Source organism: Vicugna pacos, chromosome 19 (assembly GCF_048564905.1).
Source record: "Vicugna pacos chromosome 19, VicPac4, whole genome shotgun sequence".
Classification (NCBI taxonomy): Eukaryota; Metazoa; Chordata; class Mammalia; order Artiodactyla; family Camelidae; genus Vicugna; species Vicugna pacos.
In genome coordinates, this window is record NC_133005.1 from 46,582,926 (window position 1) to 46,637,327 (window position 54,402).

At 53.9% G+C, this 54,402-nt stretch overlaps 3 protein-coding genes across 8 annotated transcripts; all 3 read left to right on the forward strand.

Annotated features, from left to right (window-relative positions):
- The first annotated feature begins 441 nt into the window (after positions 1–441).
- On the forward strand, positions 442–2,514 carry ABHD16B (abhydrolase domain containing 16B). Its single transcript, XM_031687603.2, has one exon. It carries the CDS (start codon positions 918–920, stop codon positions 2,328–2,330), a length of 1,413 nt encoding a protein of 470 aa, XP_031543463.2. The 5' UTR covers positions 442–917; the 3' UTR covers positions 2,331–2,514.
- A 1,522-nt stretch (positions 2,515–4,036) lies between these two features.
- TPD52L2 (TPD52 like 2) lies at positions 4,037–20,879 on the forward strand. 5 transcript variants are annotated; one of them, XM_015243919.3, is made up of 9 exons: positions 4,037–4,193; positions 6,627–6,772; positions 8,612–8,760; positions 9,502–9,561; positions 13,784–13,885; positions 16,811–16,837; positions 17,689–17,730; positions 18,774–18,822; positions 19,346–19,586. In XM_015243919.3, exons 1-9 carry the CDS (start codon positions 4,175–4,177, stop codon positions 19,439–19,441), a joined length of 690 nt encoding a protein of 229 aa, XP_015099405.1. In that variant the 5' UTR covers positions 4,037–4,174; the 3' UTR covers positions 19,442–19,586. The 5 variants fall into 5 exon arrangements, with proteins under 5 accessions (XP_015099405.1, XP_072800701.1, XP_031543468.1 ...); XM_072944600.1 differs by lacking the exons at positions 18,774–18,822; positions 19,346–19,586 and adding an exon at positions 18,653–18,704; XM_031687605.2 differs by lacking the exon at positions 17,689–17,730 and having other exon boundaries at positions 4,038–4,193.
- A 3,016-nt stretch (positions 20,880–23,895) lies between these two features.
- DNAJC5 (DnaJ heat shock protein family (Hsp40) member C5) lies at positions 23,896–53,916 on the forward strand. 2 transcript variants are annotated; one of them, XR_012061900.1, is made up of 6 exons: positions 23,896–24,186; positions 47,914–48,031; positions 48,645–48,858; positions 49,278–49,449; positions 49,533–49,606; positions 49,866–53,916. XR_012061900.1 is itself a non-coding variant. In XM_072944601.1 (5 exons), the coding sequence occupies exons 2-5, from the start codon at positions 47,925–47,927 to the stop codon at positions 49,967–49,969; spliced, it is 597 nt and encodes a 198-aa protein (XP_072800702.1). In that variant the 5' UTR covers positions 23,901–24,186; positions 47,914–47,924; the 3' UTR covers positions 49,970–53,916. The 2 variants fall into 2 exon arrangements, 1 of the variants encoding a protein (XP_072800702.1); XM_072944601.1 differs by lacking the exon at positions 49,533–49,606 and having other exon boundaries at positions 23,901–24,186.
- Positions 53,917–54,402: the final 486 nt, after the last annotated feature.

Genomic DNA, 54,402 nt, shown 5'->3' on the forward strand with positions numbered 1-54,402 from the left:
TGGCTAGGCAGGACCCACCTGGGGAAGGCACCCATGGAAAGAGGATCTGGGACAGGCGGGGGTTTCCAGGCTGCACTCACCCCCTTCCTGGGAAGGATGGGGTGCAGGGGCAGGGGCCTAGGCAGTGGGCAAACACTGCCTTCCTGCTCCAGCAGCCCCACCAGCTAGCCTTGGCTGCTCCCCTGCACTGGGAAGGCTGGACAGGAAACTGCTACTCATAGTGGGTGCCATTCTCCCGGACCCCACCTGGTCTTTGCAGATGCTCACACAGCCTGATCCCCGGGGTGCTTCTTCCTGCCTCTGCTCCCTCTCCCGCAAGTGCAGGCACCTCAGGAGGTGGGACAGGGTCTCACAGCAAGCTGGTTCAGTGTGTGGGAAGCCATGCATTTTTCCAGCAAGATCCCAGCCACTGCCCCAGAAGAGGTTAGGGCTGTTCGACTTCTGGCCTGTCTGTCCACCTTCAGAGTGGGATGCTGCTCAGGTGTGGGTGGAGGTGGGCTTGGGTATGGGTGGGAGGCTGGTGTGGCAGGGCCCCCAAGAGGAGGCAGGCAGAAGGGTCTGGGGATGGTGTGGCGGCAGCGGAGTCCTAACGCTGTGTCCTGGGGGGCGGGGCATAACTTGAGGCCCACCACCCCCCGGGACCTTTTGTGCGCCCATCATGGGGTGTCGGCCTCTCTCCCAGCAACAGTGACTCACAAAGCTGGCCAGCGCTAGGCAGATGCCGCCTCCCCTGGGTCCTGGAAGGCCCAGGTCACAAAGGCCATTAGGGCCAAGCCCCCAGAAGGCACGTCCCAAGGCAGCCCTGTCCGCGCTCCCCTCTGCAGCTACCCGCAGGGCCGGGCCTAGGCCTCCCGCCGCGACCCTGGCCTGGCAACTGGGCGTTAGGGCTCGGTCCGTGCCTGGTGACCTCGAGGCCCATGTGCGTGGTCTGCTTCGTGAAGGCGCTGGTGCACGTGTTCAAAATTTACCTGACCGCCAACTACACCTACAATTTCCGCAGCTGGCCGGTGGACTTCCGCTGGGATGACGTGCGCGCCGCCTCCAGGGGTAGCAGCGGGCACCGCGCGCTAACGTGCGCAGCGGCTGCGGCGGGTGTGTGGCTGCTGCGGGGCGCGGCGCTGGGCGGGGACGCGCCGGGGCGGCCACTGCGCGGAGCGCGCGGCCAGGCGCAGTGCCTCCTGCAGCAGATCCGCGAGCTGCCCGGCCAGCTCGCCAGCTATGCGCTGGCCCACTCGCTGGGTCGCTGGCTCGTGTACCCCGGCTCCATGTTTTTGATGACGCGCGCGCTGCTGCCGCTGCTGCAGCAGGGCCAAGAGCGCCTCGTGGAGCGCTACCGCGGTCGGCGCGCCAAGCTGGTGGCCTGTGACGGCAACGAGATCGACACCATGTTCATGGACCGCCGCCAGCACCCGGGCAGCCACGGCCGTGGCCTACGCCTCGTCATCTGCTGCGAAGGCAACGCCGGCTTCTACGAGATGGGCTGCCTGTCGGCGCCGCTGGAGGCCGGTTACTCTGTGCTGGGCTGGAACCACCCCGGCTTCGGGGGCAGCACCGGCGCGCCGTTCCCTCAGCACGACGCCAACGCCATGGACGTGGTGGTCAAGTATGCGCTGCACCGCCTGCACTTCCCGCCTGCGCACGTGGTGGTCTACGGCTGGTCCATCGGCGGCTTCACGGCCACCTGGGCTACTATGACGTACCCAGAGCTGGGTGCGCTGGTGCTAGACGCCACCTTCGACGACCTCGTGCCGCTGGCGCTGAAGGTAATGCCCCAGAGCTGGAAGGGGCTGGTAGTGCGCACCGTGCGCGAGCACTTCAACCTCAACGTGGCCCAGCAGCTGTGCCGCTACCCTGGGCCTGTGCTGCTGCTCCGGCGCACACAGGACGACGTGGTCAGCACCTCGGGCCACCTGCGCCCCCTGCCGTCCGGCGACGTGGAGGGCAACCGCGGCAACGAGCTGCTCCTGCGCCTGCTGCAGCACCGCTACCCCGCCGTGATGACGCGCGAGGGCCTCGCCGTGGTGACCCGCTGGCTGCGCACCGGCAGTCTGGCGCAGGAGGCCGCCTTCTACGCGCGCTACCGCGTGGACGACGAGTGGTGCCTGGAACTGCTGCGCTCCTACCGCGCGCGCTGCGAGGACTTGCGGGAGGACAAGGAGGCCTGGGGGCCGCACGGGCTTGTCTTCCCTTGGCTGGTGGGCCAGGGCCTTAGCCCGCGGCGGCGCAGGCAGCTCGCGCTGTTCCTGGCGCGCAAACACCTCAAGAACGTGGAGGCAACTCACTGCAGTCCGCTGGAACCAGAGGACTTTCAGTTCCCCTGGAGACTGTAGATCGCGCCTTTGCGGGTCCGTTCCCCACACCCCCAAATTAGTAAATCTGGCCCTGCCTGGGGGAGGTTGGGGCAGCAGAGAGGGACCTGGTGCTCTCCCTTACTGGGGCATCCCTTTCTCGTCTTTCTCTTCCTCCCTCCCAGTCCATTCCCAGCTCCTAAAGGGTATGTAGAGATTAACCTGACCTAGTGTATGATGGTGGTTTGATCACCTCAAAAGGATGGCGGGAAGAGGGACGGTGGAACACCAGGAGGGGTCCTTCACCTGGCCTGGGTCGTGGCATGCTCTGGGAAAGATGAAGTGTTGAAGGGTCTGTGCAAGTCGCCCCTAGCTGTGAAGGGACATTAGCTTTGGAAGGCTATACAGGTCTTAGCAGCTGGACCTTCCCAGGAGTGTGATACTGCTGCTTCATAGGTTCTCCCCACCTCCCTTCCGCCAATCCCAGCTTCTACAGGACTCAGAGTAAGTGGCACATCAATGTGGGACTACAGTCACACCCGCACTGACCACTCATTGCTTAGTTCCTGACTCAGGGATGCAATTCAGAATGAGAGACAAGCCCTTTTTATTACCCATGTACATGAACTGCAAGAAACAGGGACTGCTTGCTGGCTGTCCCCAACCCTGGGGAACAGGGGCTGGTCAGGGTGGGTTGAGCTGGAAACTCTGGAAAAACTGAAAGGCAAGTGGGGCAGACATAACTGACAGGCCCAGAGCAAGACCTGGCCTTGATGCACCTGGGCTACTGCGAGCATAGGTAGGTACCTAAGGTAATGTAAAGTACCAGGAAGACCTATGGGGAGAAGGTGAGCTTTGAGCTGAGACAAGAAGAGGAGCTAGTCAGCTGACGAAGGGCTTTCAAACCTAGGGATAGGCACAAGCAGAGGGCTCGGCCGGAAGGAGGAGTGCTGTTCGGAATGGTCAGATCCTCAACGCTTTGAATACCATTAAAGAATGTGCTTGCAGAGACAATTAGTCAAAGGGGGGGAAGTCCTCGGACTTGTTATAGCGGGACCGGCATGTCTAATGGTTGCACACCTCTCCTTTGAGAAGTCTGGCAAACTTTCCTCCAGAGTCTGCCGCAGCTCGACTAGCTGTGTGGTGGGCAAGTTACTCTGGCCTCAGCTTCCTCATCTGTAAAGTGGGAGGGTCCCGCTTGGCTCACCGAGTTGCTGTGAAAAGGAAGTGAGAGAACGCGGGGGTGCGCGCGGCGCAGCGGCGCCTGCGGGGCAAGAGGAGAGCTCATGCTCGCTTTTTCCGCGCAACCGTCGTACAATCAACAACCCCCACAAAAAAGACGAACTCAAAAAAAAAAAAAGAAAAAGAAAAAGAAACTCCAAAGTCAGGGGGTCAGGCCTCGAAGGGATCTCAAACGTCCTGAGTCTGACCCGCCAAAATACCCTCGCAGGCAGCGGCAAAACCCCTCGAGACCTCCAAGAGGCTCAGCTCTGGCCTTCCATAGCGCCAAGGTGGACGGTCCTCCTACTTCCCACCTTTCCCGTGGTCCGTAGGACCGTTCTACCTGTGAGTCTCGCTGGTGGAGCTGGCCTTCCTTTCCGGCTTCGTCCGCAGCCTCGGCCAATCAAGTTGAAGCGGATGAACCCGGACTGCGCCAGGCAACGCCCTCATTGGACACCGCTCGTTGGGGGGTGGGGCGAAGGCAGAGAGCGCCTCAAAGCGGAAGTGGGTCGTCGCGCCGCTGATTACGTAATGCCGCGGCGGCTGGAGGCGGTTCCGCTGGCTGGTGTGTACGCGGCGAGCGATACCTGGTGCGGCCCGCTCGGCTCCCACAGCGCCCGCGACCCCGGCCTCGACGCCAGCTACGGCCTGGCCGCCGCCTGAACATGGACTCCGCCGGCCAAGGTACCCGCGGGCCCGGCGCCTCTGCCGCGGATTGGCCGGGCGTCGCGCGGCGGGCGCCGGACCGTCCAACTGCGCCTACCCACCCCGCGGCCTCTCTCCAGCTCCCAGGCTCCCGGCGTCGAAGCTACAGGCGGGTTTTCCGCCCCCGGCTGGGACCGCTGCGAGCTCTCGCTCCCCGGCGCCCTTCCCTCGCCTAGAATTCAGGTTTTCCTCACTCCGGGCAGTTCTTACTATGCCCCCGCCCGGCGCTTGCGTGGCCGGCCGCCCCTGCGCAAGGCCCCCGGGGATACTCCTTCTGGCCCTGGACCCGGGCTGAGGTGCTGTGCGCGGCTCCCAGGAGGGGAGGGGAAGTGCAGCCGTCCTTGCGTACGGCGCAGCGCCCCTTGGGTGGCAGCGCTGCTCTGAGCCCAGCCTACTTTGGGGTTGTCTCAAGGGGGAAAGGGTACAGTGAGTCAGGGGCACACCCAGCATACCAGGCCTATTTCTGGAACAGACACCCCAGACCAGTTTGGATGGCCGCTGAGGTGTGGAGCGGGCCCAGGAGATTAAAATCTCGAGTCTGTCTTTTGTTCTGGGTCTCTGGAGAGGACATGCTGAATTCCTACGTTGACATAGGTACACTGAGTAATTTCAGGATGCTCTTCTACTGTTGGACCTGTATCAGCATATTAATTTAAACGAACGAATTTTTTGAGTTCTGGTAGATTCTGTAAGTTTTTCAACTTTTGACTTACTTACAGAGTAGTTCAGCGTCAAAAGCCCCGGCTCTGATAAGTTCAGGAGGCTTTCCACTATTTGACTTGCATCTCTAATTTAGTTGAACATGGTCGCAAGCGCTGGGTTCTTGTCGCGAGAAAGGCAGAGAACATTTACTGAGCACTACTATGTGCCACACACCATGCTAAGCCTGTTTCCCAAGTCTTTTTCTGTGTTTAGGCTGGGATTGGTCCTTGTATTGCCCCCATTTTGCAGATGATGGTACGGTACAGGCTTAGCTGAGACTCACCAGGTGAAGGACTCTAGCCCCTGGTGTTGCCTGCTGCACCAGCCCATGCTTATTTTCTGTAGGCCCTTTGGTAAGACACTCTCCTGCCTGTCTCTCCTAAGTCAGGGTGTAGTGAGGCTGGTATCACACAGAGTGATTGTGCAGTGCCTAGCATGTTAGATAAGTGCCCATTTTCTATCTGGAGGTGATTTCCGTGGGATCCATTTTTAGCTTTACAGGCAGAAACTGTCTGAGGACCTTCATTTGTTCTTTAAAAACAGAAGAATTGTAGAGATTTTAAGGCATTTACTGAATTTGAGTAGGTTCAATATAACAGATACAGATATTAAAGTAAAAGCACATAGGCCGATCTCAGTTAAAAATCAGAGTCAGTTGATTAAAAAAAAAAGTGGCATGCTTCATTCAGTGAATATCTCTAGAGCACTAAGGAAGTGCACAGCTCCAGCCACGGGGGGACCTGGGAAGGGAGTGACACGGCCAACTAAATGCAGCATCTCTGATTTTTCGTGCATTCTACCTATTTTTAGCAGACTATGGCTTCTAGACTAGACAAACATCTGCAACGAAAGACACTTTTACCTCCTTCCAACCTTTATGCCTTTTATTTTAACTTATTTTTAAATGTGCCAGACACCATACAGAGCCCCTTCATGGAATGTGCTGTCCGTAAGGGAGCATATTTTCAATGCTGGTTGTATAAAAATACTAAACAGCCGTGCTCTAGAAATCGAAAAGAATTGAAGTACACCCATTTTTCCCTGCGTGGCATCTTAAACTTTTAGCATAGACAGGAAGATGCATTTAATGGGAAGAAAAGGTGTGTATGCAGGAATAAGAACCCGCCCTGGGTGTAGCAGAAGTGTGTGGAGGCAGTGTTCCTTCCGCACCTCCCTACCTGCTGTGGCCCCTTTGCTGTGGGTGCAGGTTGAAGACTTTGTTTTGCTGATTCCCTGTGGGGCTGCATGGCTGGCATGTGTTCTGTGTGTGTAACCTTAGCTTATGCTCTGGCAGAGCAGTGGATTGGTAAGTGCTGCTTGTTGTGTGTACAGCTGTATTAAGGTGCTTCACTCTAAAAAGTGGAAGATCTATTAGATCGGACTGCTTTGTTTGCAGCAGAGGTTTCCTGTCTCTGAAGATAGTATTCTTGAGGGAGACACCGGAGTTAGGGAATGGCTGCCTTGTGCCAGCACTTCTAGTGCCTGAAGAAGCATCTCAGGTAGCCTGAGAGGTGGCTGCCCTCAGTCTGGTGGCTCAAACCATCTTTACTGAACCTGTTAGAGAAGACATGTTGTCTCCACGGATCCCCCTGCCCCTTTCCCATAAACCTGCCCTTTCACCCTTGCTTCCTCCCTCAGTGGAGACCTCTGCCCTGTTTTCTCCCCTCCCACCTCTTACTTGACACTCTGACCACCTTTTGTCTCTGGCAGATATCAACCTGAACTCTCCCAACAAAGGTCTGCTCTCCGACTCCATGACGGATGTCCCTGTTGACACAGCAGTGGCTGCCCAGGCTCCTGCTGTTCAGGGTCTGACGGAGGCTGAGGAGGAGGAGCTCAGGGCCGAGCTTGCAAAGGTGCTGTGTCTTGGCCATCCATTGTGGGTGACTGTGAGGCTCTCTCAGGCTAACGAGGGGCCAGAGTGCTGGCTGTGCCCTGGAGAAGGTGCCCCGGAAGGTTGTCCTGGGGGCCCCACAGAAACTGCTCTCTGCACCCTTTGTCTGTATGTGTCTGGCACCTTGTAGGTGCCCCCAGAGGAGCCGGTCCACATGGGGACAATGGCTCAGAGCATACTATCTACTGGGAGTTCCTCTTGGAATTAACATGACATTTTCAAGACCCCACAGATGTAGCTGCCCCTGGATTTTCATTTTCCTTTTAAAAATGCTTGTCTTGTTAAAAAAAAAAAAAAAGCTTTAAGTGACCGTTTTAAAGCGAGAGTGTCTTGAGAGGAAATAGAGATTAAGAATTAAAGCCTCTAAGTATAATTTTTATTCAGACCAACTGCCAAGAGTGTTTCTTTTTGCAGCATGATATGGAGTCTGATAGTGACTCACTTGAGATTCCAGAATCTGGGGAAATGAAGTCGTCAGCACCTGACCGTAGCGTCCAGTCAGGCAGAGGCTGGAACACGCTGAGCACAGTTCTCTCCTCTGCCTTCAGAGACGAGCACATCTGCGTACATTCTGGGTCCAACCCTAGGTCTGAGCAGGGCTGGTCGTTTTCACCTCAACCTCAGTCCCGGGACAAGGTTTCAGATCATAGAGAAAGAGTGCAGCTATTTCTGAACTGAACAAAAGTTAAGGGGGGAGCAGCAAGAAGTCCCAGGAGACTTACACTTTGCCCTTTATCTCAGAACTTGTTGGTTTGGAGAATAAAACCACAGAGTCTTTTCAGAGTTGGGCTGCAAAGCAAAGAGCTCTTGTGTCACTTCACATTTAGGCTTGCATGTGCACATGCTGTTAAGCCCCCGTTAGTCAAGGCACTGTAAATGGAACACTGTAGTCTTGGTTGTCCTTGCTGGCGTGACTGATAATAGTTTGGCTTTAGATGACCCTGTATTTTGGGGGTTTTGTTTTAATATTTTCTAAAGGAAAATCTGGTGATATGCAGGGTTCTAGGCTGTTGCTAGTGCCTTCATCCAAACAGTCACTGTTTAAAGAAAGGGACTTTTTTTAGTAATGGCTGTCCATGTAGATGCTGAAAATATGGAGAACTCTAAGATAGGAAGGTTTCAAAGGATGCTCCCTTCTATGGTCACATTCTTTTATTCTGAAATATAAGGTTCCAGTCTTTATCGTCAAGATTGTTTCTGACTTCAGTGAAACAAACAAAGATTGTTTCTGTTGCCCAACTCAGACTGCACGAAAGGGAATTTGCCTTTTTCAAGGCCTGGGGCTGCCCTCAGGAACACAGATGTCATAAAAGGTTGTTTCTCTGTCACGTGGGTCTCTGGGCGTCTGTCCATCTGTCAGCTCTGCTTCCTTCCCACTGCCTATGAAATTACCCCGTGGTGCAGATGGGACCTGGCTGCCAGCAGTTCCACCCTCTGAGATCCAGGCCCAGACCCAGAGCCTGGACAGAAAGGGCTTCTCTATTCTAAGACCTATGACCAGTCCCAGGGAAGAGCTCTGACAGGCCTTGCTTCATCCCCACGGGTCGGTTGGCACTGCTATCCATAGCGCCACCGAAACACTTGGCTTGGGAGGATGGGGCAGTTCTCCGGAAGTTGAGGTGCTGGTACCGAATAAAAGCAGGACAGATGTCTGCTGTAGCCGACTCCTAAGATGAGTTACATTTCTGTAAATGGAAATTTTTCACATAATTCTGAGAAACCTCTCGTGCTGTGTGCATAAGGATGCTAGTCACTTTGTGTGGTAGTGATGTTAAATCATGTCGACTGTGTGCTTCTGCAGGTGGAGGAGGAAATCGTCACCCTGCGCCAGGTTCTGGCAGCCAAGGAGAGACACTGCGGGGAGCTGAGACGGAAGCTGGGCCTCTCCGCCCTGGAGGGCCTGAAGCAGAACCTGTCCAGGGGCTGGCACGACGTGCAGGTCTCCAGCGCGTGAGTACCTGCTCAGCTGTGTCCAGGGCGTCGAGCTCTTAGAAGGTGGCCATACTAGGTAGTCGTCCAAGCAGAAATTGACAGGAAGAATATGTTTTGGGTCTAAATTTGAGAAAACGCTAATTAGGCACTCAGTGAGACTGACTTGCCTGTGGTCCCTGTAGCCCAGTGTCCGCTGAAGTGGACATGAGTCCTTCCCATGAGCGTGATGTCACAGCCCCAGGACCTCTGACCCAGATGTGACTCAGCTCTCTGAATTTGGGGATTGCGGCTCTGTGGCTCCTCTGACACATATCCTCTGAGGTGGTGGGTGGGAAGTATTCCCCCGTCCAAGAAACCATGTCCCCACAGAAATATCAAATTAAATTTCATTAATTTCCCTGTGAAAAGCCCATTTCCTGCCTAGGAAGTTGTAGGTTTTGAATCCCAGAAGGTGACTGTCAGAGTAGTGTTTTGGGGCTACGGGCTGTGCCCCCTTACTCCCCAGGAGCCAGCTTAACATCAGATGGCTAGGTGCTCCCTTGGCCTGATGGGAAGAGGGCTGGTCAGCTCTACCCAGGCCTCACCTGGGCCTGCAGAGCAGGTGCTGGGCGGCGGCGGCGGCCCTTGTCTCAGCAGGCTGCAGGTGCGGTGTTCTTGCTGGCTGGTCCTTCTCTGTTTTCCCTTGGAATTTCACTGCAGGTCGAGACCTGAGTTGAAACAGGTTTTCTAAATAATTTACCACAGACTTTCTGTTTTTAGCTATGTGAAAACTTCTGAGAAACTTGGAGAGTGGAACGAGAAAGTGACGCAGTCGGACCTGTGAGTGCCTTTGCCACCAGCAGGCCCCTCCCCCTCCCCCCAACGCTCCTCTTAGGGACAAGGAGTTGTGCACACTCGGCACAAACCTTGTTTTGGTGTTTTCCTGGCTGTTTTATTTGTAATATAAAATTTCTCCTCTGAAACACAAATGAAACTATTCTTTCAGCTTTTCTGGAGTAGGGTGCAGACGCTAAGGGAAGTTCTTTCAGCCACCAGACCACACTGATAAGTCCCCTCTGCCTGACACGTGTCCCTCAGATAAGAGGCCTGGGGCGGACTTCGGTGGCATCTCTGGCTGGTGGCTACACCTTGGGCGCCACCTGGACTCCCCGCCCCCCCAAGACTGGCCCCAGCCATGTGTTCTCAAAGCTTCATCTGCGCTTCAGGGTGGGTCATGCTGGGGTGGGTGGGGTGCGGTGCAGGCCGTGCTAGTGAGATCTTGAAATAGGTCCTTTGGTCTGAGAGGCATGGAGCGATGGGCCACGCAGATGAGCTGAGTGCGAAATTCTCATGGGAAGTGTCTGTCAGAGCTTGGGTCCCACGTGCCTCCTGATGTTCTGTTGAGATCCTTGAGTGAGTTAATCGCACTTCCTTTACCTTTGCTCCAACCTGACCAGTGTTTTAAAGTAGTCGATTACCGGGATTTTTCCATCTTGTTTATAAGGAAGTGCTGTCGTGGTTGCTGGAGAACATGGGCCAAAAGGAAATGGTTGCTACCAGCCTGTCTTAGAGGTGCTGGAAGCTGGGTTGGCTGGCTGTGCAAGTGGAGCCTTTGCAGCCTGGGGTCACCAGGGGAGCTGGGCGCTGGGTGGGTCGGCGGTTGGAGTTTTATGCTGTTTGCTTGGCCTGGTGGGACAGCCGTTCCTTGCAGGCAGGCTCACAGTGCAGTCGAGCTGAAAATAATTTCAGGAGACCGTAGTGCTGTTCTGTAAAACGAGCTTATGTGAAGCTGCTGGATGCTGTTTCGCGTCATCAGGGTTGTGACTCCTCCAGAAGAAACGTGTGGCTCGGGTGTGTGCGTGTTTTGGCCCTTTCTGAGCACTTCGCCAGGCAGTGGCCATTCCCATGAGGTCTCAGCCCCGATTCTATTGGAGTTGTCAGAGCTGGAGGCCTTTCTGCAGCAACAGCCCACACGAGAACAACACAGCTCGGGATAGGGTTGCTGAAAACAGCTGCTCTGCAGCCCTGAGGGTGGCTGGTTGGTGCCTCCGCAGTGGTGGCCGCAGGAGCCTGCCCACACGATTACTGCCCAGGGCCTCTGCCAGGGAAGGTGCAACTGGAAGGAAGGGCCCTGGCTTTCTGGTGGAGGTTGTAGACTCCTTTAGCCCAGCTCGGCCCGAAGGGGAGGAAGTCAGGCTGTGTGCAGCCCTGGTGCTTCACTCCAGTGACGCAGTTAATGCTCACGAAACTTCTTCCCTCCACCAACTACTTTTAATTCAGTAGCCGTGCTCTGTTGTGGGGTGGTCACCAAATGGGATCCTTTTTATAGGTAGATCATAGCTGAAAGCATGCCTGGAGTGGATACCGATAATTCCACAGTCACTTGTTGGCACATTCTTTGGTCTCAGGTGACAGGAAGCTCAGCTCCAGATGATAGTATTGGCTGGCGGGGAGTGGTGCCTGGCCTGGCGAGAAGCCCCTGCTCCAGGCCTGCCTGAACAGGGCTCCGACCAGTGCTCCATCGCCCGTCCTTCCGCTTGCCCCTCTGTGTGTGGGGGTGCCTAGTGGGACGGGACTGTATCTTCCCAGCCTGCAGCCCCACCGCAAAATGGCCCGGTGTGGGCCTCACTGGATGTTCACTGTGGTCTGGGAGTTGTAACCTCTGACCAGTCAGATTGGGATCACATGCCCACCCAAGTGGGAGGTGGGGACAGCCCCCCAAAGGAAGATCCATTAGGTGCAGCTAGCAGATGCTTCACACTGACTGTCATGCCCACCGATAGTTGGGGGGGTCTGTTACCCTAAAAGGTAGAAGTAATTCCCAGAGGAGCTCTGGCCAGGGGAGCACGGCCTGGTGCCCTCAGCACGAATGGGGCTGAGTTACCTGGACACAGACTCTGTTTCTGCCCTAGTTTGGAGGTTCGTGTTTCTGAAGGAGTCGCTTGTGACACTTTGTTTCCATATCCCAGAAATGCTGAGGGCTGTGCCATGTGGGAAAGTGGCCCCCAGCGAGTACCTCTCCTGTTGGGGATTGGGTGCCCAGGCCCTTTTGGGTCACCTTCTGGATGCTCCTCGTCACCAAGGACTTTTCTCTGTGACGTGTTTCCCAAGCTTGGCCATGTGGGCCCAGATAGAGATTCTCTAAGGATTTTTCTTTAAATCTTTTGCTTCAGACTGTTCTACTTCAACAAACCACAGAGTGTTCACAAGATCTTATGTGTTTATTGTTTTGGGGAAAACTGGGCTTGGAGACGTGTTTGGAGTTTCTGTTTCTGAATCTCAATATCACGTATCATTAGTTACCTTGCACTTGGTGTTGTGGAAACCATGACGTGGCTCCAGGTACGCTGAAGGCTGTTTCTTGCAGGTGACCTTGACTCACTTTGACATGAAAGCAGTTCATCAGCCCAGCCCCCAGGGTTGGGATTGGGAGGCTCAAGCAGGCACTGCAGGTTTGGGGCCCCGCAGAAGGTTCTAGAGCCTTTCCTTGGCAGGCTGTGTTGTGGGGAATGTGCTGGTGCACCTGCCCAAGGTGCTCCTCCACCTCTGTTGCCACAGTCTTACTAGGCCCTGAGACAGGCCGCGGTGGAGGTGGCAGTTCTGGGTGAAGGTGCCTTCCGGGCACAGTCTGGGTGGAAGCCCTCTGAAAGCAGGCGTGGACTTCGGGTTTCAGTGAGAGTCAGCCGTGGCCTAGAATGGACCCTGCAGCTCTGCCCAGGTGGTCCCGTCTGGGCCCCGGCTGTGCAGACATCTGGGTTGCTGTGCAGGTGGTTGGAGTTCGAGTTCCGTGATAGTATCAGACTATCCCAGGGGAAGGAATTTCTGGAAGTCAGGTTTTTCTAAAGCCTGGGTTCAGAATTAGACGTCCTGATGGCTGTTGGATTTAGGAAGTCCCAAAGCAAGTTTTTCACTAAGGATTTTAGAAGTTATTTTCTCCCCATTATTCCAAAATTACTGGCTTTCCTGGAAACTAAGATAAACTCAGCAACTTAGTGACTTCAGGACATTCCACACTCTTGCTGGGAAGCAGCACAGGTTTTGAGTCCTGGGCCCTGCTGAGCAGCAGACAGTCCGAGGCCCCGCTGTGCTACGAGCCCACTGCTGACAGGAGGGAGGCCCTTGGGGGTACTTGGGCTGGGTCATCCCCACAGGAGGGGGCCCGCAGGGCGCAAGGTGGGAGGAGGGCCCCCAGCAGGTGTCAGTGGGTGGTGGGTGGGAAGGAGGGGCTGAGAAGCCCTGCTGCTGCTGCGCTGCTGCTTGGCCCAGTCCCCCGGGACCGGGACGGGTGGCCCCTGCATGGCCAGAGTAGGCTGGCATCTCAGGAGCCCTGCCGTCTCGAGCCGTTGTTGCTTCAGGGTTGCCAGGTTGGCCAGAAAGGAGCTCTGGGGTTCCGCTGCTGTGTCTTTCGCTTATGGTGGTAGCTGGTCGAGGGCTGCTGGCTCTGGATGTCAGCGCTCAAGGTTTCCTTGCTGTCCCTGTGGCTGAGGCACACTGCCTGTGCCGGTCCCTCCGCCGTTGAGGTCACAAGCCATCTTGTGTGGATGGTTGGGGCAGGATGGCATGGAACAGGCGGTCTCTGCTGTGAGCCCAGACCACCCCCTTGCACCGAGAACAGTGGTGTGAGGTGGAGGTAGGTTTCCCCAGATCTCCGAGGACGTTGTGTGGACAGTGCTGGAGGCTGGAGGGGCTCTTGGGGTCTGAGAGGGCCAGCACACCACAGACCACACACAGCGCGCCCCCATGGGTGTGGCTGAGCTCTTCTCCCCTCAGGGGACTTGTCTGCTCTGCTGCCCAGGGCCTCGGGCTCTGTGGGAGGACCGGAGAGCTGGGAGAAGTGAGTTTCCGAAGAGGTGGAGGAGAGCCTGGGCTACAGGGTTGTCGTGACCTGACAGTGTCACTTCTGTCCTTGACGCATGTCCCCCGGGTCCCTGAGACTGGATGCGTGCCCGTCCCCAGTGTCCAAGCTGACTCACTACCCCTCCTCTCTGGGTGCCTTGTCCTTAGTGTTCGGGCTGTGGCTGTGCCTTGTGTCTGGTTGGCTTAATCGGTGTTTCTCTTCCAGCTACAAGAAGACTCAGGAAACTCTCTCTCAGGCGGGACAGAAGACGTCAGCTGCCCTGTCCACCATGAGCTCTGCCATCAGCAGGAAGCTCGGAGACATGAGGTGAGACTCCTGGCCTGGCAGCTCTGCCCTGGCACCTGTGCTGGTTGGGTGAGGTGTTTGAGGTCTTATCCACTGGAGCATCTGCAGGAAGCCTGCCGGGGCCCCGGGGCTCAGATGCGCATGCCCCGGGCCTCTTAGCACCCGCAGATGTGGCCACACCGGCTTCAAACCAGTGGTTCGCAGACCCTTGTTTTCTATCTACTTTGCCATTTCTGTTTCTCAAGGTGGGGGGGGGCGGTCCCTGGTGTCTTTGGGTAACTTCGGTGTTGCGATTGGTGAAGGCGATGCGTCTGATTGAAGTTTCACAGAGAGAAGATGACTGGAGGCCGGGGGTGGGTGGTCGGCGTTGGCCATCGGAGCAGCAGTGAGGACACTCCAGGCCAAGTCGGTGTTTGTCAAGGTGTTTGCCTGACCTGCCCTCAGAGAGTGTGCAGACTAGGGCCTCAGACTGAGCGTCCTTTCCTGGAAGCTGGCGAGACCTTCTTGGCTGCCTGAGCACCTCCTGAGCAGGGCCTGGGGGTCAGGGAGTGCCCACCCCCAGCCTGATGGACACGCCTGCTCCAAGGCAGGGTTCACCCTGCTTTTCCTGCTCTGGGCTCCATGGCTGCATCTGCAGGGCCTCCCGAAGCCAGAAGCCAGGGCGTGAGTCCTGGCTCAGCTTCCTCCTCGCTGTGCCCTCAGGAGGGCCTCCCTCAGGGTTGCTAGGATGAACTGGTGAGTGACAGCGCATGGTGCAGGTCGTCACCAGCACCTGGGACTTGGCCCCTAGGTACCACTGCCCCGCCTACCCTGGCCCTTGACCCACGCTCGGGACCAGTCCCCTCACTTCTGAGTTTGAAGGAATGCCTCCCTGCAGCCCCCACCCCATCCTGGGGCTCCTGTCTCCTCAAAGCTGAGAACCCCGTGGTGTTGCCTGCGGGCTTGGCCTTGGGGGTCTACCCAGCCTTGACCTCTCGCCTCTTACCATTAGGTGGGCCCCCTTCCTGCCTGCTTGCTTAGGCATGTCCCTGCCTCACAGGCCTACAGTTGCCTTGGCCTCAGGGTGGGAGCTCTGCCCTGGCCCTCCGAGCCCTGGGCCCCTAGCCAAGCAGAGGACAGCCTGGGCCCAGAGCCGCACTCACCTTTTATCTTTGTTTGTGTCGTTACCCATCTCCTCTCTCACACCCCCAGCTTTTTATTTTGAACAATTTCAGACCTTTGGAGAAGCTGAACACCCAGTAGGCAGTCTGTGTCTAAGGAGCGCACCCCCCTCTGGGGGGCCCTGTGGGTCATTCTGCAGATGCAGGCCTTGCCCACCGTGGCTGTGATTTGGGCACAAGAGGCCCCCAAGCTGTGGCTCTGTGCCGACAGCAAGGAGGGTCTGTGGGACTGCTCCCGCAGGTGTCACCCTGGTCTGCTCGCACGTGACTGTGGGTGTGACCCTGTAACGAGTCACTGGACGTTAGCCTCCTGAGTCGGGCTGCAGAAGAGCTGGTGATAGGCTGATCACACGCCGCTGGTAGCCTGGCCAAGCTCCCAGGGGCTGCCGCAGAGGGAGCGGGCACTCCTGGCTATGCCTGCTCTCTCCCCAGAGCGTGGGCTGGTGCCAGGGAGTTTGAAGGAGGCAACACATCTGCTGTGCTTAAGTCACATCCTCTCCTAGGAACGTCCTCACACAGTTTTGAGTGTGTTCAGAGTGCTCTGGGTGGAAATCAGGCAAGAGGGCAGAGCCCTTGCTGCGCGTCGTGGTGGCCATCTCGATGGGGCGTTGTTCACACAGACTGCTTTTCCCTGGGAGGACAGTGACGTGACCCTGTTCTGTCTGCTCCTCTGCCCCCGAGCTCCCCTCAGAACCGGCTTGGCTGCTGACCCAGGACACTGAGCCGCAGGTCCCGTGCCCACCAGCCGAGGCGAGGGACCTGGTCGAGTTCACAGTGCCTGGAGCAGTCATCCTCTTTGCCGGGGTCTCACCCCAGGGACTCTCATCTGCCATTGGTTTTGTTCTCTTGTGTCTTCAGGGGAGCCCTGAACACAGGTGTCTCACGGTTCTTGATGTATCCTCTCACGTGTTCCTGTGGTCTTGCCATGCAGTCTCATGTGGTTTCTCAGGTCTCGTGAGATCCATTGGCCCCCATGGTTTAGAGCTCATGGCCGACAGAGTTCACCACTCCTTGAGAAGGCAAATCAGTCTCAGGGAGATTTCTGTCATGAGTTCAGGATTGGGTGATACCCCGTGGCCCACTGCATCGAGATGTTTGGGGCCAGGTCCTGCTAGACGCCCCACACCAGCTGGAGCGGCCCTGGTCTGAGGCTTTTTACATCCCCTGGGGCGTGAGGTGGTGGGAGTGGGGCAGGGACCTGGATTTGGATCAAAGGCTGGGTTAATGCAGGGTCGGGCCTCTGTCCTGCCGGGTGACTTTTGACAGGGCGCATGCTTCCTTCTCCCACTGAGAGGAGCAGGACCTGCAGCCCACCTGAGTGGTGCAAGCACAGCAGGCCATGTAACTGTCACTCCTGAAGTGACTGCTGTGTTGTGCCCCTGATCCCGTGCCAGCAGCAGCCCTTGGACACACTTGGGTTTCTAGGGTGGCTTCTGTCATCCCAGGTGATGGTGCAAGAAGTGCTGGGCCCAGGGGCGTCCCAGGCCCCTCTGCAGGGTGGTCTGCTCTGGCCTGTCTCCCGTCCCCGCTCTGCTCGCCTCTCTGGGCTTCTCTCCTCCAGCCTGTGCCCGGGCTCGGGTCCCTCATGTGGGACTGCATCCCAGAGGGCAGGGCGCCTGCTAGTCATGCCCACGAGGGAGCATCGGCCTCTCGGGGGTGGGACTTGGGGAGATGTCCTGTCCCTAGTGGTGTGAGGTCCCCGGGGTCCCTAGCAGAGGGGCCGGGGCAGGATGGGGCTCCCTTCCTAACGCTGCATTTCTTCTTTCCTGCTGCTGCCGCCTTTCAGGGCTCGGCCGTTCTCACACTCCTTTAGGTAAGACTGATGCTGGACACATCTGGGGAAGGCTTTTCTCTGACTCCGGGCAGGGTTGGTCCTGGCTGGCCTGTGGGAGGCTGTGCTGGGGGAGGGGTGAGGGGCCCAGCACAGAGAGGCGCCCAGGAGTCATCAGCAGTGAGGTGGAAGCGGGGCTCCTCCCCAGGCTCATGGATGGCGCTGTCTCCCACCCGCTCACCCAGCCTCACAGAGGGTGTGCATCAGCCTGCAGCTGAGTGTATTCCTGAAAGGGGGCGTGTTTGCACGGGAGGGGTCCTGCTGGCCCTCTCGCTGCTGTGCTCTCCCCTACCCCTCCTCCCCTGGAAGCAGTCCTGCCCCCTAGGATTGAGTTGGTCTCACTTCCTGCTGAGGCCCCTTTCTGCCCCGGGTGTGTGGGACCCAGTCTGACCGCCTCCCAAGCAGCCCTCGGGCGGCCTGGACTGCTCTTGCAGGCAGCACCAGCGCTCTTCCAGCTTGGAGGTCTGGAACACAGGCCAGAACAGCCATGGCTTTCCTGTTCTCCCTTGACCTGGCGGTTTCTCTTTAGCTTGCTGGAAGGCATGTGAGGACACCTGACAGCTCGCAGCACCAAAGTGTTGGTTGCGCCTGGGTTTAGGTCCTCTCCGTTCCACTGTTTCAGCGCCCCTCAGCGGTGTCACACTTCTGGGGCCACGAGGGGGCCACCTTGGGTCCAGTTTTCCTTGGGTGACGGCAGCCTCGCAAGGCTTCTTTGTAGTGGCCGGGGCTTTTTTCAGCCGCGCGGGCAGTTGGGGCAGCTCTCTGCCAGAGCAGGGCCGGTGGGCCGCCTCGAGATAACTCTCCTTCTCTGCTCCCGCCATGCTTCCGAGCAGCAGCGCCTCCATCCGCCACTCCATAAGCATGCCGGCCATGAGGTAATGTGTGCCCAACTCCTGAGCCCAGGCAGCCAGTGGAAGTCAGGGGAGCCAGGGGGCGGGGGTCTCCTGCTGGTCCACTTCCCACTCTCTGAACCCCTGCCGGCCTCCTCTCGGCTGAGGCCTGGGGACGACCCCTTCCAGGCTGCAGAGCTTGTGGAGATGAGGCTGAGAGGAACCATTGTGCCAGACTGGACTCCACCTGGAACTTTCTAGGGCCAGCCTTGGGGTTGGGCCAGGGAGGGGCAGAGAGGCTTGCACACAGGCTCCTCCCAGGAGCCTTAAGGTGTCTCCACGCCTTTTGTGAAAACTGGTCTGTATGTGGAGAACACCCAGAGCTGTGGCTGGTTTCTCCTTGAAGTCCCCACCCATGTTCTCCCCTGCTCCAGTGAAGCCTGGATCTTTACAGAGTTCCCGTCCCTGTTACAGGGGAACCTGCTGCGACGCTGTGCCCCAGAGCCAGCTGGGGGTCCTTGTCAGGCTGCCCCTAGAGGTCTGGAGGGCAGGGAGGCTCTGAGCCATTGAGGGAAGCTGGTTATATCAGAGGTTGCTGGGAGTGACTGGGGCTGGCCTGCTTTTTCCTCTGTCTCCTTCTCACTCTGCTCCCAGCATTGTCCTTGGTTTCCCCTTCGCTTGACTTCCGTGAGAGGAACACGTGGGACTTTTCATTACCCCAGTATGTGTGCATCTAGGGCACAGCATAAACGAGCCTGGCAGCCCACCTGCTGCCCAGTCGGGTCTGCTGTTCGCCCACGAGAAATCTGGGTTTCACTGGCTGGTGGCCTGCAGATCTTCTGTCCTGCAGTTGGTGGGTGTGGTTGACCTCGGGTCTGACCTGGGAAAGCCTCGGGGGCGACCTTGGCTGGGCTCTGCAGAGGGTGTGCCCTCTTCCCCCTTTTTTTGGCTTGTCCCAACGTTGCAGTGAGCTCTCTGGATCTGGCGGGATCTCCAGAGGATGACCCTGACCCTGAGGCCCTTCAGACTTAGGAGGGCAGCACAGCCATCTGCTCCTGTACCGACATGTCCTTCTTCTCTTTTTAAAGGAATTCTGCAACCTTCAAGTCATTTGAAGACCGAGTTGGGACCATAAAGGTAACAGTGCCTGGGCCACCTGGCCGGCCCTCCTGGTGGGGGTGACCTGTCACTTAGGTAAACTCGTTTAGTCAGTGTAGGTGCACGTGCTGTTATGGGAATTGACGCCGAGAGGCCTTGTTCCTTGTGCACAGATGAAATCCTGCAGTACCACAATCGGGGGTGGCACCGTCACAGTCAGGATAGAGTGCAGTCGTCCCCCCGGCACCCTGTCCCTGCCCTGCCTCTGGTAACCACTGACCTCTTTCCATTTCTGTAGTTTTTACCTTTTCGAGAACGTTGTGTAAGTGGAACATACAGTGTAGCCTTTTGGGGTTGGCTCTCTTCACGCTGCTTAATTCCCCAGAGAGACATCCAACCTGTTGCCTGTGTTGGTGACATGCCTTTTATATTGCTAAGCAGTGTCCATGTTACAGAAACTCAAGTGGAGATTGGAGTTTGAATTCCCAGCACAGGCCTAGGGTTTGCCAGGGCTGCGTGCTCTGTCTCATGTTTTTCTTTCTTGGTCTTTTCCCGTCTGTAGTCCAAGGTTGTCGGTGGCAGAGAGAATGGCAGTGACAGCCTTCCCTCCCCGTCTGGGAGTGGTGAAAAACCCCTGCCCGATCACACGCCTTTCTAAGCCCATAGAGGCTTTGCCCGGCCCCAGAACGAGCACACCCTCCTTGCCACAACTGCAGCTTCGCTCAGCGGGGCAGCCAGCCAGGCCGTGGCGAATGCACAGAACCGGTTTTGAGGACAATCTCGCATCCACATGGGGACGTGGCCGCTGCGCTCACATGGGTTAGAGAACACATCTTGTGTACAGATGCTTTCCACTGGGTCGGCAGGTGCAGCAGATCACTGTGCCATCCTGCCTTGGGGGCAGGAAGCAGGCAGGGTGGTGGGTCCCAAGGGGTCTAGAGCCAAAGCCCAGCCCTCTTTGGGAATCTTGTTCGTTGACCAGCCTGCTGAAAGGGTGGTACAGTGATGAGTGTAAAACACGTGGTGTTTGCTAACCCCTCCCTGAGTCTCAGGAGGAAGGGTCATCCAGGAAGCCCTGCCTGCTCTGCAGTTTTATTCAGAACGCTCAACAAGAAAACTGTCCGTTTTCTGAGACCTTCCAGAAGAGAAACTGAGCATCAGCAGCTGCCTGATTGTTACACTAACGATCTAGCTTTAACAAGAGCAAATTCTTCTATTTTTTAAATGCAGTGGGTTTTTTCAAAAATTAAACCTAAGCAAAGCAGCTTTAGCCTCATAGTTAGAAAATACTATTTCTCTGAACTCAATCTGAAATACACGCCTTACATCGCCTTATGCTTTATCTGTTTATGATGTTTTATACAAATGAGGGTTCCATTGTGGGTTTTGAGCACTCTAGAATTCTGCACCCAGCCAAGTGGCAGCATGCCTGTGCCAGTGGTGTGTTTGATTTCACAAATGCGCTCTGTCCCTCTATGAAACTCGCTTCTCTCTCCTTTCAGTGACCATGGCACTTCCCGCTGGCCAAAGAGCTCGTGGGCTGGTGGGGCGGGGGCCGTGCTGCCCCTGTGTGGGCCAGGCCTGGCTGGTGCATCACTGGTCAGCAGCCCCAGTCGGCCTGTGGGCTGCACGCCGGGGCATTGGGGTCAGCTGGGACTCTGCTGTCACCTTTTCTCAGGAGCTACAAAGATCTCTTTCCCGTTTGATGCTGCCATGTTCCGGCAGCTTTTCCCCAGGCCCCCTGTCTGGTGTGTCCAGAGGGGCAGCTCCGTGCCTTACTGGCTCTCGGCAGGCAGAGACTTCGCCTGCGTCTGTGCACTCCAGGGGAGGAGCCGTCAGCTTAGTGTCCGCCTTGGTTGGCGGTGATGTGCTCTCCGGTACCTGACTGCCTGCTAGTCACTTCAGACACCCTAGGTAGGGGGTGCAGTCCACGCTCGTGCCTTGGGAGGAACACCCATGTGTTCTTTCTCCAGGGTTAGAATCTCTCAGATGTGGTGTGGTGAGGAGGCAGGGTGTGGGGTGATAACTGATTTATCTTTTCCTTAAGTAAATAATGGGTGATTTGTCAATAAAGCATTCCTTTGGGGGAAAATCCACTTCAGCTTGCGTGGTGTGTCTTACTTCATTCAGGAAGGTGGCGAAAGGGGCAGGCAGACTGACACAGGCCTCCTTGGGAGAGGCACCAGGAAATAGATGGCCTCAGATGCAGACCCCAGGTCTTCAGTGCCTGGAGAGGATGTGTTGGTGACAAAGCTGTGGGGTCTCTGGAGAAGGGGTGCAGAGGTTGGGAAGGAGCTGGCCAGGAAACAGTTGAATCAGAGCTGGGCTGCCAGAGCTACGCAGGCTGGACACTCTGGCAGGAGGGTGGCCTCCCGGCCAGGACTCGCTCCACTGAAGGGCTTGGGCCTGCCGTGAGCACCCTTGCTCAGGGGGACAGGAGGAGGGGCTCACAGAGCGGGATGTGGGCGTCAGGAAGGAGAGGGTAATGCTGCTCGGGCCGGCCATCCCATCCTCACCTCCCCGCTCTGCTGGTGGGACTGCGAGGGCAACAGTGACGGGCAGATGACAGTCCTGAAGCAGCAGGCAGGTGCAGAGGGGAGATGAGCTGAGGGGAACAGAGAAGACATGGCAGGGCCCTCTGAGGGAGCAGCAGGCACACTGGTGGGGCCCCGGGGCGATTCGAGGACTTCTCTGTTAAGTGTTTTAAGGGAACCTGTCTACAGGATTCAGAGTTGAAACTAGACAAGAGGTGCCCATTCCCTCCCTGCCCCTGCCCACCTCCTGATGACTTCATCCTCCCCGTGTTATCCTCATGCAGAAACAGGCAAATGTGAGTGTGTATTCTCACTTCCTTCCCATTCTTACTCAAAAGATGGCTTACAACTTTCTGTGCTCTGCCTGGAGTGCTAGCTGCATCCATCCCCAGAACTTGGAGGGAGAGCCTCCCTTCTGCACTGCCCTAATGCTGGCCTGTGTCCGTTCACGTATCTGTTCCTGCTGTCCTGGGTGTGCCCGGGGATAAGGCCCTCTCCTGGGAGTATGAGACCTCCTTTGGGGTCAGAGAGCATGGCTTGCCCCAGATGCAACAGCAGGGAGTTACTGACTTGACCTGGTAGGAGATATGCGCTCCAGCACCACAGTCCAGCACAACAGTGAACTGGTACCAAGCTGGAAAAGCACCACTGCCTGCAGTCAACATTTAATGTTGTTTACGTTGGAAATGGGTTCTGCGTGGTTTTCATGTATTAAACATTTTGATGTCTTGTGGGTGAGAGTTTGCTAGGCTTTGCAGGGTACAAGGATGGCTGACATGGACCCAGCCCTCAGCCCTGACTTGTGAGATGAGCTTGAAGGACTGGAGGAAGCCGCGGGGCTGGTGGACCATGGGCACAGTTGCGGGGCTGGCATTGGAGGGTAGCTGTGGCACCTGCTCCCCTGAAATCTCAGTTCTTGGCCTCAGGGTGAGGATGAAGGGCCCACCTCGCCCAGTTAAAGGGCCTGCAAGGCACGGGGCTGGATTTCAGCCACCATCGACATTTGACAGTGTCCTCCCTGTCTTATTTGCTCCACACAGTTTGATTTGTTTATGAACACAATTGTAGTAATGTACTTTTTGTATAGATCATGCATCTTGCTCATCTTACTTTGAGGAGCTATCACAACTTTTTGATGCCGTTAGGTAGCCTTTGTTTACATCTCTTACAACTGTGTTGTCCCATTTGAGTGTGCTTACTTGTACAGTTGGGCAGATTTCCATTTTCACTGTTACAAATAACACCAGGAGCAGCTTAGTGCAAACCCTCTTCTCTGTATTGGGAAACATTTTCTTAGGAAGACTGTCCCTTGGGTGGAACTGTGAGGTCAAGGAGGGACTCACGAAGGCCTGCTCATTCATTCCTGCGGTGCCCAGCACAGGCTGAACACAGGTGCAGTCTGAAACTGGTACCAGGTCCACTTTGTTCTCTCATTCCTCCTGTGATTCTAGCTGGAAACCTTTCATTCTCTTGAATCAACAGACACAGAGGTTAATCTGGCCTTTCTGCTGCTTGGTTTTCATAAGCCTTTTCGTGTTGCCTGCTTCATGCTGCACAACTTACTGACCACCAGGAGACTTCTGAGCTGTCTCCACTTACAGGCCTCAAACCTGGGACAAATGGGCAGTTCCAGGCTGGCCTGATGGCAGAGGTGTAAGAAGAGGGCAGAGGTAGACAGGGCCGGAGCTTGTGAGCAAGGAGTTTGGATTTAGTCAGTGTGTCAAAGGAGCCTTGGATGTCTGTGTTAAGACGACTCCACTGACTGGAAAGTGGCCAACGAGCAAGTGTGCAAGGGAGGAGGCACGAGTGCTGAACAGAAAGATCTGGTTCGGATGGCTTCTAGGGTGAAAACTGGCACATCCCGGTGGACCAGGCACAGAGCAGGCATTCACTGAATGCGAGAACTGTTTCTGTTACAGGGAGTGAAAGGGAAGGGAGCTGGTACCGAGCAGGTCTCCCTTCCCTCCGGGGGACAAAGAGATGAGCGGGGTCGAGCCTGGACGGGGAGGAACGTGAGAGGAAGTTGGTTCTCCTGCCCTTCCAAGCCAGTTTGTAGGCGACTCTGGGAGGGTGGCTGGACAATGGCGGTGGCACTTCGGTGATTGGGCAGGCAGGCAGGAAGTCCCTTCTCCGCGCTGCAGGGATGAGCAAATGTCCGTCCCAAACAGTGGCTCAGGGGGCATTCAGCCTCCGGGTCAGCTCCGCTCCCAGCAGCTCCCTCTCCCGTTCTTCGACAAGAACAACTACGTTTTCTCAATCTTATGTAAAGCGCTGAGCGGACGCAGCTGCAAGACCAGTCCCCGTACCTCTCCTTCCGTGATGCCCGCCGCACCGCAGCCCCTGCCCGCCCACCGGAGAGCGGGAAGGCCCCGCCCCCGCGCCTAGGCCCCGCCCCTGCAGGGCGGCCGACGTTTCCAATTCTGCGGCGCGAGCTCCACCCACAGCTCCCCGGCCCCGCCCATGGGCTGTCCTTAGTGGCTCCGCCCCGTGTGGGGCGGAGTCTCGACGCGCGGCTGTCACGCACGGCTCCGCCCGGTGGGCGGAGCCTCTGGGCAGCGCTCTGGGCGCACGCGCCTCCTGCCAGCCCGCGGCTCCGACCCGCCGGCGCCCCCGTCCTTCCGGGAGCGCGCCCGCCGATGCGGGTGCGTGCGTGAGCGTGCGTGAGCGTGCGCGCCCCCGTCGCCTCTGCCGGTGCTACTCCCGCGCCCTCTTGCCACTGCCCCCGCCGCGGTCTCCGCCGCCGCCGCCGCCGCCGCAGCCGGTCCCGAGGCGCAGCCCCCGCTGAGGAGCGCGTCGGCCGGCCTCCCAGCAGCGCGGCGCAGGGAAGAGCGGAGCCGCGGAGCCGGCGGGCGGGCGGGCGCGCGGACAGGTGAGCTCGCGGCGGGCCGGCGGCCTTGCGTCGGGCCGGCGGGCGGGGACTCTGGGTGGCGGGGGCGCGGGTGAGGGGACGAGAGGGGCGTGGAGGACGAGCGGTGCGGGGGGACGGGGCCGCGCGCCCGCATTCGGAAATGGCGGCGACCCTCCGGGACGGGGGCGGCGGCCGGGCCCCAGGCGGCAGGAAGGCCCAGGCCGCGCGCGGTGGCCAGGCCGTCCGGGCCCGCGCTGGGGTCGTCGAGACCCCCAACCTGCGGCCGCGAGAGCTCGTCCCTCGAGGCAGCTCGCGCTTCGGGGCCGGGGTCTGCGCGAGGCGCCCCGGCCCCGGGCAGGGTCTTTCCCGTCCCGGGGGCCGGGAAGGCGAGAGCCGCCGGTTGCAGCAGCCACGTAACCTGTCCCCGGGTCATTACTCATACAGCTCGTGGACTTGAGCTTTGTTCCATGTCGCGCTGTAAATTAATCTTGTAGGTGCAGAACATTCTGTTTGTAAGAGAAACTGTTTTATCTGGCGCACAAGGACATTTCTTTCAGCGGTGCTTTGTGCTGTCGTCTTCAGGAGCGGGCATCAGGAACTCATCCCTTCAGGTTCCAACTTGTTTGTTGAATGGCTGGATTAAGGACTCCCTTTTTCATGCGCCTAAGAGGTGATTTCTCAAAATGCATTCAGTTGTGCCATGCAGGAAAGGGAAGCAAAGTTTCAGTTTTATTTCGGTTTTCAGGCCTAGGCGTGACAGGGGACAGTTTAACCAGCTGGCTGGAGCCTGATAGGCGGTGTGTGGGAGCTGCTGGACACCTTTGTCCTTACTTAGTTGTCTGTTTGAAAACTTTTAACGGCAAGAAGTTACACTGCCGCACCTATAATTTAGTTGCCTAAAGGCAAAGCTCCAGCCAAAGCTCCTGAGATTTTATGTTCATTTATTTGCTTTTCTCTTTTTAAATGTTAGGCTGAGTTTCCGGGTCGAGTCATCTGTCAAACAGGAGATGAAACTATGCGTCAGAACTTAGGCTCTGGCAAATTTTGTAGTAGAGAGCATGCAGTGCTCCTTTCCCCGTGTTAGGGTTCAGGGACGCACCCCTCCGCAGGGCACGTGGCCAAGCCCAGTGCTGTAGGAGCTGGCTGTGGCTGACTGGCTGTGTGGCAGGTGCTTGCACTAGCACTGACTGGGCTCTGAGGGACATGTGTTGTAGGACCCCTAAGGCCTGGCACCCTTGGCCCTGGTGAAAGCAGACACCCGGAGGTTGTATGGTGAGCAGTTAGGTGGGCATGTGGAGGGGACCCAGCCTTGCTGAGGGACCTCAGCTGTGGATCCACCGTGGCCTTGGGTGGGGACCCCTTTGGTGGAAGGATGCCTGTCCGGCCACCCCCACTCCTCTGTGACCAGTCTCCTACCACTGGCCCCCCAACTCACTCTGACCTCCACCACAGTGGCCTCTTTGCCGGTCTCTGAAGAGACTCACATGGTCTGTCCTTGGGTCTGTTGGGATCATTCACTTTCTCACCCTTACGCTTCGTGAGGTCAGGTTTTCCCTGACTACCTTAGCTAGACTTTCAGTTCACCACCTCCTGTTTCCTGTCTCCCTTTTCTGCTTAATTTTCCCCCAGCACGTAATTTTTCTAATGTCATATTTCGTACATTTATTATACTTAATATTTTACTATGAGGTAAGGTCCACAAGGAGGCTTTTTGGTGCAGAGAACAGTTGGTGCCACATACTACTGCATACCCAGTAAGTACTGATTGAACGAGTGAAAGTGATTAGCTTAGCAACAGCTCTGCAGTACAACAGCCTTGTCACCTGGAAGTCACTGCGGGTGAGTACTGAGCACTTAGGCGTTCTGGGTTCTGAGGGAGGCCTGGCAAGTCACCTCCCTTTGGAAAAGGACACCTAGTTAAGAGGCAGATCAGAAAGGTGCTTGGGACCTCCCTATCAATCTTTTGCCACTTTTAGGCTGTAATTTTTTCAAAATAAAATGTATTTTGTCAGATTTGCCTCTGGCAATAATGCTTTTAGAAATTTTTCTTTGGTTAACATCCTCAAAAGTAAAACCCACATGCTAGCCTCAAATGCTCAGTGACAGTTGTTGGTGAGTGGAGTGAGGTGGGGTGATCTGTTAGCAGCGAGCCATTCCTGGTGCCCCAGCCTTAGGCTCATGACTGTGGGGCTGCAACAGAACTGCCCTGAGTCCTGCTTTGTAACTAACGGACTCACGTCATTTCCAGAACCTGAACTCAGAGGGGGTTTATTTTCTTGAGTTTTCATTCATTGTATTACTGTGGTGCTGGAATTGAACAGATACCGCATATCTCTCGGCCCTTTTCGTTTTTGAGCCCCCTCATTTGTAGGGATGGGTGACTGCGCTTGGTGGTGAGCTGCCCTGGAAATCAGTGCCTTGAGCAGCCTCAGACCTGGAACTGGAATGCAGGCTTCTATACTGATTCCTGTGCCCACCACCTCCCTGACCCCACCGTGCAGAGTCCTAGCAAGCTGCTGATGGTGCATCTTCAGACCCCAAACGTGAGATGCTTACGTTGGTCCTAGAGGGTAGTAGATGCTTAGCAGGTGTTTGTAGAATGAATGACTAAAGTGCAGCGAGGCTGGGGGACATGATAAAGTGGAATTTTATCTAAGGTGGGAGTTTACTTCTGAAGTCAGGTTGTAAAATGAGCATGCTAAGCTTGGATATAATCACCCTTGAAGAATTCCTTAGCTCTTTTATAACATACTTTGTACAGGGCTTGGAGCGTATAATGCTCGAGGCAAACTGTATCTCAGCCAGGGAAGGCAGCCAGTTCTACAGTAAAGAAACAGGTCCCTGTGTCCTCAGGGGACAGGTGTGACAACAGCCCTCACATCAGAAGCCGGAGGAGAGTCAGCTCCCTGCCATGCCATGACGGGTCTCGAGGTGCCCTCGGTGTAGCGTTTGCAGCCTTCCCCGGTGGGCTCATTGTTTTGTTCCGGTTGGATGGTCAGCTCAGAGCACTCTAGAGCTGCAGACTCTCCTGCTCTGTCACAGTCCCTCTGCTCTGTATCTCAGCAGAATCTGTGCTAGACTTTCTTCCTGAAAGAGGACAAGACTGGCGCTCATGTGATGGGGCCCCGCTAAAATGGGGGTCACAGTACCAGCCCTTACTTCCTGGTGGGGATGCAGGAGACGATAAATGGGAAGTATGTCATCAGCTGGTGACAAAGAGGCTGGAAAACGGTAATAGTCATGTTTTGTGAAAATGCTGCCCCTGATTTAAGAGAGGGAACTGTTATGCCTTTGCTGTCCTGATACCAGGGCCAGCTCTCAGATAATGACATCCCCCGAAGAGGATTAACAGTAGTCTGTCACTGGGAATTCAGCTGGGAAGATTTAAGGATTAGATTAACAAACAACCTTTAGTTTAGATTTCCTCTTTCGGCATTCTTTCTATTAATTTTGTTTGAGTATGTTGTAACAGGGAAATGGTACATTGTGCCTCAGTTCTTGGTACTGGCAGACATTTAATAGATTTAGGTCTTTAGCAGGCAAGAATTGTTTCAGATTCTCAGAGTGTTACAGACGGACTGGTAGTTAACATTGAAACTGCAGAAATGAAGCACAGCAACTATTCTCTGAAGAGAGTGCGTGGTGAGACCAGGTTTGGGATGTCACTGAAAATTTGAGTGGTTTCCTTTTCAAGAGTCTTCAGTATACGTTGAAGGCCCACTTCAGTCCAAAATCACTCTCCATTGTATATTTATCTACGTAACTGGTTTTTAAAACTTAATTCTGTAGCGGAAACCTTAGTCTTATATTCGTGACGTATCTAACCCAACTAATATTTTTTTAAACTGTGTGAAACTGTGAGTGGTCAGTGACTATTCCTTGAATGTATGAGTGTAAAGGAATCTTATTCATCGTGGGTTATTTACAGTTTTATTGTCCTTTATAAATTTTTCTGCACTGAACTTGTAACACTGGTGAACATGGGGGTTTACAAGATGAAGCTTGCAGTCATTTGCTGTCTCCATTGTTGTGTTCTAAGGAATTCTATGCCAATTGGTTATAAAGTCTCAGTCCTGGGAGTCAGAGGATTGGAATGCTGACTTGCTACCCCTGTGGCTGTGCCCCACCCTGGCTATCTCTGGGATGGCCAGCCCTTTCTTAGAGACCTCTCCCTGCCCTGTGCCTCTGTCTTTTTCCCTGGATGGAGTGGAAGTGTGTTACAGTGAAAGCATCAGAAATGAAATCCCCTGTGCTGGGCTGACCCTGCATTACCTCAGAGTTCAGGTGCTCAGAGCCCAAGACCATGGGCCCCCATCCCAGCCCCAGCTAGAGTGGAGGCTCCCAGCCCGGCCTGGCTGGACTGGCTCTCCAGAGGGAGCACGTGCCGCCGCTGGCTCTGGCTTTTCCTTCTATTGTTGGACGGGCTTAGCAGCATAGCAAATGTTTGATTTTTGAGCTAGGCGGCCCCCTTAAAGTTTTCTTTATTATTAAATAGGGGTGTCTTTAATTGTGAGGGGGTTTCTCTAACATAAATAATGAAAAATTTTGGGTCGAAGAGTGCAGACTTTATTATTTTTGCCGTATATTACCAAATTTATGTTCTGTCTGGCACTGTGTGTCTTGTCTTCTTCACGACACAGGATTTTAACACTTTATATTTTGCTGCTCAGTTAGCTACTGTTTTGCTATTAGAATCTTGAGGGTTTTTTGTTTTCGTTTTTCTTTTTTGCCAGTTGCAGTAAATTTTGCTGTGTCCTTTAAAATAAGAATTTTAAGTAAATTAAAATAAGAAATAAAGGGTGATAATTTAGTGGTAAATGGACTTTTTAAGGTGCATGAAACCGTTCCACAGCTGTTTTTTAAAATTAACTGAAAAAGAAGTTGTGTTCTGGACAGTGGTTTTTACTGGACTGTATTTATCTTTTACTTTGAATCATGAGGCTCATCGCATGTCAAGTTAAAAATGCAGTTTAATGCTCCAGTTTCATTTTGAGATGAGACTAGAATGCCTACAATTTAAGGGTCATCTATGAAGTATTCCTTAACTTGACCAAGCAAAGTTGTCTCCTGTTTGAAACAGTATGTTTTCTCCTGAAATTCTCTTAGAGGATGCCCCCCACGGCAGGCCCCCCTGTAATGACCTGTTCGTGAGCAGACCAGGGCTGTAGTCCCTTGGACAGTCCTGCAGGGAGCGCTCGCCCGGCTGTGGGGACACAGGGACCGAGCTCTCCATGTTTCCTCTGGTGATGCCGCCACACACTGTAGAGTGACAGCACAGGGTTTACCTCCTAAAATGCCGTTTCTGTGGGTATCGTTTTCTCTTGCATCGTTCTGCCTAGTTGGGTGATCCCAGCTGATGGTTACCAGCAGCGTCCCTGTCCTGGTGAGCAGCGTCAACCTGGCTCCTACACTTGTTTCATCTGCCCCACCTCTTCTTTTATAAAAATCACCCCATGACAGGGGTGGCCGTAACATACCACCGGAGGGGCTGTCCAGGTGGCCAAGTGGGCCAGCCTGTCCAGCTGCTCTTAACTCCCTCTCGTCCTCACTCAGGGCCATGGGTTGCAGTGCAGGTAGTGTTCAGGACACCGGCGGGCTCTTGGACATGCTCTCCTTTGGGGGAACTGTGCCAGCCTTCACAAGCCTCTGTGGTTTAGACCTTCTGCTTGTGGCACACCTTAAACTGAGCACAGAGTCCCAGGGTGCCGTGAGGCAAAGCTGTCAGTCCATCAGACCCACACGCTGCTCCCTGGAGGAGCCAGTGCACGTGTCCCTCTCTCACCCCAGAAGGGCTGTCCAGCCCACCTGTTTGTGGTGGCCACAGCGGTGGAGGCTGTTTCGGTGACAGCAGCTTGGTGCGGCCTTGCCTGATTAGCTGTTAGCCCGCTAGAGCTTTGAAGGCAGGTCTTTTTCTGTATTTTTAAGAAGTAAGTGACAATAAGGCAAAGTTTTGAACTATGGATTTTACATCTAAGATGCATGTAACAGTAATTATATTGTGTTCAACCTGAGAAATAAAGTATTACCAACATGACTTTTATTCAGCATTATAAACTTTGTCTATGTATGTATTTATTTTACTTTAAAAGCACAGTGAAGGGTTAATATAGTACCTTATTCAGATAAGGTTTGTATGTTAGTACAAGAAGATAAGGTATTTGTGCTCAGGGCAGGGAAAAATTACTCCCATCTGTAGAACAGTTACTGAGAATCAGTCAAGTTGTTCAGCACTTGGTAGTCAGACTTGGATTTGAATCCCAGCCCTGTCATCCTGGCAAAGTGACCTCTAGAGGGGTCACTCAGTGTTTCTGAGCCTTAGTCTTCTCGTCTGTAAATTGGAGCTCACAACAGTAGTAGCTAATGTTTATTGTGTCCCTGGCACTGTTCTGAGCACTCGACACGAGCTGGCTCACAGACACACCATGCTAGACTGTTTCCATCCCCAGTGGACAGAGGGGAGTAATGTGCCCAGGTCACTAAGCCAGTGAGTGGCAGAGCTAGGTTCCAGCCCAGACAGGTGGCCCCAGAGCTGCCCTCCCACCTCCCACCCCCCACCCACGGCACTGAGCACCTACCTGTCCAGCAGACTTCTTGGGTCCAGGGCAGGTGATCCCCTAAACGCCTGCGCATGGTAAGTGCTCCCTGGAGCGTAGCTACTAGGTTGGTACAGTTGGAGCAGTAATCACAGGTTCTGTCACCAGTACAGCTGTGACAGTGTGTGCATGTGTTTGACACTTGCTGCTGGTTTTTGTTTTGTTTTTTTTGATGGTTAATCATTTCTCTTTAATATATTCCTATTCTTTTTTCATTTCCTCTGGCCATTGCCCCTCATGCTTGGCGCTCCCAGCTGGGAGCTTGCATGGGAGCTTTTGCCTGCACAAACTGGGGCTTACATTAAAATTCTGTTTTCTTGCTCCAAATGGAGAATGCAGTTCTTGAATGACCATTTACGCTGTCACGACTCTGGATGGAAGTGTGGTCTCCAACCCTGACTTCTCTGAGGGACCAGTTGTAAACTCTGACTGGTATGAGGGCTGTGCCTGGCTTCTGTTGCTGTGTTACCAGCTGCACAGCTGTCCTGTGCCTCACCTGGCCTGCACTCGCCATAGGACCGGTTGTTTCTGACTTTGTCTTGCGAGGTTTCTTCCTTGGTTGTTGATGTAATCAGGTTGTGTATATTTCCTTGATTCCGTTTTGGTAAAGTACACACCTTCAGAGTACCCTTCATTCGACTGACTTATTATTTAATAAATTTAAAGTGTATTCAACTTTAAAAGTAGACTCCTCCACCACTGACACTCACTGCGCCTGATGTCAGGCGCCTCTTCATCCAGCTTGTCCCGGTGTAACTGGTGCACCGTGTACTTGGCTTCACACTGGCTCTGGTGGAATAGCTCGACCTGGTTGTGGTTGCAGGGAGCTGGCCGCTCTGAAGCCGTGTCCATCTGCTTCATCAGGACCGTCCACCAGTGGGAAGCAGTGGGCTGGGCACCTCCCTGGGAACTTTGGCACAGAACGGCCCTAGCTAGGGTATCACACTGCAGGCAGTCATGCAGTTTCTCCAGATGCATTCTGGGACATGTTCCTGTTGGAGACAGAAGACATTGTGGCCACATCTGTCGCATTTTATGAACTCTGTGTGTGTCTTAAGCTTCCATTCGTCCTGGAGTCAGCCCTGTTGGGCCATCCAGCCCACTCAGTGGGAGCAGAGTGGGCTGAAGGGGTTCTCTGGGTTGAAGAGTGCTGTGACTTCCATATCCTGAGACGGCAGGTTTGCGAGGTTAGAACCAACAACCAGAAAGCTCCACTGCTCATTACTTCTATGAGAAACACTTTTGTCTCCCACTGTCTCATTTCATGTTTAGGCTTGGGAATATGTTAAGCTTTTCTGGAAACTTTTGGTCACAGCAGTGATCTGTCCTAGAATCTTTTTTTAGGTGCATAGGTGAGTACCTGTTGACTCCAGTGCTGTGATGGTGGAAATGTCGCTTGTATCTATCTCTCTGTCATGTTCTGGGTGTTGGGGTTCTAGCTTATTTGGCCCCCTTTACGCAGAAGGGTTGGAAACTTCGTTAGGCAGTCTGCCCTGCCGTCACGCCCAGGACCTCACATCATGTCCCACGGGTTCATTCTCTGCTGTCTGCACCCAGGGGTACAGTAGGCAGGGCCAGGGGCAAGGTTGGAAGTAAGGTGCTCCCTTCCAAACTGGCTTGTAGGTGGCTTCTAGGTAACCTCCTTTCTGAGTAATGGGCTTTTGAGAATGTTCACTTTTTGACTTTCCTTCTATTTAAACACATATTTATAGTTCTTTTGCTCAACTTCTGACCTCCTCTTCCTTTTGACTTATTGTATGTAAGCATCAGTTCACGAAAGAAAATCCCTGTTTGGTTTCTGGACAGAAGTCATTACTGATGAAAGTAATTCAGCGGGGAGGACACAGCTCAGGGGTAGAGCCCATGGTCAGCTGCACAATGTCCTGGGCTCAATCCCCAGTCCCTCCATTAAACAAAGAAACAAACAAACAAACAAACCTCGCTATGTCCTTTTCCCCTCACTCCCCTCCCCAGAAAAGTAATTCAGCAAACATTTACTGAGGGTTCTGCAGGACTTGGGTTCTCACTAACATTGTCACCTAGAAGGGCTTCCAGTGCTGGGTGGTTCTGGTTTCTTGGCAACCATCACACCCTCTTGCACGAGTGGTTTTACATTTAGGAGACCCAACGTTCTGGTGTGGCCTTGGGCTGAGCATTTCCATTCTCCCTCAGGACCCTGGAATGAATCAGCGTCATCATAGTGTTGATCCTTTTTATGTGCTGTTGGATTCTGTCTGCTGATATTTTGTTGAGGATTTCTGCATCTGTAAGAATTTAGGAATTCTTTACATTTGAAATTCATTTTAAGCTAGCGTGAAGGTAACGGAAGACTGTGGCAGCTGGCATCATCCCTTTATGCCTTCCGTGTTTGTTGACTCTTGCTTGTCATTTCCTCAGATATGTCTCTGGAGCTCATTGGTGGCCAGTTCCTCCTGTTCTGACGTGTATTAATTAATATTTTCCTTTTGGAATATCCATAAGTGGATTCAGTTTTCTTTTTCCAAGCCTTGCCCTGTGTTCAGGGTCTGTCCCTGCAGCAGCAGCAGTCGGCCCCCTGTTGCCCAAGGCCGGGGCAGCAGACTGCTGCTTGAGTATCTGGCAGATTTTTTTTAGTGGGGAGAGTATTAGGTTTATTCATCTATTTAATGGAGGCACTGGGGATTGAACCCAGGACCTCGTGTATGGTAAGCTTGTACTCTACCCCTGAGCTGTGCCCTCCCCCCCGAAGATTCCTTTAAAGAAGAGAAGCCAGCTGTCTTTGGAACATCAGTTGCATTTTGTCTTTTGTATTTTTCTTTTTAGCAAAGCTCTTCATTTGTGGGGCTGGGTCCCGGGTGGAGGAGGCAGAGCAGCAGTGCCCGCCCAGGCTGCGCTCCGCGTGTCCCCAAGGTGCTTGGTGGTGGCCACTCACCTCGGAGGCTGTGTCTTGTGGGCTGTGCCATGGCCCTGCTTCCTGACTCATCACCTAAGGAGTCGCCTGTTCCTTTTGCCCTGACTCAAGGCAGCAGCATCTTTGTCTCCCATGTGAGGTGACTCTGTCTTGGTCCACCAGTGACACACATGGTCATCTCACCACCTGGAGGGTTTTGGCCTTTCCTCCTCCTCCTTTGGCTTTTGTTGTCTGTCCTTTTACCTTTAGGTTGTCAATGCAGAGAAATTTACGTTGTATTTTGTAACCACAAAGTTGCTTGTCTGTAAGCTTATTGCTGAAAAATCCATAAAGTGCTTCTACTATTTGTTCTACTATTTGTATTTGTTGCAGAGCCTGGGTCCTGGCCCTGATGGCGTTTTCTATCTAGAGTAGTGCCCCTCTCTCCCCAGGCTACTTAAAGCCTTTTTCTTACATGATTAGCCCTTTTCTTAGCTTCTCTGTTTCCAGACTGCCCATCATTTGATGTATTATCTTTGTGGCCTGAAACTTTCCCCTGGGCACCCTGTCCTCCTGCCCCTGGCGACCCAGTGGCTTTCAAGGCTGCCTGTCCAGCCACATTCCTGGGATGACCCACAGGGAGCGAGGAGGCCGGAGAGCGCAGCGTGGCCGCCCTGGAACCTGTGTATCTCAGAGGAGGTCCCCAGAGACAGCGAGAAGTCCTTGATGTGGCCTTCACTCCACTCCTGATGGCATTGCTCAGCAATACCACCAGACTTCCGGCCCGAGAGCCTGGGCTTGGGGATGCTGGGAGGAAGCCTCTGCGTGCCAAGGCGGTGCGGCTCTGATTGCTTTTGAAACCCTCTCGTCCAAGAGGACATTTGCATTAAAGCACAATTGTTTTAAGTAGTAGTATTTAGTGATGTGTGTAGAAATCCCAGAGAATTTGTTGCTTTTGTAAAAATGTTTGAGACTACCTCAGATAATTTCAGAGGTTTTTGAATAAAATATGCTAAGAAAGGAACAAAATAGCCCCCAAATAGATCTCACACGCTGCTGTTGTGGTAACGCGGAGGCACGCTGCAGGTGCAGGGAAGACAGGCCATTCTGCGGGGCTTCTGGGGCTTTGGGCGCTGCTGTCCCTCCGAGAGCTGAAGCTGGGTGCATCTCATGCTGGGCCCACACTGACTCCAGATGAAGCAGATTACCTGTAGATGCCAAAACTTGAAAGTGTAGGAGAATTTACTTTTGATCTTGGGATTGAGAAGGGTTTATTGAACAAAAAAGAAAAAAAATAGGTAAGTTCACAAAGATTTGACATATTCAGTTACCTAAAAATTAAGAAATTGTGAGACCTGTTGCAAAATAATGTGTGTATACTTAACACCGCTGACTGCACTTACAAGTGGTGGTGATGGCAAATTTCATGGTTTTTACTACAGTAGAAAATGTGAGCTTGTGTTCGCAATAAGTAAGAAGAGGTGGGTGGAGATCGAGGGTCAGCAGTGCCAGTCATAGCAGCGGCGTGGTCATCGGGGCGGCGGTGGGCTTACCTGCCCGTTCTCTGGGACCCTTAAGCTCCCCTGTCAGTTACACACCCTACGACAGTTCTTTAGGAAGAGGGGAACAATTCTTTTGTGCTGAGGGACCAGATTTTATTTTTCTTAATTTCCAATCTGTCGTAGACTGATAGTTTTGTAAACTAAAATGAAAATGACTAACTAGAAAAATAAATCACAGATAAAACAAAACAAATGCAAGCCCAGATTTTCTTTTAATTTTTAAAATAAACACAATAAAATTGACCTTTTTTTTAAAAATTGAAGTATAGTTGACTTACAATGTTGTGTTAGTTTCAGGCATACAGCAATGTGATTCAGTAATATATGTATATGTTTTCATATTCTTTTACATTATGGTTTATTACAGAATATGGAATGTAGTTCCCTTGTGATTTATATTATGTGTAGTAGTTTTGTCTGCTAATCCAAACTCCTCATTTACCGCTCTCCCACACCCTTTCCCCTTTGGTAACGGTAAGTTTGTTTTCTGTCTGTCAGTCTGTTTCTGTTTTGTAAATAAGTTCGTTTGTATCATTTTTTTAGATTCCACATGTGATATTCGTCTTTCTCTGCCTGACTTTCTTCACTTAGTATGATCATCTCTAGGTCCATGTTGCTGCAGATGGCAATATTTCATTCTTTTTTATGTCTGAGTAACATTCTGTTTTGTGCGTGTGTGTGTGTACACTACATTTTTATCCAGCCATCTGTCGATGGACATTTAGGTTGTTTCCATGTCTTGGCTATTGTAAACAGTGCTGCAATGAACACTGGGGTGCAGGTGTCTTTTCAAATCAGGGTTTTCATCTTCCAGATAGATGCCCAGGAGTGGGGCTGCTGGATCATACGGTAAGTATTTTTAGTTTTTTAAGGAACCTCCGTACTGTCCTCCGTAGTGGCTGCCCCAGTTTACATTCCCACCAGCGGTGCAGGAGGGCTCCCTTTTCTCGACACCCTCTCCAGCATTTATCATTTGTAGGCCTTTTGATGATGACTGGTGTGAGGTGATACCTCATTATAGTTCTGATTTCACTGCTCTTAATAGTTAGTGATGTTGAGCATCTTTTCATGTGCCCATTGGCCATCTGTATGTCTTGTTTGGAGAAATGTCTGTTTAGGTCTGTCCGTTGTTTGATTGGGTTGTTTGTTTTTTTGTTACTGAGTTATATGAGCTGGTTGTATATTTTGGAAATTAAGCCCTTGTTGGTGACATCATCTGCAAGTGTTTTCTCCCATCCTGGAGGTTGTCTTTGCGTTTTGTTGATGGTTTCCTTTGCTGTGCAGAAGCTTGTCAGTTTGATTACGTCCCATACGTTTATTTTTGCTTTTATTTTTATTGCTTTGGGAGACTGACCTAAGACAACGCTGCTGCAGTTTATGTCAGAGAATGTTTTGCCTGTGTTCTCTTCTAGGAGTTTTATGGTGTCTCGTCTGCTATTTAAGTCTTCAGGCCATTTTGAGTTTATTTTTGTATATGGTGTCAGGGGGTCTTCTAACGTCATTAATTCACAAAGTCAGGCTGTCCAGCTTTCCTAACACCACTTGCTGAAGAGACTGTCTTTTCTCCATTGTATAGTCTTGCCTCCTTTGTCGAAGATCAAGATGAATTGGCCATAGGTGTGTGGGTTTATTTCTGGGCTCTGTATTCTGCTCCATTGATCTATGTATGTTTTTTGTGCCAGTACTGCACTGTTTTGATTACTGTAGCTTTGTAGTGCTGTCTGAAGTCTGGGAGGGCTGTGCCTCCAGTGTTCAGATTGCTTTGGCAATTCTGGGTCTTTCATGGTTCCATATAAATTGTAGGATTCTGTGCTCTAGTTCTGCGAAAACTGTCCTGGGTAATTTGATAGGGATTGTGTTAAATCTCTAGATTGCTTTGGGTGCTGTGGCCATTTTAACAAAGTTAATTCTTCCAGTTCAGGAGCGTGAGGTGTCTTTCCATTCCCTTGCCTCATTTTCAGTTTGCTTTATCGATGTTTTCACCTTCTAATATTTCATTGTTAGTAGGAAGAAAGGCAGCAGATTTCATTGCTTTGTGTGACGTTCGGTATGTTGATCTTGTGTCCTTCTGCCTTGGTGAACTCATTTGTCAGTTCTAGTAGTTTTGTCTAGAGTCTTTAGGGTTTTCTATAGATAGTACCACATCATTTGCATATAATGGTAATAAAATTGACCTTTTTGAGGTACGCTTGTCTGATTGGTGTGACCATCGCCCGGCTCAGGGTGGGTCCGTCAGCCCCGCCCCCGCCCCCACGCTGCTGCGCGGGACAGCCTTACCTTCTCAGGAGCCACGGAGCGTGTAGCCTTTGGGGCTGGCCTCTCTCCATCAGCGTCAACGGAGCTCTGGGAATTGCTGGAGCTGTGTGGCATGTCCCGTTCCTGCTCACTGCCGAGTGGTGTTCCGTTGTGTTGACCTCTTCACTTGTTCTCCACTCACAAGGACATGCCTGCTGTTTGTGGGTTTGGCGTTTATAAAACACTGGCGTACAGGTTTTCCGTGTGGACGTCAGTTCCCATTTCTTTTGAATACATGCTTAGGGGTGTGATTGCTGTGTCACGTGAAAGCCTATTTTTAAGTTTATGGGACACTTTCAACCTCTTCCGAAGGGTGGCTGCCCCGTTTCGTGTCCCAGCAGCAGGACAAGGGTGTTCGCCCCCACCCACAGCACTCGGTGCTGTAGCAGGTGTACAGTGGTAGCTCGTGTCGTTTTAATTTGCATTTCCCACATGAGTAATGATGTGGCGTGTCTTCTCCTGTGCGCGTTTGCTGTGACCCGTGGTTACGTCTGTTGACTTCTGCTCCCATCGCTCGCGCAAGCCGGCACCCACTGGACCTTGCACTGCCCTAAAAGCCTTGCACACCAGGAATCGCTCAGGAGTGTTCAGGGGAGCCTAGTAATAGCAAGGCCTGGATATGACCCAGGCACCCTTCAGTGGAGGAATGGATCCATGAGAGTGGCCTGCCCCCAGGTGGAACTTGTCCGGTACTGGGGGCGAGCAAATTACAGCTACGTGCAGCGGTTTGAGTGATTCTTAGAGATATATTGAGTTTCAAAGGGGAGTCACAAGGCTGCATATATTGTGTTAAGTTTTTTTAAGCTAAAAAAAGTTTAAGTAAGTAGTTTTTAGAGAGAAACATGAGGTGATTTTTTAAAGCAAAGAATTGTAGTAAACAATGCAGGAAGTTTCACAGTTATTGGTAATTTTCTGTTTTTCAAACTGAAGGGTGGGATCGTGGTGTTTGTCACTGTGCATCGTGACTTATGTTCCGTATATTCTTTTCTGTGCGTCAAGTATTACATGGTAAAATATTTAAAACAGCCAAAATAGCCTTCCTTTTTTTTTTCAGCCTTCCTTTTGAGATATTTCAAATCTGTTCTTCCAAAGTTGGCATATGATTTTTTCCTCCAGTAGTAGGTTGGATTCAACAGCAGCTCTTTATAAACAGCCCCTTCACGCTGAGACTGTACCTGGAGACGCAGGAGTCAGAGTACACGTCTCTTTCCCCGAAGATCTTTAAGTCCTCTGAGGAGCACAGATGTGGCCCACGAGGACAGGTGTTTTTGTGTTTTATTTTGTTCATTGCTAAATCCCCAGCTTTGAGAGCAGAGCATGGCACCTGGCAGGTGCTTCGTGATCATTTGCTGAACAAGCAGGCAACACAGAAACGCTCTGTAGAATGTGGTAGGCTCTGCTTTCTGTCCATGGAGCAGGTGACCAGGACAGGCCTTTCAGGACCGGGGTTGTTGCCACAGGGTCCCGAGGTCCCAGGAGGGCTCCCTGCACAGGAGAGGCCAGAGCGTAGAGGGGAGCTTGGGTCCTCAGGACTGGCTGCTGAGAGCGAATTGCCAGACCATGAGGCCCATGGGCGCAGTGGCTGGAAGGAGGCTGGGGTTGGGTGGGGCCTTCATCCAGAAGGACCTTGGAGGGCAGGCCAGGGAGCTGGGATTGGATGCTGCACCCAGTGGTCTGTTGGGAAGGACTTGAGTGTGGTGGTGACGGGCGCACAGCTGTGCTTCATGGGCCACGCTGGCCGCCACAAGGCAGGACTGATGTGTGTCCTTGGAAACCCCTCCTGCCTGCCGGACCCTGCCTGTCATGCCAGGCAAGCTCTGTTGCCGAGCCCCTTGTTCCCTGCGTGTGTGCCCCGTGATGTGGAAGGAAGGGCCCTAGCACTGCTGTCAGCAGCACACACCAGGACGCGGTGCACGTGCCCCGCTGTTTGTTCTTAAAGGTGTGCTGCAACTACAGAAGATGCAGCCTCAGATTGGGGCTCAACCTCCCGGCGTGAGGATCCAGAACGCAGCTGTGGCGGCAGCGCCCTGTGACAGTGGGTGCAGCACCGGCAGGCGCGGCTGTTCCCCGACACACAGTTGAGCCTGGGGTGCCTTTGAAATTTAACTAAAACAGGTCTAGGAAACTCAGAATGTTGAGGTGCTGCTTCAAATAGCAGATGGTGGACTACTGGACTCACTACCCCCACGACACACAGACATCTGGGGGGCTTGGACAGACAGACAGCGGAGGGGGTTGGACACACGGACACTGGAGCAGGTTGGACACAGCAAACCGGCTCATCCCTGGACTGATGTTGGAGGAGACCTGGGTTCCTCCTGTGACACTCACGTGGGGCCTCTGCAGCGCTGAGCCTGGAGCTGTGTGTTTGTGGTACCAAGTGCTGGGAGGTGGAAGGAAACAGGAGTGAAGGAGACGGCAGCTCACAGAAAACGAAAGAAATCTACACTTGGAGGTTAGAACACTAACCAGGTGCAAAATGAGCGCTTTTCAGTTCATAGCACAGGGCTGCATTTTTAAGATGATCTTTTTTTTTCTATATTGGAGAAGTGTTTATTTCTTTTAAATCATTTGAGTATACCTGCTCATTGTAGAACTTCAGGAAAATAAAATATTAAGGTAACTTTTTTCAAAATTTGATTTTAATGATTTAAAAAACCGCACAAAACTTGATTATTCTTTCTCCCCTTAACTATCTTCCACAGTCTGTTCCTGGGACCCTCCCAGACGCAGTTCTCAGTTTCACACCTACTAACAATGGTATCAGATCCATTCATCTTTTGGTCACAAGGTTATGTCCCAACTGAGCATGAACTTGGAAGTGCGTATTTCCTGGCAGCAAACAGAATGCTAACTTTTGAGATGTGTGTGAAAATGATGTAGAAATTTAAATTTAATAAATTTGATGATTCTTATGTTTGAACAGCATTTATTTCATCTTCTGTCTCAAAATTATACGTTTGAATAGTTGTTCAGAACAGCTTTTTTTTTTTTAAAGAATAATACTTCTAAGACGGTAAGTATTTTAGGCTTTGTAAGTTGCACGGTCTCTGCTGAGAGCAGCCACAGACAGAGACAAAGGGGTGCGTCTGTGTCTCAGTGGAAGTGGTTTGTGAACAAGCAGCCTATTCTGGAAGATTGGAGAATTTTATGTTTCATTTGGTTTTCTTGTAGTGTCTCATTTACACTGAGAACAGATCACTTTGAATTACAACAGAGCTCTTTTTACTGCAGGTAGAATTGACATTCAGTGAAAGGCACAGTCTTGCCTGGGTTTCAGTGAGTTTTAGTATATACACTCGTGAGATCACTGCCCCGATTAAATTAAGAATGTTCCTGGGGGTGGGGGTGTAGCTCAGTTGGTAGAGCGCACGCTGAGCATGTACGAGGTACTTGGTTCAATTCCCCAGTACCTCCAGTTGGAAAAGAGAAAGAAAAAAAAAGAATATTCCTCTCCCTTACCTCCCTGAAAGTCGCTTTTCTGGTTTCTGTGATGACAGATTGTTCTTTGTGTAAGTGGAGTCATTTTGTGTCTGGCTTGTTTGCGTAGCAGTATATTTGAGATTTGCTTATTGCTTGCTCTTGTCAACATGTTACCTTTTTTTACTGGTGAGTGATGTCCTGTGTGGACCAGACCCCACGTGATCAGCAGGGCTGTTCGGGGCCGTCTGCTCTGCTTGAGCACTTCATGTGAAACATCAGAACCTGGAGCCGTGGGGCCCACCTCCCCACCTCCCTTCTCCGTGCGAAGGTGTCCGTGTGGTATGTCTCCCCTGCATTATAAACCCCACAAGTCAGTGTTGACAATTTCTGCTCTCAGCAGTGCTGTGTATTTTTTTAAAAATGAAAAGGACAAGCTTGCCTGTTACCTAGATGCTAACCCTTTCCAGTGGCCTCTGGCCTTCCAGAGATGCCAGTCCCCACCCGGTGCCCCTCCCCTTGGCGCAGGTCACCCTGTTTGGCATTTCTTGTATTTTAGGTCTTTGTGATGGTTCCTCCGCCTCTGTCAGAAAATGCCTTCATTTCACCTTTGTTTCTGAGGGGTGTTTTTGCTAGAGAGAGAATTCTGGTGATTTCGGCACTTTAAGTTGTGCCGCTGCCCTAACGAGGAGAGTGTGGTCGAAGCGCTTGCTCCTCTGGGATGTGTCCGTGTCTCTCTCTCGGGTTTTCGGCAGGGAGACTCTGGTGTGTCTGGGCACGATCCTCTCCCGGTTAGTTCTGTGCTCTGCAGCCAGAATGACCTGAAGCACACCTCCTGCCTGTTCCCATACACTGTGTCCCCGGGGACTGTGCTCACACCCACGTCAGGTGTCATCCTGCGTGGTCTGTCTGCCCAGCCGTGTCTGCTGCTCATCGAGGTGCCCCAGCCCCCGGCATGTGGGGGAACCCAGTAAGGAGTTGCTTTGGAGTCCGTGGTGTTGGAGGAGGATGAAGGCCCCACGGGACAGGTGTGTGTCCTGTGAACAGAGGGAGTGTACTGAAGCCCAGCAGAGCACGTGAGACCACCTTCGTTCCTCAGGCCTTGGCGCTGCCCAGCGCTGTGCTGTGACCGTGCCCCTGGCAGCAACGGGAGGGATGCGTCTGGTGGGGCGCCTCCCTGCAGAGCCCGGGTCTGAGGCAGTCGGCCCACTCCCCTCGTGACGGCAGAGTGACTTGCAAAGTGGGCGCTTCTCTGTTCTTTGGTATGAAAGTGTTATCAGGGCGGTGGTTCCATGTTACGTGGGAACTTAAATTTAATTAAGATCCCGGTTGGACAACCCCCGGAGTATGCTGAGGGCATGTGACTGGGGGTCATCGTGTCTGGTGTGTGAGGGGTGGTGGTTCCAGTGGCGTGTTGTGTTGTCTGTCTTCCTCTGCCCGCCCGAATGTCTGGTGCCCTGGATGTGCCGAGCAGTGTCGGGGAGCCAGGTGGCCTGACTAGCGATGCAGCAGGTCACAGGCTCCCAGCTAGGGTGCTGCGCCCACTAGGGGTCCTCGGACCATGTTGTCACAACCGCAGGAGTGGTGTTGGATTTGTCTTCTGGTTGAAGTTTTCCCACTAGCCGAGCGGTGCCTTTGCACGTACACTGTCAGAGCAGACGGTGAGTAAATCGTTACCAAAAGAAAGAGGAATAAACCGATGGGGGTAACAGGGAGCCTTCCTGGATGGTCTGTGTTAAAAATGCCATCACCTCTCCTCCAGCTTTTCCAGCAATTTTCCTGGGAGATTGGTCGTTTGGGGAGCACTCTTGCTATTGTCTGGCCTAATTGCTTCACGTTGCAACAAATTTCTTAAAATTTGCCATCTTTTTTATTTTATTTTTTTTAATTTTGGGGGGGCAGGGGTAGTTAGGTTTACTTATTTGTTCTGTTTTTGGAGGGGGTGCTGGGGGTTGAACCCAGGAACCTGTGTATGCCAAGCACACGCTCTACCACTTGAGCTACATCATCCCCCCTGGAATTTTGTCATCTTGATTGGAAGTACGTATTCAGAACATTTCCTGCCTGCGTCTTTGTTTTGTATTTATGCAGGGTTACTTTTGAGGAATCGTGGTAACTAAGCCTGCACATGCCTGTAGCACACAGATGGGGTGACCATCTGTAAGCTCCCACTTCCCTTAAATAAGTCACAGGAGAGCCATTTCCTGACCTCTAGGGCAGGGCTGTGCCTGTTCCATGGGTAAATCAGGTTTCCCGGGCACACGGCCGTGCCTGCTCTTGTACACGTTATGTGCTTTCCTGCCTCAAAGGCGGAGCTGGGAACCTGCCCGCAAGACTGAAATACTTACTGTCTTGCCTTTTACAGAAAAACTTGCATGCTGGCTTCTAGCATGAGGATCCTTTGAGGAATCGCGCCAAGTGAGCCTTAGTGGCAAAGTTTGTGCTGGCTTTTGCTGGGCCCAGCTCGCTCGTTTCTGGTGTTCGACTCCTCGGCTGTGGTGCAGTTACATCGGGCTGGAGCTGTGCAGGTCCGTCACTGATGCCACTGGTTTCATTAAAATAAAGGAAGGTCCATGGTGTCAGAAAACTCAACTGGTTGAGAACTGGATTGGAGGGAGTCCATGTTAGGATGTTTGCTGGTTCTTAGGAGAATTCGGAGTTGACTAGACCTTGATTGACTGGACTCTCTGTGTAGGTCCCTTTGATTGGCCAGTGGCCAAAACAGGTCCTGAGATGAACAGCTTTCTCTTGAGCTCTGATGAGAAGGGTCTCTGTAGGGACTGTTGGAGACTTGCTAGTTCCAAGAAGGAAGCAGCCCATGGGAATGAGGTCCAGACCCCTGGGGTCAAAAGGACAGTGTTGGCTTGGGAGGCTGGTTCTCAGGACCCCCAACGGCCTGGTCTGGCAAGATGAAGCTATAATATTTGGCAGGTGCTTAACAAACTGTCCTGGATGTGACTCGTGCATCTGGAAGCATGATGAGAATGGCAACTTTGTAGCTTTTGTAAAAATGATACATAAAGTTATAAAAAAGTTCTAGCAATGCAGAAAAGCCTACAGAAGTACATGAGTCTAGAAATGAAGCAATCAGATGGGAGTAGGGGAGGAACCTCTGTGCCCTGGTTCTCCCAGAAACAACCAGATCACTGGGTATGTACCTTCCGAAGATACTCACATAGTCTTGTTGTTTTTTTTTTTTAATATATTTTTATTGAAGTATTGTCGGTTTACACAGATAATCTTGTAAATAGAGGGGTTTGTTTCCGTTTTCCTTGAACTTGGTGAACAGAAAATCAAGGTGATACTAATGAGATTGCAGCTTCCCTCAGTGCAAGCAAGCCTGCTCTCCTGAGGAGGGTGCCATCCTCGGGGCCAGCTCCGCTTTAGACGTGGCGCGGGGCCACGGGGCTGCGCGCTTTTTCCCTCCCTCCGCCTGCCGCGTGGCTTCAGGGTGAAGTGTGTGCTGGGTCCGTCGCTGCGGCTCTGTTGTTCTTCAGCCTAGTTCTTGCGTTTCCGTGGGTTCGACAGCTGCCTGCAGACCTGCTGCCCCTGGTTTCCATTTTTGGCTACTTTTGGTTCATGTCTTCATTGTCTTCATTTTATCACCGAGGAGGCGTCTTTTTCCAGGAGCTCTTTGTTCCATAAGTTCTCATGTACTTGTGGACATGAATCTGTTGCTCTGGCTGTGGAGAACTGGCCTGATTACAGCATCACTGGGTCAGAAGCGGCCCAGTGTCACTCCTCTGCGTTCTGGCGCTGTGCGTCGCAGGCTCGTGCTGCTCCAGTGAGGGGAGAGAAGGCTGCTTGTCGCAGCGTGGGTTTTGAGATGTGTTTATTATTAAACAAGTACAAGCCTTGTAACTTTGGATATAGTTACTGGCCGTTCGTAAAAACTAAGAAAATTAACTCTAAGATTTTGGAAGTCATGATTTATCTGCACCTGTTAAGAACCAAGTAATGAACTGAAATGATCAGCTGACCCAGCAGCTAAGCCGGGTGTATGTCGGGCTCGCCTGAGGTGGCCTCTGTCTGAGACCAGGAAGAGCTGACCTTCGGCGCAGTAGCGCCTGTTACCGTCCGACACACTCGCTGACTTCTCAGTGGTGCTGGTGAATCAGAACTCAAAGTGCGAACGACCCACAGGGAGCTCTCTGCAGTCAGATTGAGTAGCTGGCTGCCTCTGGGTGTCTCAGACAGTGGGCGGTCACTTTTACAGAGCAGACGCAAAGGCACTAATTGTTGTTCCTGTCCTGTGGACGGGCTCCAAAAGTCAGCTGTTTAGTAGGCACTGAGAATAAAAAGTGGTTTGTCAGATTTGTATTTTCTAGAACAGTTCCCAAAGAAAGACCAAAAAATGACTTAACAGGTAGTAGTTCAACTTGACCAGCCATGGACCTTCTATCGTAGATTAACTGGACCAGACACTTAGTGACAGAGGGTGGACTAGAACCCACCGCTCCACTGGCTCCGGTAAAGACGCTGCTGCTCACCCAGGACCCCGGGCCCTGTGGCAGGCCCGCCCTGGGAGGGAGGGGCTGTCCACATTTCCATCTCCAGGTGAGGGGGCGGCGCGGCCACTGCGCTGGCGTCACCACGTGGACCATGTGGAAGCTTCCAGAGCCGGGCTGAGAGGCCTCACACCCTGACTGCAAACCCACGGTCCTCGGACGGCAGTGAGGCTTGCTTATCTTCTGCCCTCAACACCACACCCTCATGCCATGCTCAGGGCCAGGCCGGCTTGCCAGGTGTCTGTGGGCCAAGACGTTATGCCCTTCACCTTTGTTTCAGATCCTGGCCTCACCACTCTGGTTGGTCTCTGCCATCATGCCTGCCTCGCTGGGGTGCAGGGCCAGGGGCTGGTCTGGAGGGAGAGCACATGTGTCGTGATCGTGATTCAGACACAGAAGTGACCCTGTGCCCTTAGAAGGGGGCCTCCTGGTCTCCGCACTGCGGCCCACACATCCCCTCTCCTCTTACCGTGTGTTCCTGTTTCTTGATTTCCTTCCTCATTTTGTTGAAATGCTCCTCAGACCATTGTGATGTTCGGGATGTGTGAGCAGCGCCTCTCCCAGACTCTGGCGGGTATGCGTTCTTCTGACCTTACGCTTGGTCGGTGCTGGAATTCTAGCCTGAAAGTCTCTTCTTCTTAGAACTCAGACTTCCCTGATGTGGGCAGTGCTGTTTGCCTGCTGTTGACGTGTGGCCTGTCCTGGATGGGCGCTGGTTTGCACACTTGTGTTTTCTTTTCTTTTCAGTGGACTGTTTTTTCTCAGTGGGCTGTTTTCTTTGCCTTTCAAATTCCCACCAGACAGATCTCCTTTCTGGGGTCTTCCCTGTGCTGACTCTCCCCAGGCACTTCCTGACTGCGTCTTCTCTGTGCCTTGGCCTTCAGCATCTTCACTCTCAGAGCTGTTTCCAGAGACTGTCTCCTCCTCTGTCGTCACAGCTTCTTGTCGTCTCTCGCTCTGAGGATGTCAGAACTGAAAAGCAGAACTTGCTGCTTTTCCTCTGTGGTCATCAGCTGCTTTTTGTGTTTTGTTGTTTTTAGTTGATGACCGATTTTTTTAGAGCAGTTTTAGGTTTACCCGAAAGCCGAGCAGCCTGTACGGAGAGGATCCCAGTCCCACAGGTCATGCAGCCTGTGTGGTCGTGAGTGGTGTTCCAGTATTGATACGTACTAACTGAAGTCCACAGTTCACGTCAGGCCTCACTCTTGGTGCTGCACGTTCTGTGTGTTTTGACATACGTATGATGGTGTGTCCACCGCGGTGGTGGCACTGACCTGAAACCTTTGGGGCCCTGCCCCCGCCCCCACCCCCCAAGCCCTGACCCCTTCACCTCTCCAGAGCTCGGCCCTGCCCCACAGTTTCGAGTAGTTGGGCTCGCACAGTCTGCAGCTTTCTCACGCTGGCTTCTTTCCCTCAGCTAAATGCATTTAAGTCTCCTCCAGGTTTTTTCATGGCTTGACAGCCCATTTCAGTTAGTGCTGAGTAATACTCCGCTGTCTGGACGCACCCGTGTATTTCTCTGTTCACCTGCTGGATGACGTCCTGATTGCTTCTGAGTTTTGGCAGCTGTGACTGTGTCAACTTACTTTTAAGCAGTTGCCAATAATCACACATAGATTGTTAGATCAGTAATGAATTTAGAAACTATGTCCGTTCTCTTTTTGAATGACATGTTATTTAGAATTGTATTGTTTAAAAATAAATACTTGAGGTTTTCTAGATACTAGACATCTTTCTTTTGGGTCTCTAATGCTATGAAGGTCGGGGACATAACTGTGTATGATTTCAGTCCATTTACATTCATTGAAACTTGTTTTAAGATTCAGTGTGTCGTGTGGCTCAGTGTGTCTCGCACGTGCACATCCCATGCGTGTGGGTGTCACGCCGGCATCAGGTCGTGGTGGTTGACAGTGTTCCTCAGATGGTTGGCATTCTTCCTGATTTCGTGTGTCTGTCTGTTCTGTCAGTCTCTGACAGAGGAGTGTCACGATTTTTGTGACTGAAGTTACCTGTTTCTCCTTCTAATTCAATGAGTACTTCCTTTGCGTATTTAGAGGCTGTTTTTAAAGTATGTCTCTTGCACACAGTGTAGTTGCGTCTTGCATTTTATCCATTCTGACAGTCTCCTTCCATTCACTGGCGTTTTCAGTCTGAAGAGGTTTTCATTTTTCTTTCAGCTTTTCAGATACACTTCCTTGCATTCTTGTTTAGAGGTTGCTTTAGGGATTACAATAAACACACTTTTCTGCAGTCCACTCAGGGTGACAATGTCACAGCACAGTTAGAAACTGCCGCTTGCCCCCTTGTGGGACCATTCCTTACTCCTTCCTGCGTGACCGACTGTGTTGTGTTTGTGTACATTGTGACCTCCACAAACAGTGTTGTGGTTTTTTGTTTAGTCCAAGTAAATGAAATTCCACAGTCAAGTGGAATAAAGTCCATCAGCCCTGCGCTTGGAATTTTTGTCCTTGCTTCTCAGTGTCTTCTCCGTGTTCTTGTAGCTTAGCCTACCATGGCCGACCAGAGACAGCGCTCCCTGTCTACCTCCGGGGAATCGCTGTACCACGTCCTGGGCCTGGACAAGAATGCGACCTCGGATGACATTAAAAAGTCCTATCGGTAAGAGGCCCTGCTCCCGGGCAGGAGGCTGTGGCTGTGTTCACACGTGGTTTTCCCCGGTCTTCTCAGTGTCCAGCTAGTAGCGGCTCCATCGTATCTTTGTACGGGTAGTACAACGCATGGCTTAAAATTGCTACCTGAATGCTTTCATGGCAACAAAAAACAGCACTTTGGATAGCGCGAGCTCTACCCTGGAGCAGGCAGCTCCTCGGGAGCAGGTCGTGCCGAGCTGCGAGTGCCAGCTGTGGGAGGCAGATGTCACCGGTCATCCAGGACGTACTTCTCCTCTGGGTCCTCTGCGTTGTTTCCTTGTCAGACATATTGTGTTGCTCCCCTGGCAACTGCAGTGAGCGGCTGGGATGCTGAGGGCAACAGCCAGGTTCACCCCGGCGCTGGTGGAAGTTCTCAGATGGAGCAGGGCGGGCCGGGCCGGGCACATGCTCCTCTGCAGACGCCCTGGGCCAGGAGGTGGGCCTGGAACGCTCGCAGAGACTCCTCTTGACCCCAGCGTGCTCGAGTTCTGCGGGGAGTTGGGAAGCAAGACGGTGGTGGGTAAATGTTTCTTCTGCCAGGTGAACTTGTGTGCGGGACCAAGAGATGGTTTTGTTTGCAGGAAACTGGCCTTGAAGTACCACCCAGACAAGAACCCCGATAACCCGGAGGCCGCGGAGAAGTTCAAGGAGATCAACAGCGCCCATGCCATCCTGACGGATGCCACGAAGAGAAACATCTACGACAAGTACGGCTCGCTGGGGCTGTACGTGGCCGAGCAGTTCGGGGAGGAGAACGTCAACACCTACTTCGTGCTCTCCAGCTGGTGGGCCAAGGTGAGGGCGCCGGCTCGGGCAGCACCTCGCCCCGCATGAGGCCTGGTCCCGGCGGTCGAGGTGGGAGGGCTGCGGGCAGGGGCCACAGCGCGGGGTCTGCGCTGGGCGGTGACACAGGCATCACTGTGAGTCTGAGGAGACGTAGAGTCGGGAGGCCTCCACGGGACCCTGAGGCGGACATAAAGTCGGGAGGCCTCCACGGGAGCCTGAGGGGATGTAGAGTCGGGGGGACCCTCCTTCCACGGTGCTCTGGGCAGGTCTAGCTCGTCACTGGGCAGGACTCGTCTCAAGCGTCCAGCTGGGGTGCCTTCTGACGTGTGGCGCCTCCAGATCCCGGGGTGGGGCAGCGCTCGGTCACCCTCGCGGGGTAGGCAGGGGTGCCCCGGCCTGGGCCGCACAGCCAGCGCCTGTCCCCCCAGGCCCTGTTCGTCGTCTGCGGGCTCCTCACCTGCTGCTACTGCTGCTGCTGCCTGTGCTGCTGCTTCAACTGCTGCTGCGGGAAGTGCAAGCCTCGGGCGCCCGAGGGCGAGGAACCCGAGTTCTACGTGTCCCCCGAGGACCTGGAGGCTCAGCTGCAGTCCGACGAGCGGGGTGAGTGCCGCCGCCCGGCCCAGTGTGCGCGTGGGGCGCGGCCGGAGCGGGCCCTGAACGTGTGCACCCGTCTCGTCAAACAGGAGGGCACTGACACTGGGCCGGGAGTGTTTGTGGTGGCAGCTGGGCCTGTTGAGGTGTGACGTGGAACCTGGAGGTAACAGCAGATGCAGAGGCTGTCCCCACCGCGAACTGTGGTAGCCGTAGTTACGAGGGACCGAATAGGTGGGGAGGGGCCCAGGGCTGAGGCCATGGAGGAAGGTTGTGTGGGGTGAAGGTCGCAGTAGCCTCTCCCCTCTGAGCGTTTGCCCTGCGACCTCTGACCCCAGTAGAGCCACCAGGCAGCCGAGGTGTCATTCGGGCGGCACCGGGGCTGCTGGCTGGGCCTCATGCCTCGCGCGTGTGCTTGCTTGCAGAGGCCACAGACACGCCAATCGTCATCCAGCCGGCGTCCGCCACAGAGACCACCCAGCTCACGGCCGACTCCCACCCCAGCTACCACACCGACGGGTTCAATTAAGTCCAGGAGGAGCTGTGATTAGAGGATAAGTCAGCACCCGGCCACTCAACCTTAGAATCATGAACTGTAGTCACAGAGATGGGGCAGGCGCTGCCCTGGCCCTGGAGGGGCCGCGCCAGCCTGCCTCTGTGCCCGCCCATCCGTCGACCCCCAACACGTGAAGTGCGTAGCATGCAGTATTTAAAGCAGTTTAGCTACGGTCTTCTTTTTCCGTTGTTTTCCTTTTTTAATAGCATGTGTGGGGTTATGTTCCATGTCTGTCTGTGTTGTGGGCGTCCTGGGGCCACGGACCACATTCACCAGACCGGGAGCTGCCTCGGCTTGGTCAGGTCGTTGCTGTGGGTTGTCGGCCTCGTGGCCGAACGGGCCCTCCGTTCCCCTGTGTTCAGGGGCCTGAGGCAGGCGCTGCCTGGCGGCGGCTGTGGACTCAGCCTCCTGCCTTCTGCTCGCTGACTGTGTGGCCACCGGCAGGGCCTCTGGACTCACCTGCCAGGAGGGAGCTGGGCCTACCCGCCCTGCCAACAGCACTTCCATGGCATCCGTATTGAGGACAGTTTTGTGAGATCTGGTCACCTCGTTTGTTTGGCCTTGTGGCAGGGTGCTTCCCGTTTGGGTTTGTTGTGGACAGCGTAGGAGGCTCTCCTGGTCCTGAGACCATATTCCCTGCCCGTGTCTGACCTGAGGCCCCTGTCCTTCAAGTGTGCCCTCGCCAGGCATGGGAAGGTTCCTGCACTTTCCAATGGCCCCGAGCTGGGTTGACAGGCCCTCCCGGCAGCCTCCACTCTCCCCTTCCCCTCATCTCCTCCACATTCCTTCAGGCCCCCCGGCCTTGTATCTGTGTTTGGACCTCTAAGAACCACAGATGGTAGCAGTGGCCCAATTCATGGGAGGCAAAGGAGCTAAGGGTCCAGGTTGCTGGTGGTGAGGGGCTGCCCGGCCCTCCCCTCTGCGCTTTCCTTTCCTTCGCCTGCTCCCTTTGGCCATTGGGCAGGTGGGTCAGGCAGAGCTGGAGATAGCAGGTTGGCAGAGGAAGGACCAGCTGGACCAAAGGCACACTCTGGGCTAGAGGGTTGGGTCCCCAGGAGGCCCTGGTGCCCCTGGGCTCGGTAGCCAGCAGCCTGACCACGGAAGCCCCTCTCACTGTCTCAGTAGCACCTTTTATGCAGTGTCAGAAGCCAGGCTTGTCTGCGTCCAGGCCTGTCGGTGGTGCCCCTGCTGGAAGGACCTGGAGACCTGGTTGTGGCAGGGTGACTCCCTGCTCGACTTGCACCGGGCACTGGAGACCCACGGTGCCCAAGTGGGCCTAGTTTCTGCAGAACGAACCTCGTGGCTACTGGGCTCCTGAGTGCCCCCTGGGGGCACAGGGAGGGACCGCCCACCTGCTGGTAGGACGCACCAGGACCACTTCCCGAAGCACTGCCTCTGTTCTCCCGCGGCCCTTGTGCTCAGAAAGCCTCTGTGTGGGGGTGCCCGGCCGGCTCGGGTAGGCAGCAGGGCTGTGGGCACTTGTTGGTACCATGTTGTTTTGGTTTTCGCCTGTGAAAGAGACTGTGAAGACAGGCAGTGAGGGGCGGGTGTGCACTGATGCTAACTGAGAGGTGGTCTAAAGCCAGGCCTCGCGAGAGGAAGAAGTCCACAGCTTGACCCGCCCTGAGACGGAGAGGAGGCCAGACAGTCCCAGCACTTCAGCCTGAGGTGCAGGCCCTCGTCAGCTTCCTGCTGTTTCTGGAAGTAACTTAGGAAATGAGTTGTTTCTCCCCAGGATGGCCGAGAGCCAAGGTCAGAGCTTGGGCTTCAGTTGGGAGCCGCCGTGCTGCTGCCTTGTGGCCAGAGGACTCAAGGCCTGTTCCACACGCCAGGGCCCCTGGCCAGGTGTCCGTCAGTCACAGAATCTTACTGGTCGTTTCCTAGAAACGTCAGGCTTCCCTGGAGGCCAGAGTGGGAAGCCCTTCCGAAGGGGCACGTCTGGAATTTTGTTGAGCCCAGTCCCGTGGAATCTCTTAAGAAGCTAAGTGAATCATGGCAGTGATGCTGACAGTCCCCAGGTGACAGCAGTGGCAGGTCGAGGCCGGAGTCCGGGGTCCGGGCAGGTCTGGACCCCCCCCACCACCACACACACACTCTCTTGACCCCGAAGCGTCTCCACTTTGGTGGTCGGGAGGCAGGAGCCCTTTCTAAGTTTCTACCGGATGCACTTCCAGGCCCTCCTCTTGACCGAAGACCCAAGTCCCTGGTCAGTTTCCCTTTTTCCTGTGTGGTCCACCTGTTTGCCTGGTACAGAGTGTTGTCTGAAAGGGCACCCCCATTTGTGTGCTAGGTGGGAACCACCCTCCGTCTGCTGTGGCGGGAACAGGCGCACGTTGGCCCTCACTCTCAGGCTGTACCCTGTGGCCAGAGCTGGGTGCACCACCAGGCACCAGGGGGGTCCAGCCGCTCTGACCACCTGCGGCCTAAGGTGTGGGAGAGGCCTGCGCCACCCAAGGGCAGCTGCTGGTGTGTTGGTGTCAGTCCGCTTGGTGGCGTGGTCTTTTCTTGTCTTCCTTTGGCTTTATTCTGTTTTCAAACTGCTTTAGATATTACCGCTCACACGCGAGCCTTCCTGCTTCTCTAGTCAGTCAAGCAGCCAGCACCGCTGGAACCTGGCGGTGGGAGCGCACTGGGCTTGGTCACGAGGCTGCCTGAGAAGGCCCTGCCGGGACGGTCTTGCACATTCTAACTGTGAGCGGTCTGTTCCAGGGGGGCTTGTGCCTGGGGAGAGCCCGCCGCTGCAGCTGGCGGTCCAGGGAGACGTGCAGCCTCCTCGGCACCTGGTGAGGCCACCAGTGCGTGGGGCGGGCACCGGCACGCAGGCTCTCCCTGGAGGGGCCAGGCTCTGCGTGGGCAGAGCTGGGGGGCCCGTCCGTCCTGCCCTGGCACTCAGCATGGCCTGCCGGGGGCTGCGTGGGGGGTGTGGAAAGTGACCGGTCTCATTCCTTTCTCTGTATTCTGAGCTGTGAGCCCGTGTGACACAAGACTTCCCTGTTTGTTTTGCTGTTTGGTTGTGAATCATCGCCTGTGGAATTGGCAAAAGCTCCTTCTTCCTGTCCTTTCAAGCACGGCTGGCGTCTGAGCTGTGGGTGTGGGCAGTGTGTGTACATATGTGTATATGTATATAGCGCAGCGGGCGTGACTGCTGCTGTCCAGGTGAAACAACAGGTGCAGTGACAGTTGGCTCCAGAACGGCCCCTGGTTTCTTGACAGTCCTGGCAGGAGCGGGTCCCGGCAAGCTCCCCACCAGGTGCTCGGAAGGAAACCGGCCTGTGGTGCGCCTGGAATGGGGGTGGATGGCTGGGCCGGTGCCTGAGCGCGCCATGGCAGCCTCCCCTGCTGGTGTCTGCCTCTCCAGGGTAGGGTGCAGGGCTGCCCAGGTGGTGACTGTCTGGCACAAGGGCCACACCCATCCCTGGGGGCCTCTGCCATGCTCACCTGACCCAGAGGTGTGTCCCCCATGACATTCAGAGGTGGCTGAAAACCCCTCCTTCCCTTGAAACATTATAACCAATTTTCTGAGCATCAGGTACGATCAGTGACAAAGCTACGTTCTAAAGGGGCTTCTGTCCTGACTGCAGATCCACCCTGGAGGGGTCCCCAGGGAGAAAGGGCTGGGCCCGGGGTCCTTCGGGCAGCAGCTCTCGGTTGATTTTGTCCCCCTAGAAAGTGGGACGATGTTCTGAACCAGGAAGGCAGCTTACACTGAATGTACACGTGTGAGAAACCCCAGTGCGGGTGCAGGGACAGCAGCCGTCCGTGCGCTGGTTTCGTCCTGCTGCTGGGACCCGACCTCCGCCCTGAGCCCACGCACACCTGGGGCCGGCTCAGGGCGCGGTGGTCTCCCGTGGTGATCGTCCCTTGTGTCTGGATGTTGACCTGTAATGAAGATGACTTGTAAAATAAATGTTTTCACTGCAGACCAGCTGTGTGTCTCATCAGGGGCCCCCCCGCAATCCTGTTTCGGGGGGTCTTGAGGTCTGGGGGCGGCTGACCCTAGAGGCCCTCCTGAATCCTTTGGGGGGCTGGGACTTAGCTCCCACCTGCCTGGTCCGAGTGTGGACTGGGCCCCTCCCCTTTGGTCTGTTTTCACCTCCATTTTCTAACCGTGACTGGAGGGAAGAAAGCAGCGGGTGAGCTGTGAGAGCCCCAGGCCTCGGGCAGCTGGGAACATGGGCTCGAGTCCTCCTGGGAGGGACATGGCCAGCAAGACAGTGGCCAGCACTGCTGGTTCCACTCTCCCCTCCTGTCCTCCTGCCTTAGCCCCTGGGAACCACCCTACTCGCTTCCTGCCTGCTGCCCATGAGCAGTTTGTCCAGGTGGAGGAGCAGGGCTGCAGCTGGAGCAGCACGCTGGCCTTGGGCCTGCCCTCTGCTGGCAGCACGAAGTCGGGAAGGGGTGACAGC

Bases quoted from the DNA above. Each gene is read 5' to 3' on its own strand.
- DNAJC5 (XM_072944601.1), top strand. From the start codon at position 47,925: ATGGCCGACCAGAGACAGCGCTCCCTGTCTACCTCCGGGGAATCGCTG. The intron at 48,032-48,644 runs GTAAGAGGCCCT...TTTTGTTTGCAG, and splicing joins GACATTAAAAAGTCCTATCG to GAAACTGGCCTTGAAGTACC. The intron at 48,859-49,277 runs GTGAGGGCGCCG...CTGTCCCCCCAG, and splicing joins TCTCCAGCTGGTGGGCCAAG to GCCCTGTTCGTCGTCTGCGG.
- TPD52L2 (XM_031687608.2), top strand. The intron at 8,761-9,501 runs GTGAGTACCTGC...TTCTGTTTTTAG, and splicing joins GACGTGCAGGTCTCCAGCGC to CTATGTGAAAACTTCTGAGA. The intron at 13,886-19,345 runs GTGAGACTCCTG...TCCCGTCTGTAG, and splicing joins AGGAAGCTCGGAGACATGAG to TCCAAGGTTGTCGGTGGCAG.
- ABHD16B (XM_031687603.2), top strand. From the start codon at position 918: ATGTGCGTGGTCTGCTTCGTGAAGGCGCTGGTGCACGTGTTCAAAATT.